Source organism: Lagopus leucura, unplaced genomic scaffold (assembly GCF_019238085.1).
Source record: "Lagopus leucura isolate 7727_CA_CO unplaced genomic scaffold, USGS_WTPT01 Super-Scaffold_100028, whole genome shotgun sequence".
Taxonomy (NCBI): domain Eukaryota; kingdom Metazoa; phylum Chordata; class Aves; order Galliformes; family Phasianidae; genus Lagopus; species Lagopus leucura.
The window spans coordinates 7,497,976-7,568,474 of NW_024962279.1; the positions used below are offsets into that span (position 1 = coordinate 7,497,976).

The window sequence follows — 70,499 nt, forward strand, 5'->3', positions numbered from 1 at the left end:
AATATAAATCAGGTTGTGACTAAGAAATAATTTTCTTCTGAAGTGACATTTGTCAACTAAATGAATAAGTACTTTGACATTTGTAGAAAATGAAGCCGAAGCAGCTATATGCTACTGCTTAACGTTATTTTTCCTTTATATAAAGAGAATCACAACTTGAGCATAAAAATTGCTCTCATTAGGCAGAGAATGTCAGGTCTCATTGCTAAATTTACTGTAGCAACTCAGCATGAAAACAAGTATTGCCCTTTTGGCTTTCAGCACTTCAGCATCTTCTGTTAAAGTGCCCATTCAACATCTATGAAAACATGAGTATTATGTCACTGCTCAGGCCAACAAAGGGGTGCTTTGTCTGAGTCACTGCTCAATGCTGAATTCCTTCTAGTACCAACACAGTCACTGAGACACAGGGCCAGCCTTGGAACCAGCCCAAACAGCCTCACCACGAGTGGTAACTCAGCAGCCTGTTTGGGTCAGGGCACATCTGTGCAGCTGACAGGGAAGCAACTGGAGCAGCTTCAGTCCTGCAGGGCAGGCTGCCCAAGCCTGGGGCAGGCAGGGCCACGTGCTCATGGAAGCACCCAGTGCCCAGCAGCCCTGCTCCAGGTGAGCAGGAGAGGCATCAGCACCAAAGGGCAACTTGCTTACAGCATTCTAAAACATCTTGGACTAGCAATTATAAACATTGCCATTTAACAAGTACACTGCCACTAAAAACTCACATCTGTACAGGTACTAATAGAGCATCACAAGCCATTGCATCCCCTGAAGCACAAGCAGCACGAACTCTGGGCTTCTGAACACACAGCATGCAGCACAGACACATCCAAGGGTCCCTGGAACAGAAACAAAGCCCCAGCTACCGGGGAGGCAGTAATGCAGAAGAGCCACAGAGCAGAGCCAAGAGCAGCCCCAGCAGCACTGCTCACACTGCAGAGCCCACGGCCAAGGCAGGCAGTGCCCCAGCGGGGATGCAGGGTCTGACTGGGACAACTCCCAGAGCCCCGGGTAGGGGAGAGCAAAAGCTTAGGCAGGTTTAAAACCAGTGAAGAACAGATAACAGACAACAACATTATGCACCAAGAGACAGACTGATAGAAAGAAGGCATGCTTGATCACTAAGTATTCCAGAACAACATTAAAGGAAACATTGAATTCCTCATGTAACTGCACAAATTTCATTTCTGGAGGACAAAGTGAAATGACTCTTCAACACCATCTACAAAATCTCCAATGTTTGCCTAAATGTTTAAACAACTTAGGAGCTCACACACAAACTAATGCCCATTTAGAGATAAAAAAAAAAAATCAAAGCAATCTATTTTTCCAGATGCTCTACTGGATTGCTCAAGCTGCAGTGGGCACACGTACAAGAAACCACAATAAAAAAGACAAAATGTTCATGCAATACAGCATGAACATGCAAAACAGCCATTAATATTGTTCTTCCAAAGAAAAATGGCTTACTAAATAGCCAGAAAGGACATCTGACGTGCATCTCTCCCTGTTTTCAAGAAATATGGCCATACATAAAACTGATAGGATTACTTGCTAAATCTAATAAGTTTCTTTTTCTTTGATGGTTGTTTGCTCCTTAATGTGCATTAAATATGTAATAAAAATATAATGAAACACATACATTTATTCTATGTGGCAGCTACTGCATATTCCATAAAAAAGTAATCTTATGCTCCTAATTTTACAGTGTTTCTTAAACCTACTTCTCCTGATTCTCTGTATGCACAGAGTTTCTGCAAAGGAATTTAATACTTCACATAACGCTTTGCTTCACCCACACTGATGCCAAACTTTCCCCTCGCAGTCATTGTCTCTTCTCTAAGCCTAGAAGAGGAAAAGTAAATGGATTTAAGGTTTTCAGTGAGTTTCATTAAAATTGAAGTCCAAATATATACATTGTTTTTTCACGATCGCTGTAGGACAATTGTGGGATTTTCCTGTGCAGACATTTGTCTTCCATAGCATTTTAATATCCTGAGAACCCTGAGCTGAGCTTAACTCATTGTCACCATCAGTGCATCTGTTTTGCATTAAGGAAATGCAAATTTGAGCAGAGATGAACTTAAAGACCACTTTTCCAAAGCCATTTGTCAGGAGAAGCAACAGCAAATACAGCTTTTGACAGGAGACTCTGTGCAATTCTTGAGGAAAAGCCACTCCACAAAAACCTCTGGGGACGGTTTTCCTCATTTCTTCTTGCAGCTGAGTTTACCCCAGAAATCATGCTGTAGTCAAGTCAAACTCCCCACAGTTTTACAAATGATCTTACATTACATGAATGTTTATTTTCCATGCCTCTCCAATTCATTTAAATGCCAGACAATCTTGATGAATCATGAAGGATTCTGTAAGCAATTCAAGCAGGATCCCACAAGCAGGGCTGCCTCCTGCCTCTGGAAGAAAGCCCACCCCTCCCATGCATCCCTTTGGGGCTGGCAGGTCCTGATCCCAGGCCAGGACAGCAAGTTCCCAACCACAGGCTCACAGTATTTAGTAATGCTGCAGAGGTAGAACTAAGCATGCTTTGAGATAAGAACCCAGTGATAGAACATTTCTCAGACATCCCTTCCCAGCGATACCAGCCAAACTGCAACTCAGCAGCAGGATCAAGCCCTGGCAGACTTCAGTGATGGCCATTTGGTGTCAAGGAAGTACTTGTGCAGGAGGTGGAATAGGAAAGTCTCCAAAACAACAGAAGATCCAGTGTGAAAAGCAACTGAACACATGCAGCCTGTCACCAGGAGCTGCTCGAGGCCAGAGCTGGGAACAGCAGTGTTTTCTGTGTTAGAGGTGTGAACAGCCTTAATGTGCCAGTGCAACCTTCAGATAAGGGTTGGTTTAAACATCTGTAGGTTAATCCTTTCAGATTCCTCAGATGTGTACCTGGGAGAGGAGTTAATAAGGAGGGAGAAACAGCACAAAACACCCTTTGGAACTGCAAAGAGCACGTGCAGAACAAGCAAGTGCACTCAGGTTGGGATTCATGTTTCTCACTAAAGCTGCCCACTTTCAGGGCTGCTGGACTAAATTTGCCCTTGATCCAATCGGAGTGCCAGCAAGCACTAACAGGGCCAGCAGGTGTTCCTGAAGCTGTGCTGTGCCTCCTCCCCAAAGCTCTGCACAGCACCTCACCTGTTCAGCTGCAGTTCACAAGCCCATCAGTTACAGCTGTGCTGTTCTACCACTGGAGCTGTATACAGTACACTTCAACCATATTAAAGCCCATTATATTCTCTGTTGCCATAAAAATGCCACTTTGCAATACACTAAGGCTGGGTGCTTTACTATTTACAGCAGATGGTGAAACTAAATATGCTTTAAAATGGTTTAAATTGGAAAAAAAAAATCTTCCCTGGCCACCACACCATTCATTTTCTCAGGTTAGGGTGCAGCCAAGCAGCAGCAATGAAATGCCACGTCTGCTGAGAGGCACAAGCTTTCCTTGAAGGGCTGCCCATTGCTCCACAAAACCCAACCCCCTTAGATGTCAAGGATGCATTTACACTAGTTTAAGCGTTAATTACGTGGAATGGCTGTGTTTTTTCTCATTTCAAGAGCAGGAGCCAAGCCTCTGGCTCAGATGGGTGCTTGGGTCCAGATTCAGCAGCCTACTGACACACCTGTAGCAGTTACAGGGTAAATCTCACTGCACTGCCTCTGCCATGCACTTTTCCTTCCATCTTTACCCTTAAAAATGAAATGAAAAAGCCATTTGCTCATCTGAGCAATATTGACACACCGCATTTGCTCAGACAACAAGGATCAATAGCTTACAAAACCCAAGAGATCTGCCAGGACATGGAAAAATATAATAAAGATCAAGGTAACAGCAGGTTTTAATTATGTGTGAGGAGAAAGTATGTTCTGTAAGGTCTTTGCAATTTGAGACTATAATCAAAATGTCATCAGTCTGCTTCTTGTGTTTTCAATCTCTTAGGAAAATGACTAAAACTGGTATAACATTTTCAGATTAATTTTGATGCTTCTATCAGAAAGCCTGACATTTGGCTAATGTCAGACATCACCTACATTGTCATTTGATTCCTTTCTTCCCCCTTGGGTGTCACTTCACTAATGACCTAGATGTGATAATGAAATGCAACTAACAGATTAGGGACAAAACTTGGAAAACAAAGCAGTACAGGCTATGACAACACACCACTGATCAAGATGCTGAGAACTGCAGGATGTGTAATACCAAGAAGCAAGTGAAAATACTCTCTTCATTTGTTCATTTGGGTGATACCAGCCTGCTTCATGGCTTACCACCTGTGATGTACCACTGCTCTTCAGTCACAGCACGAGTCAGAACACTCCCGATACCCTTTGCTTTTCTCTGTAAATTCAAGCTTACAGATTTTCAGCTTGTTCCTTCAGCTCAGCTCACTGCTGCAATCCCTTCTCCCTATCCTCAGCCACACTGCTACACATCTTTCCCTGCAGCCCATATCCAAGACTTGCTACCATTCCTCCAGACAAGCTGCTGCTAACAGTGCCTTGACTACTAACTCTGAGGACTGCTCTGCTATCCCAAGCACCCCTAATTTCAAGTGCAGCCCAAATAAACCTCAGAGGAAACCCAGTAGTTAACCACAGCAGAAGAAAGGAGGCATACAGTTTAGGTGGAAATTATGAGACACCCGGATTGTTTTGGCTTTTGTTGATATTATTACTCTGCATGATGAAGGGGTTTGAAAAAGGTGTGCCCAAAGGATGAAATGCACAGCTTTAAAAACAATGTCTGCCAGGGGTAGGGACTTTGAACAGGTGGTTGACCAAACATTGCCCATGAAGTCTCTGAAATGCAGCCTTAATTGAGCACACATTTCTTAGGCCAAGCCTTCCAGAGGGTGGTAGGGTTTGATTCTGTCTTTGGTACTGGATAACAAGAACTCACTTCTAACTTGTTCTTAAAATCCTAAATTGGGCTGATAAGACTTGAAGTGCACGTACTGCTATTACCAGAAGTCAGAACCTGTGGTGCACAACTCTAAGATGCAGTGAATGACATCACTGCATTCCCCATGTTGCCATCGATGTGCAGAGCTCACATCCAGCCCTGTCACTTACACCAAGACAGAAACTACAGCTGAAATAATCTTCATGAAGCCACACTCCGAACCTCTGGAACCAACTCAAAAATTGAAGTGTTACAGCATTCTATTATTGCAACAGCTGCTACTGAGATAATTGCAAAATGGAGAAGTGACTTATCTTCTTGCAGATGGGGCTCCCATTTCTCTGCATCTTAGATAATAAACACTGACTGAAGAAAGCATGTCAGAATATGCAAGACCAAACACAGCATGGAGAGACAAACCAGGCTTTGCCACCCCTTATTAATTACCTGCCCTTGAAGACTATATTCTGCTTTTAATTCAGGCCTCCTATACAAGGTGTACATTTTAAAGGATAGAGAACTACAGCAACTAAAAGCTGTTAAAGCACAGTGCATGCATCACTCTTACCACATCACAACTTCCCTAGCGAGGAAAAAAGGAAAAGCTTTTCACAGAGCACACCAGAAATACTTGAACAAATTACTGAAGGCAGAGAGCTGTGGAAGTACCAGGAGACATCACTCACCAACCTCTGTAAAATACACCTTTACTAATGAACTATATCAACTGAACCAGGTTTTTGGGGGGAGATTGACTTGCCTCATACAAGTATAAGTCAGTAATGTAAATGTGGCAAGGAAAGCAGCCACCACACCAAGCAGCAGGCTTTAAAGCAAACAGGGCAGCAAAACAAGCCTCATGATTCCCCAACCCAACTTTCAGCATACTGCTCCAGGATTCTTTCTGCCCCATTAGAGTCCATCAGGCAGTTCCACATGCAAGAGGAGCAGGAATGAACACCAGGACACAGGATTCTATCAGCATTACAGCTGCAGATACAGCTGCCTTGAACCCAAGACAAGGAGCAATCACAGTCTGGTAACAAAAAAGGAATCACTTACCACTTTCAGAAGACCAGGGCTCACTGACCACTCCAAGAGGGGTGACTTCTAAGCAGAGAACCTTCCCCTGCCGTGGCCAGCCCTTAAATGGGGTTAAGGGTGGGGGGAGCCAGGGCCCATCAGTTCCAATCACACACTGAACTGCCTGCACCTGTGCTCACAGGGCTGGCTGTGCCCCATCACCAGGTGCTCAATCACTGTTCAGGCTGCAACCTGATGGTTCATGTACAAATAGTGTTGCTGAACACTGCAGCTCGGATAAAGAGCATGTTTGCTAGAATTGCTGTGCTTCCATGCCACCTTCTAAGCTGGATAGCACAGCCCTGCAGGCAGGGCTCACCCAGGCTGTGGCCCTGCAGAACCTGGGCTGCAGGAGGCTTGCAGAAATGGGCACACCATGAGGCTGTGCTGCCCACAGCGACACCCAAACACCTCCCTGCTGCTTTGGAATGGAGCAAGAACCCGCATGGCTGACCCATGCAGGCACCCTCACCTGCTGGGTGCTCACAGCGTGCCTGGGGGGCGGGAGGGAATTGTAACTGTTCAGCTGTGAGTGATGTGTGAGCACCTGTCAGAGGGGCAGGCAGGATCAGGGCAAGGCACGAAATTAATTTATTTTCCAGCGTGTGGCATTGCCTGGGCTGCGGTCAGTTTGTCAGGGTTGCAGACGTCTGGAAGTGCATCACTTAAAATAGCAGGTATAAAATCCTGCCTCGACACGGGGCTGGACGTTGAAGAAAGCAGTTTAGACAGGCATAGGCATCTGGAATGTGTTTAACTTTCAGGGAAATGACCCCTTCCATGACAGGTGTGCTCTGTTCCATAATGCAGTATCTCGCATTTGAGCTGTTTTCCTAAGACACAGCTAGCTTTTCTCTTTATTAAATATAGAACGAGACCTCATACTGTTACACAATCTCCTTTTACCTTCAAAGACTTCATAAAAGTACTTTTGATTCTTTAGAAACACAAGGCACTGGCAGTCAAAACAAAAAGCCCTCTGTTTCACAGGGCTGCCTGGCACACCTGAGGCTGTCAGCAGAGCAGCGCTGTGCTGTTCTGAGCCGTCTCAGATGAGCAGCATCTGGCCAGCTGGGGTCAGCACGGCTCAGCCAGCTCGTTGAAGTCAGTGCTGTGAGCCCAACACTGAAAAGAACACGAAATGAGCCACTGCTGTTGTAAATGTAAATGCTTTTAAAAATGATGCTGCAAGAAATCTGATGTGCTAATGAATAATGCTTAATCTCTCTGCTCCTGCTCTGCAAAGAGTAATTTGAAGCTAAACTATCCAAGAATGCAGTTAGTAAGCAGGTTTCTATGTTTTAATCTTCTAATGTGCCAGCAGTCATGGCATGACAGCTCTTTCTCACTGTGTCAGCCATAGCAATTTATGACTGCGTGGGAACTTGAGGCCATTTTAGATCATCAGTCCTTTGCAGGTGCTTGCTTCAGCTGAAGGTCTGTGCCTCACACACTACCGATGCAAGTGGAAATATCAAAGCAGCATTGTTGTAATCTGGCAAGTCAGAAATAAAATCTCCAATGTGCTGTAGCCAGTGCTCCCCTACGATTCGTCATCATGGAGGCTCATTAAGCCTAATGTAAACACAGATCATCATATATATGTATATGGCAGCTTTAACACTAAACCTCAAAAAAGTTAAACTCTAGTGTGCAAATGAGCAGTTGTGCTGATGTAAGTTACCTCCAACGTGAGATAAGCCTGGCTAGGGATCTAACTCTGAGCAAGCTGGTATGTTCATGGTACTGAATTTGGAAGGATCTGTGGGTGTATGAAAATAATGTCTACAAGTCTGTGCGCCCTTTAGTCTCAGCACATGCTGCAGATACCGACTGCCCCAGGTTTTCCTTTAGCTGTGTATCCACGTTACATTTCAGGCATGTATTTTTGAATGTTAATGAACTGAAAGGGAGTGAATGGATGTAGCAAACCTAGAGAGACTCGTCAGAGTGTTTCAGGATGTAAGCCTGGGTTTTCTACAGGCGGAAGATAGAGAATGGGGAATTCAGAGTTCAAACACCGCCTCTTAAAAGACAACATTCCTTTCATATTCCCTACAGGGCTCACTCATAGCATGCTTTGTGCTAATTAAAATAAAATACAGGGACTTTATTTTTGCTAAATACAAAGTCTGACTCTTTCAATAATCAGGTTTCATTCTTAGTATGTAAGCAAAGGAGAGAAGTGTCTCCAAAATATGTTGGTCAGAGGGGAGTCAGAGAAGGAGAAAAATGTTAAAAAGAAGAAACGGAAAGATTTTAAGTAGTCCATTGAATGACAAGTGCCCAGGCATCTTTCAGATACAAACAGGAATGCCAGGCAAGCAGCTCTGGGTTGAAAATAATACAGAGATGTGTAATTTCTGCTGTCATTGGGCACCTGTATGGCACAAAAACCTGCAGAAGGACAGCCATGGCAATAGGCGTGAGAAGAGCAACAAGAGAGAAAGCAGTGCTTCTCAGCCCTGAATGACTCACTGGGGGTTCAACAGAATATCTTCAAGATTTCTTCTGTTTCCTACTGGATGTGCTGCTGTGTGATGCATTTGGTGTATGTGGAATGCTAGCCAAGCTGCAGCGCATCTTGAGCTCAGCATGGTGCTCATCATCAGCCTAAGAAAACCAAAGTGGTTCCATAATTTAGGAACTCTTCCAGATCCTGGGTCTTCCTGTATGGGAACCTCTGATTGATCACCTGAGGCAAGCACTGAGCCAGCCAGAGGAGCACAGGCGAAGGCAATGCAGCTGTGCTGCAGGAAGGGGGAGCCTGGCTGCACCCCTCCTAGACCTATTGAAGAGCTGGCTGCCAGTGGGGAAGGATCTCTGCTGGAGTTTTGTGAGTGAGCCCAGGATAGGGGTAAGCTTTCTATCCATTCTCTTTTTGTTATCGTTATCTGCTTTGCCAAACTCTCTTGTTTATCTTGTAATTATAACATCTTAATATTCATTGATTATATACTTCCTTTCTTCTTCTGTGAAACCAGAAGGTGCGCTGAGAAATCTGAAGACTAGGAAAGCTTAGTTTGTAGGAAAGTCACAGAAGTATTTGTAGAAGAGTAGAAAGGTCATGCTCCTTGAGGAAGGAGCATTCACTCCTTGCTTTGTGCGCAGTATAATCCTTGGAAGCAGCGTTGTCAGTGTGGCTCAGGTCTTACCCAGAGGAGCTGCTCTCGTGCTGCAGTGTCTTCTAGGGGCTCCTCCAACACCACATGGTCGCTGTTTTGCATAGGCTGCCTTGGAGAAGATGACTGATAACGCTCTGTGAGTATCGATGTGGATCAGGCTGAAAGCAATGACCTGCAGGTGAAGTGTTATGTGTTTTATCACCGGCTGACTCGCAAGGAAAAATGTGTTATGGAGAAAGAATATTACTGTTACTGGTCCAATGTTTATGTCAAATGCCTCTCAGCCTCGCTTTGGAAAAGAATGGATGATTATTGCGAGCCATACAATTGCAGAGCAAATAAATAAATAAATCCCAAGTTGTCTGCAGCCAATAAAGTAATTTCATCGTGTTTTACAGCCCGATAACACTGAAGCTGTCAGAACACGCTGCCAACGCGCTCTATTTGTGCTGAGGAACTGCCCGGCTGCAAGGCTCCCCAGTTGTTGACGTAGCAGATCTGCATGCAAAAAGCCTGCTTTCATCAGCACCTGATTCTGCTCCCACACACTGCCTGCCTCCCCTTTAGCAAGCACTGAACTGAATGCGCTGCTTCCTTCTCATCTGGTTCTAAACTACAAAGAGCAGAAATGAGGGATGACATAGCTGGATCATTTATTAAGATGATTAAAATTAATCTAATAATTAAGTTGTTTTGTTTATTTTTCATACTCAGGCCTCCCTCAGAAAAGCACACCATATGCACCATCAAGAGGAGAACGTTCCTGTTGCCCTCCAAACGTGCAGCCTGCCAATTATGAGAATTAGGATGCCCTTCATAGAAGGGTTTTCCAGATGGTTGTGATGAAGTATGAGAGGTATTGATTCGTGTCTTTGCAGTGTGAAAATGAAACGAATAAACCATTGTCACTGAGAGCTCCAGCCCATGCAGGCATTCCATAAAGTGTCACAAGTAATGCTGAACAGGACAAATGTCAGGAGATCTTGGATATGATGGTTCACTGCTCCCAGTAGGTAATGATGTGAAGTGTATTGAGAATAGGTGGTTTGTTTAGATGTATGGGCTTTTCTTCTAGAGGAATGAGGGTTTGTATTCTAGGACTTACTAATTTTTATTTTAGTTTTTAGTTTTTAGTTTTCTATCATTCAAACCACTGGAAAAAAAAAAGATTTCCAATTTCTGTGTATAAATTTGAAACACTGTCATTAGGGCAATTCACAGTGATAGATGTTCATAAAGTAGTGTAGCCACTAATGCAGATTCAGAAAGCAGATGTGTTGGGAGTTTTTCCCAGGAGAGAATTCTGTGCGTCAGGGTGCATGGAGAGAGAACCAGAGCTGTTCTCTCTGGATTCATTTTGATGTGCAGTTATGGAACATGTAATAGCACCCTTGGTATCTGACAGGGTCTGGTGGTTGGCATTACAGGCAGCATTCCGGATTGTATCATCTTTTGGACAAAATTCCAGATCAGCTGTCTTAACAAGAAGGCAGGTTTTTCATCAGTTTCAGATAAGCTCGAAAGTCACTTGGTGCCTAATGAATTGTGACATCTTCTGTTGGTTTGGTTCTTGCAGTCGTGTGGAAAATATCTATGAAAGGCATTGGCCATTAATAAAACAGAAAACGACACAAGCAGCACAGACAGCGTTGTCTGATGATTCATTGCGCTGGGAATCGGGACATGCAGGCTCCGTGACTGCAGATAATAGAGGCAGTGCCAAGGGAAGTCGCATGCTTTTTCAGGTGCAGTCACAGCACTTGCAGCACAGCACAGCTCAGGGCTGCCAGAGCAGAGTCCTGCGGGTTGCAGTGATCCAGCACTGCTGAACTACAAATGGCACAGGACAGTAGCAAAGGTTACCCCGTGTTAAGCGTCCCTCTCTGGTTAACAACACATCTTCTATCAAACGGCTCTTTTTCACAGTTAAAACCAGTAAAATAACGTAAAGATTTTTTTGCTGGACACAGAAAAATGCCCACTGGACAAAGGAAGCAGTTATCATCTTCACCTGTCAGAAGAAGGAAAATTCCTTCCATGAAATCAACAGGCTAGCAATGGTAACATTACAAGCAGAGCAGCCCCGATTCCTGGCCATCAGCCACGTGCTCTCTCCAGCAGGATGCCCTGCAGGATCGCCTCCGCGATGACAACAGAGTGATTTTCTTTGTTTTGCTTTAAAAGGACCTCAGATCCTTAGATTTTTTAAAATTAAATTTACAATTCAGTGTTATCATTGAAGTAAACAGGAAAGCCCATGGGAAAGGGATTATGGCCTCATGCTGTTGCGTGAAAGCCCCATGCAGGATGCATAAGGGCCGCGCTCTGCTCCGCGCTCTGCCAGATTCCTTTCTCCAGAAGCAGCTCTCAGACTTTTCCCCTGGACATCCACGTACTTCAGGTCACAGCCTCTTCTTATAACATCCTCAACAGAAAAAAGTAAGTTGTTCAAGAGGGGGGGTTATATAACTGATTATCTATAATTAAACTGAGCTATGACACCAATAATCGCACCGCATGAAACAAGAACTCAAGCTAAACTTGGCAAGAAAAGCATGGTGGAATCCAGAGCTGTCTGCGTCTCTGGTTCAAGTGTGGCTCTATCAGAAACAGCCAACGGCTATTTTTGTCTCTGGTGTACATGATGGCTCCTCAATAAGCACTTGGTCCAAATCTCACTGAGGTCAGTAAGAGCCTTTCCATTTTCTTCATGTGTCTTTGAATGTAACTGCTGGTACATGGGTTTGGTGCAGCTAGCTGTATCCCATAGCAGTTATCTTTCCTTCTGACAGTTTTAGCAGGAAGGTTACAAAGGCCCCTCTCCTCTACAGAATTACTTGCACAGTCGCAGCTCATCAGTCAGTGGATGGTATAACTTCACATGGGGACCATTTTTATGCCGATCTCTTGAAGAAAAGCTTCCAGCTATGCACAGCCTCCAAACAAAGCTACAGCCCATTGCTGCATTCACCAAGCACTATCCAGTATTTTGAGTTCTGCATTTTGCACGGTTGGAGTCTAAGCAGATGGGTGCTTAATAATGAAGGAAACACGTTCATACGTGGCTGTGCGTATCTGGACTGAGCTGCTCTTCCTCACGCTGTCAGTCAGGATGTTCCAGCAGCAGTGAGTGGAAGGATGCAGGATCAGTGCAAATTCTAGCCCTCCTCAGCAGCACCACCTGCTTCTAGATGAAAGCACTGGATAAGCGACATTTCGTCTGGATGACAGAATAAACCTGACTTATCTCCAGATCCAAACTTCAAAGAGTCAAGTTGCTAAAATCCTCCCCCAGCGCTGAGAGCTGTGGCAACTAATTGCTTCCATTTCAGAAGCATTTCCATCTTCTGGCACCGCACACAGCCACAGAAAATTGCTGCTCGCCCAGCTGCAAACAGCTGAGAGGCAGACAGCACCTCGGGGATGGAAAGCTGGAAAGCAAAGTACAGATCTGTGTCACTGACATCTTGACTCATGAAAATCCACACTGATGACAATCCAGATCTCCTGGTAACATCACAAAGTCCAAACAAAGAGAAGTTCCACATAAAGGGTGCACCTGAGGCACGCAAAAGGTGGATGCAAGCCTGAGTCCAGCAAGCAGGACCACATTTGGAAAAGGGCAGTAACCACTGTGCCACACAACCTCAGCAACCCAAGAGGGTTTGTGATCCATGATCCACTACATTTAAAGTAGAAAAATAGATAAAGTAAAAGTGAGTTCAAATTGCATTTGAATTCAAACACCCAACAGCTGCTGACTTTCAATGGGCTTTATGGACTGCTGCCTTCAGACTCCTTTGAAATCCCTATCAGTAACTGTCCCCCACAGATGTGCCCAGATACGAGCATCTTGCTTACCAGGGTGTCTTTAAATGGGATCTGTTCAGCTCTGTGCAGCTGTCCACAGGCAAAAAAGTTCAGAACACAAGTATGCAACTTCAGAGATGTCTTATCTGAAGCAGTATAATGCTCTCACATGGATGTTTTCTTCAAATATTTCCTGGTGTTTCTATGCTATTCCCCATGGATAGACCAGCACAGGGCATGGCGTGCTTATTTTAAGGTGTTGTTCATATAAGGCTTATAGGGATGTGACAAGTGTAAGATTAAATAAGATGGCAAAACCAATCACGTTTCATGCCTCTCTGTCCTTTGCATCTGAAAGCACATAGAACCATAGAATGAGAGAATCACAAGGTTGGAAACGACCACAGCTAATGGTTTTCATCTAACAGGACCCATAGGAAGCAGTTCTCTAGTCCTGCACTGTCAGCTCTACAAGGAAAGCACTGGAGCCCGTCCCACCTCTGCAGGCTCCTTCCAGCAGCAAAGATTTCCAGCACTCATTGTAGTGAAGGATATACAAATGTTTTCTAATGCATAAATGACAGCTTCAAGGAGAAATGTGGCTCCCAACGAAATCATCAGAGAATTGAGTTCTGCCATTCACTGCAGCGACACCAGGGTTTCTTCCATGCTGTCAGCATCTCTAGGTATATTTCTGTATATTATTGCTGACAAAAGTTTCTCTAGTGACCCCTGATCTCTGTGTGAAAGCTTTCTGGTTGGTTTTCCTTCAATACACTTTTCACCTAAACCTGGAAATGTGTTTGACAGAAATCCTCAGGAGGACATTTTAAGCCATTTGAAGATACTGGGGCTCATTCATTTCTTCCCACAAATATCACACTGAGATTTTCTCCACCCATGAGCACCACAGAAATTCATATGGAATTAAAGTCAGCATCTGATACAAGGCATTGTTTTTTGAAAGAAAGTGTTGTATGAGCTTCATATAGAATTAGAAGAAATGGAAGTACAATTTCTTGATAGTCATTATTAGCTAAAGTTTGCAGCATAACGAAGGGAGTTTGATCGTTTGTGTGCTGGGAATACAACACATCCCAGGAACTGGAAGGAGTTGTTATTTTGCAGTGCTCCTCCCTCTGTCTTAACCTGCATGCCTGGTGCCAGAGTGGTTGTGAAACAAAAGCAGAAATATCTCCCTCGAGAGTCACCTGGCAGAACCCCCTGAAGCAGAATGAGGCATCTCATCACTGACAACACAAGGCAAAGAATATGCTGCTCTCCAAATCAGTGCTGTGCGGAGATTCATGATCTGCAAGATGTAAAAGGACACGAGGAAGATGACTTCTCTATTGCCTTAAGGTCTTTGATATGCAATTGAATCAGCGCTTGCCCTCAGCAAATTCTGTAAATGGCTCTTAGCATTTTAAGAGGAGGGTAGCAAAGGAAATTGTCCAGAAAAGCAAAATTCATTCAGTTCACTGTCTGTAGGGATATAGCATCCCCGCCGGATGCTAACAGCAATCTCAAATATTCTAGGGTAGGATACAGATGGTTCCATTGACAGTCATTCACTGTCTACCCCAGTGATTGCCTTGTCCATGTGCATGACTGCAGGCAGCTTGGGAAGGCAGAAGCAGCCCCACTCATTCCTCTGGGCCCGTTTCCAGTTAAAGCAGTGCAGTTCACGGGGCTCAAACACTGCAGCTCACAGCAGTGGGCTGTGCAGAAAGCACCGAGGGATCTGGGGCGCACTTTCACTTCTGTGAATTACAAGGAACAAAAGTAGATTTAAACGAGCACTTTACAACTCCAACAAAGCTTGCCAGCTTATTCTTCTGTTTGTTATCTTCATCTTCTGCCACTTCTGAATGCAGAGTTCATTTCCTATCCTGCTCTTCACAATCAAGTTTCCTTTCTTCCCATTTCTTCCTAGGCGACTCTTTCCCTTGCTCTCCATCCTCCCCTATACACAGTGACAGCACAAATAGGGAAATTTTCCTCCAAGGCTTCAGATCTCTGTCTCTGACACAACTGTCTGCTTCTGCCTTTGCAGCATCCGAAAAATCGGCGGCACCTTTTGATTCTAAGGCAAGTAGGAAGGCTTACCTGGCAGCTGCTGAGAACTTTCCTACGTGTTTTAAATAAAGCAAATGAGCTTTGAACGCCTTGTAGTGACAAGGAGAGAGGTGGTATTGCTGTGCCTGCCTGAGTTCAGTGCGAGTGCCAAGGGTGCAGATCCACACTTGTTTGCCAGAGGAGGAAGTGCTGGAAGCAGAGCCATCGCTGCCAGCCTCACACCACTGCACTGCACGGCTCAGCCACGGCAGGAGCAGCATCAGGACCTCTACCCACCCACCTTCCTGCTGACAAATGCCTTGTGTCTCAGGAGATGGCACAGACATGAGGAACAGAGCCTTCATCAGCAGGACTCCAGGCAGCGTAAAACGTCCTTTTGTGCACACATTAACTCCCACAGATTGGTCTTTACTGGTAGCCTCTGGTTGCTTCGGGACTGAAGAATTCTGGGGTTTGAGTTCATTAACCTAATAATAGGTTGGAGTGCCTCAAATCATTTCATGCTTATGCAGTGAACAGACAGTTCTGGGGGGGCTGTTTCCTCTTGTCACAGTCAGAGAGCTGTAGCCACTCCTAAGGTCACCACATACACTCAGGGTTTTGTTGCTCAGGCCTTTGTTGGAGTTATCTGGAATCTCCAGATGCTCCCAGTGCCCTGAGACACTGAGGGCATCTGGAAATTGGCACCTCCAAGCAGGTCACACGTCACCTCGAAATCCCTGCCACGTTCACTGCGTGTGCCCATCAGCTGCCTGTGCAGGGCATGTGCAATTAACACTTGGTCTCTGGGAGGTGCTGTACAAAACTATTGTAATTCATTTCCTTTCTTTTCAGGGACCAAATGAAAACAAAGGGCTTAACTCAACTCTGGAAGGCAAAGCAGTCCATTGACTTTAGGGGGAAGCAGAGTTGAAATTAAAATGGGATTTTTAAACTGGTGTGGACCAGATGTTTTGTATGATGGCTACAATAGCTTCTGCAGGCTGTTATCTGCAAACTCCTGGGGGATCTTGTGCAAGGAGAGATACTACATAAACACTGATATTAATTATCCTGCTATTGTGAAGGCAAATTGGTGTCAATTTCAGATGGCTCACGTTAGCATTATGGCTTTTTAAATATGATTTACAATAAAAATAAGTGGTTTTGCTTTCATTCCTGAGAAACACAGAACAGTCTACCACAAAGGGAACTTGCCTGACTGGGAACGAAGCGTTGGTCCGAGGAAACAAAGCAGCTTGGCTGAGCTGAGCCTCACACATTGGCCCTTCCCTGAGGACCGTGAAGGCTCCACCTGCACAGAATCGCTTGTGATGCTGTGAGTTTCTAACCGTGGTGTCACAGCTTTTTGTCGAGTAATAAGGCTTTATTCCTAAGTACTTCAGTAGCACTGGAGGCTTCTTCATTAGTTCTAGCTCTTCAGATGTATCGTTACAGCCATATCCGTTAGCTCTAAATGAACTTTTCACAGCCGTAGTAACAGCCAGATCCTCTGAAATGCCATTCATTATAGACTCGTTCCATTGGAGATCAATACTCTTGCCATAAATGCCACCTACCTTCCCAGCTCTACAGATCCCTGAGTGCTCGGCATTTATTCCTCGCGCAGGGCCGTGGCGGATGGCCGCACGCCTTCCTTGCGGCAGCGCTTTACCGCAGTGCCACCTGGTGGGGCCCGGAGCGGAGCTCCTTCCTCGGCCGGGCGTCGGCAGCGCTGGGGACAGAGCCGTCAGCCCGAAGGGAGGCTCCGTGCCATTTCCACTGTCCCTTCACATTTGCATTGTGGAGCGGTGTTGAAAAGCAGCGTCAGGCACTTTCAGACAAAGCTAAACCAGAAGCATCCTCGTGCTCCAACTGCTGCTGTGCTGGCCTGCAGAGCACCCAGAGCCCCGTGCGTGCAGGCAAAGAGCGTGGAGCATCCTCAGCACCGACTGCTTCAGCCCACAGCTGCACCCCCACTGCTCCCTTCGTTAGCAGAATTAGTAGCAGAAATAATCTAGTTAACATTCCTTCGTTTTTCCTTCCGAACTCCAGAATTGCACCACGATGAGCCAACAGCACTGTTTGTCCTCAGAAATCACAGAAGGTATCCACTACATCTCTATTCACAACGCAGCAGTGCCCACTGCTGACATTTTCTAAGCTGTACTTTCAAGGGGAAAAGCCCGTACATCCTTCCCACCTCACTCAACTGTATTGTCCTTCTCATCTTGGCTCTGAAAAGTCATCCATTAAAGGGATGCACTTTTGTGCAGTACTGAGTCTCCACAACTACAGCAAAGTCAGTTCGTAGTGCCACTTCTCCCAGTGACTGTGTTCCTTTCTGTAATCCTGCTCGGTTTCTGAGAATGAAAGCAGCCCGGTGTTGAGGATGTTGTCCCAGAGCTGCCCTGGGAGATCGCAGTCCTCTCACAGAAAGGGAGAAGCCAAGTTCATACATTAAACTGAAACGCCTTCTTGATTTTGTGGGTTAGAGCGATTTCTGTCTCAGTGGAACTCAGACTTATCAGAAAATGCATCTGAGCGTTCTAGAATTTCCTCAGCCATACAAAATGAAGGGGAAGACTTGAATGTGAATTCAGAAACCCAGCTGCATCTATATTCAAGTGGTTCAGCGGGAGCCACTCTCACGTACCCATCTCGGAGCTGCCCACAAAGGCAATACTGCAGCACGAAGATCTGCAGGCATCCTGAGCAGTGCTGGCACAACTGCTTGAACTTCCCTGCCGCCTCATTCTCCAGTGCCATTACTTTTTGTTGTAAGCAGAGAAACCAGGATCAGCTGCCTTGGTACCCAGGGCGATGTTAACACTTGTGGTTGGAGTAGCAAAGTCATGCTGGACTTAAACAGCTGCCACCTAACAAATGCCATCTCACTTGAACACTCATCAGAACGTGGCTAAGCTGTCTCAGAGGTCGTTAAAGAAACATTAAATGGAATTTGGCTTGGGCAGACCCACAGCTTTCAGTGCAGCAATAAAAATATTTGTTCTGGTGCAATTTAGTTAAAAGCTAAATGTTCTTGTTTTCCAAATACTTGTGAAGTGTAAAAGAAGATACATAATAACTCTAAAGGAAAACAACTGAATTGTAACAGCACTGACTTTTCTTGCAGGATCACCTGTCCTATTTCCACCAGGCGCTCAGGGCTAAGGAGGAGGGTTGTGTTCAGAGCAGCCCCACTAATAGGTGGGGTATCTCACCCTTCAGGCCATCTATCAGCCTCTAATTGTTGAAGACTAATGAGGGAGTTTACATACAGACTGGCTTATGCTCAGTTCTGAGAGTTTTCCTATTGACATGAAAGGAAGGTCAAGCTCCAGCTGTCTGCTGCAGGGTTTGCTCCATGAAACACCTGTGTTTGATCATTGCTGGATAAAGAATAAAGAATTAATTTAGAGAATGCCTAAGAGAGGGCACTGAAGCGGGAGCAAGAATTAGGAACCTATACAGTCTGTCCTTCAGCTACACGTTGTTTTGATTTTTCAAGCAGCAAAAACAAATAAATGCAAAATATAACACGATACATTAATGTCCTGCCTGTAAGGGATTGCAGTCTAATTAAGAAAGCAGCAGTGAGTAAAAGCTGCATAGCCAGGCCAAGCTGGAATGCCAGGAATTGAGCTGATTTCCTACCAGCAGCAGAGCAGGACTGCAGGTCCTCTGCTGGGGGATCTGCACAGCAAAGCACTGCAGCGCTCTGCTGCTGCCCGGCCCCACTTCTGAGATCACGACTGATTTTAAAAAGGGAGAAGTGTGAAGAAAGGAAGGTGGGAACTCACTGAACTGGGAGCTCACCTCAGAGCAGCCCTGGAGGAGACAGCTTTGCGCAGCACTGCCAGCAGCGGGACAAGGCCCAGCAGCAGCCAGCAGCTCAGATCGATGCTCACCCATCCTTCTTCCTTCTGGAGCACAGAAGTGGCGCCTGGCTGGGCGCAGTGCAGCATTGCAGAAGGGCTTCTGTAGAGATGAGAGGCCCTTCCCAGTGAGTCCTGCTGTTGATTCCTGTGCCCTGACTTCTTCCTGCACAGCCCCAGGCTTCTAGTGCCACTGTGATAGATGTCTGCTTTACATCCAGCCTCTACTCTCAGCTGGGGACACCCTCTGCTGGCCTTTGGTCACAGTGGGATATGGGATAAGCAGCTGAAATAATCCAGTGTCCCAGACCTCGTTGTACAGAAATGAGAAGAAAACAAGTAATCAGTCCTGTGTACAAGGGCCCAGGGCTGAATATTTCTCTGCTGGAAGAGAGATGTTACCTGACAGCAGTGTGCATATTATGGCTGCCCTGAACAGCCCTGTCATACCAGAGATCAACCTGAAACTTTTTCTGGTCCCTCGTTAAGGAGAGGACAATCTGGAAACATTTTCTCTCCTGCATTTAATAGGGCAGTATACAACTCTTTGCATCAGTTAGGTGTAAAACTCTGCTCCCTGCCCTTGGGGGCTAGCTGGCATTCTTCAGAGCGAAATGTACCTTTCCTCAGAGCTTATGTGTTGTCTCCATCCATTAAAATCACACACACTGCAGCATTCAAATGGATCGCCTGTAAGCAGGATGCTGTTGCCTATCAGCTGAGATTGGAGGGGATAGCACCTAACCAGCACAGTTATATGGTTCTTTCCTTAGCCATCCAGCAATGGAACACAGACACCACATACAGGAGAGCTCTGGAATGGATGTGCTTTCACTATGACAGCTGGATTCCCCAAATTTAGGCCTGGCTACTGCATGTAAGAGCAGGTGTAGGAACAGAGCACAGGGCAGGCAGCATTCAGCCCTGCAGGAGCCGGATCTGCTCTCCCTGTTCACACCCTTAATGAGTGTCACATTAGCCAGAACCTACTCATGTAGAAAGATGTCTCTTGTCAAGAGTTAATTATTAATAGATAAATTCAACAGAGAATTTTAATAAGAGATAAGATTAACCCAATTCAGGTATTCCAAACGTAGATATCATCTCTACATTAATCTGCCTGACTCTTTAAGCGTTTCTTTCATGTCTATTGGTATATATCTGAATACTCTATCGCAGAACTGATGCTGCATTCTTCCTCCTATTATCCGGGCATTAACTTTTTTAGACAATCTTGGCTTTGGGGGACACAAATGCTTTGCTATATCAATGCTGTTCAAATTGTAAGCTTCTCTGAGGGACAGGAAAAGAGCAAGTTGGAGGGTGGGATCCACATGCCTGGTAAGAAAGGGACTCAATGCATAACTAACACTGCAGGCCCAGGGAATGAAATCAGACCCCCAGGAAGGCAAGCAGGGCGCACCAGGACTGGGGCTTCATTTCAGTGACCATTGGCCACTTCTCAATGGGCAAAATCACATTTCAAGGATTCACAACCAAATTTTACTAACATAAGTAAAATCAAGGGTGTGAACAACCATCTAATCAGTTTGCAGTGGAAAGCAAAAGAAGCAAGACATTCTAGAATGGCTGATGCCATTTTGGTTTTAGAGGTGGCATAAAAGTCTAAATGAAACACATTTGCTTTTCAAAGAAATATTGAAAAGTTTCCAGTAAGAGTTCCTTGCTTCTCCTTTCCTTCATTCCTCCCTCCCTTCTCCTTCCTGTAAACGTTTCAAGCTCTGATTTTGATCAGCATCTAGGAAAATACTTGTAAAGCCCATCTAATATTTACAGATGGTTAGTGGCAGGAATAGTAACTTCCTCCTGCATTTCGCAGTGGGTGTCTCACGCTTCATATTTCCCTAAGCCTGTCACCATGTGTGACATCACTCTGGGAAGCCAAAATAAAAATGAATCACTTGTGAAGCTCCCCCATCTCCTCTCTGTCAGCTTTTCCAAATCGCATCAGAGGGGGCTGATAAAGAAGCAGGTTTCCCTCAGGAAGAGCAGATCAGGCACACTGTGTGCCTGCAGGGAGCTCTGCTGCACTCCCTGCAATGCCTGGGGCTGTGCGTGGTCAGTGCTGCGCCCAGCTGGATCACCACTATGGGAACGTTTCTCCTCTCTTCTGTTTTTAAGGGGCAGAGATTGTTCTCTGAGGAGTGAAAAAGAAACATGTAAAGAATCACCCAGTCTCTCCTACAGGATGTTTTTTCATTACTATCTAAGGCGAGGTCTCTGCATTAAGTTGTCATATACTCAGATTTTCCATCTTCTGAGCCAAAATCTGAGCCAAACCTTTCAGTTCTTTCTCAATCAAAATTCCAATTGATCTGTCCTTACTTATTTTAACTAAGTACAATCAGATTACAGCCAGGTTAAAACACGAGTAAAAGCTCTTTGGAGGATGGGCTGCTGTGTGAAATGCCACTGTCAGGTTTTTCTGAAGAAACATCCCTGCTGTGCAGGCAGACCTGGTTCTGCTTTTGGAACATCACTGGCATGAATCGACAAAGGCTGCATTTCCCTGGGGACCCACTGCCCACACCAGGGAGTTCAGCTGCTGCCCAGGTGCAGGGCTGGCACTGCAGGCTGGGAGGAGCCTTGGTGGTGTTCTCACTTTCTCTGTATTCTTTCTTCTAAAAATTGGGGCAATACAAGCTCACACAGCTCTCCTCCAGAAAACACAATCTGTTTTGACACCTATGGCATGATGGGGTGGTACAATGACCTCCAGCAAGCCTTTCCCTTGCCAGAGATCTGTCAGTTCTTTGCCAATCTGTGATTATTCTTACAAAGTTCATTGCAATGTGCACACTTAAAGATCTGCAATGCAATCCCACGAGCAGAACCCAGCAGTGCATCCCCAGGCTGCAGTGCCCCACCATCTGTGGGCCTGGTGCTTCCCCCTGTTTTGTGCGACTCAAATCAAAAGTGCAGAAGGAGCAGCCCTGGCATGAATGTTAATCACCAGCGTTCCATCCTCAGAAACGTGCTGCAAATCCCCTTGAGCCTCAGCTCTCTCACAGCATGAGGGCGGATTAGGGACAGACTCACTTTGTTTTTACTGGAGCAAAGTTCCCGCTGGCTGCTGGCGGCCGAGGAATCGAACACCACTTCAACATCTGCAGCCTCCGTCAGGGACAAACCTGGGATGTCACAGCACCAAATCACACTGAGCCCCGTGTTCCTGCTGGCTGCAGAGGCTGCACTTCTCACTGCAGCAGGGCTCAGGAACTGCAGCTCTGGCACCAGCATGGCAAGCTGTGCCCCATCAGCTTCTGCACGATGGGAGAATTATTGCTACAGGAAAAGAGCCAAGGACACAGTGCTGTTTTGGCACCCTCCTGCTGGGTGGCTCTGGGAGAGGTGTGAATGCAACCAGGAACCCCTGGCTCCTCAGAGCTGGGACACTGGATCAGGTCTTGATGAGACCTTTGCCTTGCGTCTCCAGGGGGCTCTTTGCCATAGGAGGTGGTGCTGTGGGCCATGTGTTATAAGCAAGGCCTTTATACTCAGGCAGACACATTGGTGAGAGAAATTTGACAGAAGTAACCCCAGGTTTGCTGCTGGCGTCCCTACGGAGCAGCAAACTCTTCTGCTGTCCATGGAGTCACAAAAAAAATGTTACTGTCCAATATCTGTGTTCATAACCAAGGGATTATTGATTCTAATTTCAAACTTAAATCAAGAAAGAAGGTTCAATAGAGAAGTAGTGTCGTTCATTACCTCACAATTCATTAAATACAGAGGAGTCCACATCTCTGGCAGAATGGCTTTAAAAATCAATATAGGAATATTTTACGAGAAACTACAGATAAAAATTAGAGGCATTTAAAAATGAGTCTGCCCAGAGTGAGTGTGATATTGGGAAAACCAAGGAAGGGAAAAGCACTCACCACATACACTTGGGAACAGTTTGTCAAACAGGAAACTCTGCAGACTCCTCAGGAATTACTGATGACAGAACTTTACAGCACATCATGGAGCAAGGTAAGAAAGCATGAAATGAAGCAGTACTCCAGAAGCCATGAAAGTTGTGCAAAACCATGGGTGCAAAACCAGAGGGAAGCCAGGTGCCCCCTGGCAGCTACAGGGGCACAGATAACTCCCAGTCACCACCTGTGCCTCCATTGTGGTGCTGGGAGGTGAGACAGGAGCAAGAAGAAAGATCCAGACCCAGCTGGCATCTTCCACAGCCTGCACGCATCCCTTGTATCCAGAGAAGAAAGGAATCAGGATTTATTTTCCTCTTAATAAAGCAGGTTTATAGGCAACCTTCCCTCTGCGTTACACCACTGAAATGAAACCAATGACAGACAAAAGACTACGCGAGGAGAACCAAAGCGTTGCAATCTTGAGCTCTTCATTGTGATCCAACTAAGTGTGACTTCTTTGCCATTAAAAAGGAGGAATTATATATAACACCAGTTAAGCAAAGACTAGAAAAATTGCAGGTACAGGACTGGGGTGTGCTGGGATGGTGCTCCTGGGCAGGGCAGAACAGCCAGGCCCTCAGCCCCACAGCTCCCCACACCTCCTGCCTGAAGCAGCTCCCCGCAATGCCTGCTGATGCCACCTCTGTCCACTCAGAGGTATTTTATACCAACTCCTCATGAATATTTAGCAGTTCACCAGGACATTCCTGTAAATCAATTTTAAACAGGTGGGGAACATTTTCTTAAAGCCAATTTTGAGTTTGCAAATGCTGGAAGCCTCATTAGAAGAATTACAAGTAATACGCCATTAACGTGTCCAACAAAAAGAAATTAATTCTGAAGATGAACTACAAATGAACTTCAGATCAAGAATTGTCTGTGGAAATCACATTGTGATGAAGAGAATAGTGAATACTGGCAACTCAGGACAAGAAAATGAGGCAGAATGAGCGAGTAAATTACTTCTGCATGTGCTGTGGCTGGGCCGAGCCTGCCACTGGGACGTGTGCTATTACTGTAGAAATAAACTTTTTTGTCTTCACGCCCTGACCCAGCATTTCAGTGATGATTAGTCTATTTTTCAAGACTGTAAGAAAAGGACAGGATAGATGAGAATAAAGAAGAAGCATCAGGCTAAAACCAGCTCCCAGAAATGGAGATCATGGAGAGCACAGCTCCAGCAGTGTGCTCTCCACAGCCTGAGATGCTCCTCACTCAGCTGTGCTGGGACAGCCCCTGCCCTTCCATCCTGCCCCCAGGCTCCCATGCCCTGTGGCTGGTGCCCATGCTTTGCTCCCGGACCTCAGAAGATTGAGCATCATTATCTTCACTGCTGTGCTGTGAGAGGGAAGGACTTTCTCACCTGAATGATTAAAACAAAAGCAAGGCACGTGCATTGCTCCATCGGGAATGCAGCAGCACGAGCACAGCATCCAAGCACCGCTTGGCACCGTCAGGCAGTGGCAGAGCACAGCCTGCTCAGCAGGACTCACTGGTGCCCTCCTGCTGTCTTTCAATGACAAAATGACCGTCTGGGCCAAAAAGGACCTGCTGGACCAAAGCAGGAGCTTTAATGAAGCAGGGTGGCCGTGGCTGCCCCGCTCCGGGCACACATCAGCTCCAGCTGCCCACATCCTCACTCACGCCTTCCCCTGCATTGCTCGCGTGTCTCCCTAGATGGCGAATGTTACCTTGCTTAACGAAGTCACTCCTCAACATTTTCACATTCAGGCGTGCACTTCTTGACTCTAATTTACACTCAACATTGGTACGTGAGCATTACTCTAATTCCTGTTATCACTAGTGTTACAGTTGGAATGATCAGCGCAGTGCAAAGGCAATACAGAGTGAAATGACCAAAAGGAAAAGAATGCTCACCTGTCTCAAAGATCTCAGCTCGTGGGGAAAAGCTCCACAAGGGATGAATCTGCAAAACCAGAGACCTTTCCCAACTGCCAGTCAGCCCTTAAATGAGGTCTAGGAGAGGTGCAGCCAGGTTCCACCCCTTCTGATCACACCGCTGCATTGCCTTCACCTGTGCTCCCAGGCCTGACCCGGTCCTTTCCCAGATGCTCAGGCCGTGGGTCAGGCCGTGACTCAACAGTTCCCATATAGCAGAGCTCAGAGAAAGCCTGTGCTTCTGAAATGCTGAAACAGACCTCACTAATGGCTCTTAGACGCGTGACCGCATCACTCATGGCATTATCACGGTTTAACAAGCTGCAGAAATAATTGGTTATTAGTCAACAAAGAAATCCAAAATGATCAAGGATGCATTTCTCAAACTTCCCAATTGGAAAAGAAATAAAATCACTGCTCATCTTTTCCTGATTTTCAAAATATAAACCAAGACTCGTAGATGCAGAGATTTCAAGCCAACCTTTGTTCACTTCTGAACGTTTCAGGTTGCTCTGACCACAGTCTGTGCTTTGCTTTCTTTGAGGGATCCAGGCGCAATCTGGGCCTAGCAGCTGTTCTCCCTTCAGCCCAGAAAACACCTGAAAAATAACCACAGCCTTCAGATTTTGGACTGTTTTCATATTTCTCATCTGAGTTGACTTAGGACTTACACTACAAAACCATTGCACAGATTATGTTTGGGGCTTCAGTGACCTCCTGATGTGATGCTAAGGGCCGCCAAAGGGACAGCAGCTGACTGCAGGCAGTGGATGTGGCTCTGTTGGCCAGGGAGAGCCCACGGGCCCCTCCTGCAAACAGCCAGCATCTCTGCTTGTCTGGGCTTTGAAGTAGAACAGGTAGGTGAAACCTTGACAAAAACAGGAGCCAATCCGGAGACAAGAGTCCCTTTACATGCACTTGTGCAGAGACCCTTCAGAGAGGAGCACTGACACAATGCAGACCTCTGCTTAGGCTGCTAATGGTGCATATTTACCAACACAGAGAGTGGGACTCCTCTGTATCCCAGGAGACCACGGAGTGATCCCTGCACCCACAGGACAGAGATGTGCAGGTAATGCAGCGCCCACGACAGAACCACCCTGTGAGTCTTCAAACCCTCCATGGAAGGCGCCTTCCTTTCCTTACCAACTGATTTTCTCACTCTGGGTCAGGATGTTTAAATCCGATGCAAAGCCGCACACAATCAGTCCAATGAAATCCACGGGGCATTTTGAAATCCTCAGATAACAGGCAGTGTATAAATGCAATACATTACATTTCCAAGAGGAGTTGGGCAAGATAAAAAAGCTCCACTCCCCCATTTGCATTTTAGGCAAATTGGAAGGATCTGGGACCGAAGTACATTCTAGAATACGTTCAGATGTAGATATTCAGCTTTAATTACTTGGGACAGAGCTGCACCCTGTGCCCAACAGCATGGGCGAAGGCTCTTCTGACTTTGTGGCCTCTGCTTCACAAACCCATTTATGATTTAGGTAATGAGGTAATGTGTGTATGCGTACCCACGTATACGAAGGGTTTTATGCCTAGTTTGATTTTAGAAATAGAGTTTCCAATGCTGCAAACACTTCTACATTCACTTAAACGTATGTAATTAATGCCACAGGGATCACCAAAGGAAAACAAAGTGCTTTCCCAAAGAAGATGGGGACCATCCTCCATTACAAGCCAAGATTTGGTAGAGATATTTCTCACATGAGCGCTCAGTTGAGAAATTACCAAGTAAGTAAACCCAGAGTAAGAACTGCTGGTTTTCTTCAGTGCCCATTTTGCTTTCAGCACAGCCTTGTTTATGGGATTTGTTGGAGTCCCTCTGGAGTCAGCAGTCGAGTGTAAATTAAATGGGGTGACATAGCACGGGTCCCTTCAGTTCTTGTGTCAAAAACCCCTTTGTGTGTATCTGGGTGGATCTGGAGGCCAGGCAGACCTGCAGCACAGCACTGAGGATGGGCGCGTTGCTGCTGCAGTGATTTATCTCCTGGAGCAGCCAGGTTCTCACCGGGCTGCAGAATGCATCTGGACCGGCCTAATGAGCACATTCCTCACCATCAGAGGCTGCGGAGGGCTTGCGAATATTTCAGACGTGATTCACACAGCCGAAAGGCCTTGTTTACTGATCTGCTATTTATACCTAGCTCAATTAAAGCTCTTTGGAAAAAAAATAAAATCAAAGATTCCAACACTGGCAGCGCTGATGGAAGTGAGTCTCACCTCATTAAAAAGGTTAGGAAAACAACATTAATAATTTTGATCGTTACTTTTGGGCATATTTATGTCCCAGTCTGTGCCCAGCCCCATCAAGGCCCCATGCAGAGCGATGCTGACAGCAGTGAGGTGGATGCCAGGCCAAGCAGCCACCAGCCCTGCTCCTGTGGGGCAAACTGAGGGGACCTCAGCAGCAGTGAGGGGGCCCAGCACTGTGAGCAGGGCTGTGCTGAGCCCAGCTCAGCTCCTGCAGCTCCGGAGCAGAAATCTGGCCAGGTACTGGCATGTTCCATCCTGGGGCAGAGAGGTGCAAAGCGCAGTTCCCTGGAGCCTTCATGGTAGAATTAAATACCAAACTTTGGATGCCCCATGAATGTTTGCACTCCTTGAGGTCCATGAAGCAGCTAGGACTTGTTAAGGTTCAAAGAGCACAGCCCTGCTGCCCATCAGAGAGGAGGAAGCCGGTAGATGAGTGTGAACATTCACGTGGCAGTGAGCACTGACATCAATATTCAGACATTAATTAGTGGTGGAAAGAAGGCACAGCGGTCCTTATGTAGCATCTTAAAATTATGGACCCATTAAATAATAAAGGTTTTGTTCCTTTATTACACCATTAATAAATTTTAAACCACCGTATCTATAAAAAAATACAGTTCAGTCGGGTGGAAAGCAGACTAATGCAGGTTTAGAAAGAGTGCAACAAATTACAAATGCTTCCTACTTTATCAGCATTACGGAATACTATTAATTTTAAAAATAGCTTTTAAAAACATACGTGGCATGCCATCATGGAGATGGCTGCGTTTCAATACATCATCCCGACAACTCCTTCCACAGCAGTGAGTTACGCAGGCTCCCAAGCTCTGTTTTGCAAATGTGCTCCGTCCCACACTGCAGCTAAAACTTAAAGGAAGCAGTTTTGGCAGCTGATTCAGGGCTGTGCTCCGCTGGGACCTCAGAGCAGGGCTGCATATAGGCACACCAAGGGGCAGATGGGCCATTCCCTGCTGCTGTGCCTCCCAGGGCAGCAGATAGCCCAGCACACCCAGCCCAGCTGCAGACTGACCGTTAGTGCTCATTTGGGATGGTTAAAAATAAAGAGGTTAATGGAAAACCCTAATGTAACAGAGTTGCTGCTTTAAAATACTTTGTGTGTACACGTTTTCAGTGCTAATTGGCATGGGTGTCCATAGAATGGTGCATTATGCCTGCCTAAATGATGGAGGAGGCAGTTGCCATAGCAAGGAGTGCTTTTATTGACTGCTTAAAGGAAAGAGACACATAAAACCAGAGGTAAGGCCAGAAAATAAATTAGAAAAACCCCTGGGTAGCTCCAGCTTACACTTGAGCTTTCTTTCATTCTTCCTGTGTTATTATTATTCAGCTGCATGGTTCTGTACCACGCACAGAGCAGCAGCTGCAGCCCAGGCAGAGCTTTGCATCCTGGGGGCAGGGGGACAGGAGCACAGGAGCACAGGAGCTTCTCCTTCATGCACTGAGCTGCAGCTCCTGCTCACACTTCTGCAGCTGCACCACTCCTAGCTTTCCATCCCGATATTTCAGTGCAGCACAGGCTGCACTCAGTGTACTTGCAGAGCAGGATGGTACAGAGCACGTACCGACGCACTCGTGTTCCCTAGTCACATTTTCTTTTGTTTAATAACATAAGAATATCCCTAAATTTAATCACAGCCTACTGGGTGCTAATTCAACCAAAAAGGCCAGAATTTGCTAGAAAGCAGATTGTTTTCTCTATAAGCATCAGAAAGCAGATGTTTTCGCTGTGAGCACTAGAATGATGATCAAATTCTAGATAAAGCCATAATGATAACGTTAGCAAAATCGGCTGTGTCGTTGCTTTGTCTCTTACAGAAAGCAGAATTGTCCACCTGGAAATGAGCATCTCCATTCCCCATGCCAGGGTCCATCCAGTGTCCCTCTGCTCATGCCCTCTTGCAGCACTCTCAGCAGTTTAACAGTGCATTCATCCTTGCTCTGCCCAAGCCATGAGCAGGGTCCTCTGACAGGACACATAGCTCATATGATGGCCATCAGCTGCTGCTGGACACATTCAGTCTGTTTGCACAGTACCCGGCGTGCTCCAAGCTGTGACACCCATCTCTCATTTTTCCTATTCTATTATGATCAACTCCTATTATTCAAGAGTATTTCAGCTCCATTCATGATGATACACAGACAAATTCTGCACTCTGCACAGCCATTCTGAGAGTAAGCTATCTAGCTTAAATACAAGATCATTTCTGCTCTGAGCAAATGAGAAGAGACTTTCTGTTTTACACATCACTGAGCAATACGTTTTGGCATTGTTTATTTTACCGAGCCTACTTGAGAGAATTAAAATATTAATACACTGGTGCCATTTAGGTAGTAACCAGAGTATGTCTCTCATTTATAATAATTTCCCAGGAGGGAGATATTTTGAAGACCAATCAGAGAACAAAGGTAACTTCGACTTTTAGCAGGATGAAACGTCCCCCTTCCCCCCTCCCAGGCTGAGGCACGGTTGCAGACTTCGGTGCTACGTTCCCCAGCGATCACCAGCACCGGCAGCATCGCCCCGTCCTGTGGCAGCTCTCCCGCTCCTGCGCCGCTTCCCATCTTCTCCTCTGTGCTCAGGGCGTAAATGCGGCAGGGGCAGAGCGCAGCTTTTCTCACGCCAGAGGAAATCCTGCTGGGGGAGCCGCAGGGCGGTCAGAGCACGGAGCTTTCAGGAAGGAGTTCGCTTTCAGCGGGGCGTGCGGCGCTGCGCTGTGTGCCAGTCACCGCAGGAAACGAGCGTAGCAGCCTGCGGGGCCCCGCTCCGGGATGGGGCACCGCATGGGCTCAGGTGGGCTCAGTGCCCACCGCCTGCTGCGTCTTTGTGACCTCTGCTGTGGGGCAGCGAAAGGAAACGTGCCCCTGCTGCCGACGCCCCACGGCAGAGGTCAGCCGTGATGAAAACACAAGGGCTCTGTCATTCAGACGTGCTGATCTCCACACGGCCTCTCTGCGGACAGAGATGTGTCTCGGTACCCCATCCATCTCAGCCCTGACTCCAACCTCGAGCTCCCCGAAGCAGCGCCGAGCCCGGAGGAGGCATCTTTCCTGGTGACGGGTCTGAGGACTTACAGCACCTTAAATCAAATTAGCAGACAGCATCTGAGTGGGAGCCGCTCCGAGATGAATGAGCTGGCATTTTTTAAAGAGTAACAACGAGGTAATAAACAAGATTAACGCAGAACCAATGGATGAATGGAGACAAATAGGCGGAACGTCCATGTCGTGTCACGGGGGTTGCGTGCCAGACTTCTGGCAAAGCGTCTGAGACAGGAGTGGGTGATTCGCACCTCCTAAATCACCGGCATAAATCCTACCCTGCATTAGTGGAACGTGAATGGTCTGCTCCGAAAAAGGGCAAAAGGAAGGGAGTTCAGCAGGAGAGGGACGAAGGGCTGCTCACCTCAGCTGCTCCTTGCCTATGAGCCAGGCTCCGAGCAGCAGGGCGTGCGTTTCCCAGCACACGAGCTGCCGATGTCCCCACATCCATCTGCGGACCTCTGACAGACGCAGACGTGAGCTGAAACCTCCCTTTCCCCGTAGCATCCCTCGGTGGACACTGCTGTGCCTCTGCATCCCAACTCAGCTCTAACAGGAAGTTCTGTTCCCTCCCAGCCCCTTTGCTGGGCACAACACAGAGCAGCCCCAACTCAGAGCAGTGGAACAACTCCTACAAACCCACGGTGTGGGCAGCAAAAAAGTCTTTGATCACTCAAAACAAAAAGGCAAAAAAGATGATTCACTCATCGATGCTATTTGTCACTTCTGTACTGGTAGTGCTACTGAGACTGATACACGATTTGAAGAGCTTTACTCACTACAAATAATCCTTTGATGATGAAACCAACTGCGTAAATCTTTGGAAGGAAAACCTTGCATGAATATGGCCAAATTAGGAAAGCCATATCACAACAGCTGCGTTCGTAACCACACGCATTGCTGTTGTGTTTTTTAATCTGCATTACTGGATCTATTTCTGACTACAAACTAGATGACTCACTTGATCACTACCAGTGAAAAAACCCAGGATGTCGACACAAAATACTTCTTGGAGCTCAAAATGCAGGTTTTTGTTGTTGGTTTCGTGGTTTTGGGGTTTTTGTTTTTTGTTTTTTGTTTTTTTTCTCTCTCTCTGTTGCAACCATACATCTCTACAGATAACCACAGGCAAAACCAATACATGCAGGGATTCAGCTTGTTGCATTTGACAGTCAACAAAGAGGAGCTGCCAGGCTTTCACTGCCACCCATCTGCCTTTCTGATCAGTTTCTTCCAGCTATTTTTCTGTCTTTCTCCTCCAATCAAGTTGTTCTTATTGAGGATCCAGGAAATGAAAATTTCTTAAACAGTATTTCAACAAAGTCTGCGTTTTCACTCCTATGCTCACAGAAGAGGAGCAAAACCAAAGCCAGCCACAGAGCAGCATTTTCTACTTCATTTACCCCTTCATATTTGTACAAAAGAGAAAAACTTAAAAATAGCCAGGGCTGTAATACCACAAATGCTCTCACAAGAGAACATATCACACTTTGGAGTGATCCCTTACAAGCAGAGCACTGCCCCCAGTTTGCAGCACACAGGCAGTGCTCTGCAGGCAGGAGCCCACAGCAGCACCCAGCTCGGTGCTCCCAGTGCTCCCAGGGCCACCAGACACTGCCTGCAAGCACAGCATCGCCAGCTCTTCTGGTCATTCCTCATCACTGTCGTCTCTGGGCCAGACTTTCACTTGTCTCAGCCACAGAGCAACCGAGAAGCAATTTTATATTAGCAGCATCAGTGGGGACCTGTGCTGCTCTGGGAGCATCTGTGAGGCTCGTGCCAGCCTGGCAGCACCACCTGCTGTGTGCCATGGGAGGACTCACACAGAAGCTGCCAAACTTTGCTGCTCTTTCTGCAGTGACACTTCTCATTGCTTCACCACAAAACAGGTCAGCATAAATTCCAGGCAGGAATTTGGCTCTTTTCTCCTTGCGGGACTCTTGAAGAAATCAAGTAATCCTGGAGAAAGACCTTCCCACCCTGCACAGCCGCCCTCCTGCAGGAGACCTGGCCAAATCCATCTGAGAACACAGACTGCGACCTGAGCAATGTGTGCTGTGCTGCTTGAGACACATCAATCACAGGGAGGGGTGTGCTGGAAAGGACAGCCCTGCACAGACCCTGTCCTCAGCCATTCCACCCCGCAGACAGGTGGCTGCAGGCATGGAAGAGACAGCAAGTCTGCCTCCATCGTCAGCATCTTGTCAGGAGGGGAGAGGAGCTCTGCTAGGTTAAGGAGTGGTAACTAACGGGTGTTGCTGCCACTGCATCCAGCAGCCCTGCCTGTCGCAGCCCCCGAGCCACGCTGAGCTCAGAGCACCCCTGGGTGACCCAGCAGGGCTCTGCCGCACGCTGCTGTGAGTCAGCAGGAAGCTGAGATCCCCACCATCACTCCCCCTCGTCCATTTGTCCTCACTTTCTGGTACATGACTACTGCAGAGATTTAGCAGCCTTTAGTCATGGGCTGATTTTGTCTTTTCCTAGCACTGAGCTAAGTATAGCACAGCCATTATTCAGAGGCCGTCGGTGATAATGGCTCTGGCGGCTGTCCTGCGGCCGCTTGGAGCACTCAGCTGCTCCGTGGGCTGACTGCCGCCCCCAAGGCTGTGCTGGGCCGGCTGTGTCCTGCAGGCAGCACTGTGCCCCGTGCCCCACTGTGCCCGGCCATCCCCCAGCTGAGAGGCTGAGATGCCCGGGCCCAGCTGGACAAAACTTCCCTCTGCCAGCAGCCATCAGGTGTCCTTAAACATCAGAATAATCGGCCCTTGAAACTGCACCCCCTATCTATGATCAGCTGCAGTTCACTGCGTGGGTTGATTTTTTTCTGTTATCATCAATTACAATAATCCCAGATGTGTTTTGTTATAGATGAAAGCATCTAGGATGCCTCTGAGACTTCCTCCAAGGTTGGTTTGATTGTCTTCTAACAGTATGCCTGATTACACCAGGTATGAACTCAGTTCTGCACCTTTTCTATACCTACAGACCAAGGTTTCCCACTGACCAGCTGCCAGCGCCCACTGCATGCTGCTGTGACGCTTTGCAGCCGTTTCCAAGAGCTACAAACACAACTCGGGGTTCTCCATGGGGCGCATCCCTGCCCCAGCAGAGCCCCCTCCCTCCCTGATGCACATCACTGCTGGGGGTGGCAGCAGTGCAGGTGGCAGCGTCCCCCCGCTGTGCCCCACGGGGCTGAGGAATCTTTGTGAATTCTTTCCTACTGCCCAGGTCACCACGTGCCTGTGTGCGCTGGGAAAGTGAGATCATGTCATCCCGTTGCCATGTCAAGTGCTCTCGGTGGCTGCCAAGCTCTCTGCGACGTGGGGCTGACAAACCATGCCCGCTCCACATGTCTGTGTAAGGCCAGGGACCGCACCGCTCCACAGCCTCTTTTCTGGTGGGATTCTGGTGGCTCGGGGTGGTTCTTCTCGGGCTTCTGGACAGCAGGGGTGGCGGTGAGTCCCTCCATCACCGGGACAGGGGGAATATGTGCTGGGCACCGCAATGTCTGCGAGAAACCGTGCAGAAGACCCAGCCCTCCCACGTCCCAGCACGCAGAGGCACGTTTGGTCGCTCGGAACGCGTTGCAATGCCAAGAGAGCCGTGCCTTCAGACGCCGTTTTCTACTAAAAATACCCCGCATCCGCCTGCCGGACGCCGCGCCCGCCGCTGACCTGAGGCGCCCCTTCGCCGCGCTCCGCGGACCCGAGGCAGCGCGGACCCCGCGCAACCCGGCGCTCCCCGCCAGGCCCCGCCCCCTCCCACGCCATTGGACGGAAAAGTTTCTTGCCGGCGGCGGATTGGCCGAGGGCCGTTCGGGGCCGCGGGGGCCGCCAATGAAAGGCGGCGGGCGGTGCGGTGCGGGACCGGCGGGCTGCGGGCGGTGCGCGGGATGGAGCTGAGTCCCGGCGTGCAGAAGGTGCGTGCGGGGCGCGGGGATGGGCGCCTTTCCTGCACCGCGTCCCGTTCCGGCCGCGCTCGGGCTGTGCTCGCGGTGCCGTGCGGGTGCCCGCCGCGCCGGCGGATAGCTGCGGGCAGGGGCTGCAGCAGCGTTCTGAATGCCGGCGGGGTTCCGCCGAGGACGGGACTCGGCGCTCGGGTGCCTGCGCTCCTCACCGGGAGCGTTCCCTGCGGCCGGTCGGTGGACTCGCTCCCCTTTGTTTCTAAGTTCCGTGGAAGGGCGGTTCGTGCCCTTCGGTCCGAGAGCGCTCCGGGGCGGCTCTACCGGAGCGGCGGCTGCTCGTGGTGCGCGGCTGAGCGCCTTCCCGACGTCGGAGACCGCGACCCCCGGGCGCTGCCGGCTGCCCTCGCTCGGGCCGTCGGGGCTGACGGCCACCTGAAAACTCCCGCACCTCTGCCGCGGTGCTGTGGGATGAGCAGATGAACCCGAGTGTCCGCCCTCCGTTGGCGTGGTGTGAAACTGCGCGGAAGGGACTTTAACGGCGAGGAGCGCTGCGGGAAATGGGCTGCCCGGGAGCCGCGGCTCCTGCGAGCTCGAGGGGCGCGGTGCCTTTTTGTGGCCGCACCGCCGGGAGGTGAGCGGAACCCCGAGCGCTGCTGGATCGCCGTGTCCGGCTGTGCGGGGCGGCGCGGGGCTGCCGAGGGAGCCTCTCCTAACCTGAGAGGAGGGGTCCGTCTGCAGCTCCTGCTGCCCGCCGGTGCGGTGATCCTGCCCTGCGGGCACGGGGAGCGCTTGGTGAGGGCCTTCTCTGGTGCCATCCCACGTCCTGCAGCGCAATACCTGTCAGCGTGGCAGCGCGGTTTGCTGCAGCCTTGTACATGGGGCACTGTAGGAGGCAGGCTCTTACCAGGTGCTGAGCGAGACAGCTCTCAACAGTGGGAAATGCCTCTTTGTCAGTCCCAGCTGCAACTGTGGGCTGCAGTGCTGTGTCCGGGGCTGCGTGTTGGTTGGCATCAAGCACCAGCTCTGCCCCTGCCCTGCTCGGGGCTCAGCCTTGGGCTGGGGAGAGGGTGAGAGCAGCAAGCGAGATGCTGTGCCATGCAGCAGCAACGCTGTGGGACAGAGCTGTCTGTGCTGGGCATGTCGGCCGGGAGCTTTGAGTACGATCCCTGAGGGGCCGGAACCATGTGGCTGTGCAGTGGTAGCTCAGAGGGCTTGAAATACCCAATGAAAGGCTTCTGCGTGCCAGTCCTTCCAGAACACATGGCTTGGCGTTAGCTCCCCTCAGATGAAGGACAAGGGGGCACTTTCAGCTGTCACTTCACCTGAATCTGGACAGGGAGTGATGGTGTGTGCAGGCTGTGCCTGCTCAGGACATGGCAGCACAGAGCTGCATGTCCCTGTGTCTGTCTGCACGGTGCTGCCTGCCCCTGCTCACCTGGGCTGCAGGCACGGCGGGGGAACCATCCCCAGTGCTATGCGCTTCGAACGGGAAATGGAATGGCACAGCGAAAACAAGAGAAAACACTGAGCCAGGATCCGTCTGAATAATACGCCCAAAGACAAATGGGTGTCTTCGTGGCAGACGGCTGTTTAATTTCCTGAATCACGAGAAGGGCAATTTTTCTGGGCACAGGGTGCAATACTGTCAGATTTTAATTTGGCTTGGCAGCACCGTGCAGCCGGTCTGAGCAGGCCGGGAAGGCAGGTCTGGAACTCATTAGGGCTTGTTGCAGGGCCCTGAAAATTTGATTTTCAATCACTGTTGGGTTTAATTATCGTTGATGTCTTGCCTAGCGCATTATGGGATTCTTTCTGAGGAAATTAAAACAGCATGAGCAGGACTGCATTCTGCTTGGCACAGGGGTTGTTTAGATTGAATTCTAAATGGAGAGTTAAAACTTGAAACAAAGATAAAGTGTGATGGCTGGCACCTTGTGCCGTCCTGGAGCCGGCTCAGCTGGAGTGCGGCCGCAGAAGGCACCGGGATTTGTGTACTGTTCTCACTGCGTTCAGTCGGGCTTTTTCAGGAGAAGAAAATAACCCTCTAAGCTAAAAGCACTGTTCAAAGCCAAAGTAAAGTTTACTCAGTTAATATAACTCTTGGTTCTTTAGCATTTTACTTCTTCAGTTCTTTAGCACGGACTTCTGCAAGCACCCAAAGCAGAGGAATGGCAGAAGGGAGGCCCTGCTGTGCTGTGGGACTGTCCACGGGTGGGTGGTGCAGCACTGGGGCGTGTGAATCCTGCATGTATCTGCAGAGGTGTGTGAGAATGCTGGTAGGGTTTAGAAATCAGCCCTTTAAGCCCCAAATGTGGGGCTTTTTAACAACTGGAGGCTATTGCAGACTCAGATTCCTTCATTATTGCCTCATAAGCTGTATCCCGTGATGAAGGTGGACACATTTAGGCTTCACCCACAGCTGTGTTCCCCACTGTACAGTTCATGCCCTGCAGTGCCGTGGTCAGGACTGCTATCGGACAGTGAGCTCTCCTAGCAGAAGCTGTGTCTGGAAGGAGCCTTCTGCAGTGCACATCTGTGAAATCTGTTCTATCCAAAGCCACTTGCAAGTAATTGGGGCGTGCAGTGACAGTGGTAGTAAACACTGCAGCCACTGTGTGTGCAATGCAGTCACATTAGTCATCTACATGTGCACGTGCTCTCTTGTGCAAGTACTGTCAGCAACTGAGCAAGTAGTTCAGCCTTGCTGCTGGACCTTGCAACTCTTAACAATTGGGCTGCAAAGCTATTTATGCGTGCGAGACTCTGTCTTGCTTCATGGTGCTGCTCTCCGTTATCAGGAATTCAGGGCTTTGTTATGAGAAGCAGCACCTTCTGTGTCAGGCTGCCCTTGGCCGAGGAGCTGCTGGGCTCTGTGTGGGCACAGCAGTTACAGGTGGTGCAGGGTGATGGATGGTGATGGCCTGCCCCCCATGCCCTCTGTAAGGCTGTGTGTGCTGAGATCCCCACTCCAGGTAGCCAACGCAGTAGTGCTGGAACCAGAGGAAATGCAGCTGTCTTGGAGGAGCAGATGTTGATCTTAATGCAGAAACCTGCTTAGCTCTGAGCAAGTATTTATAGATATGAAATCATAAAGCAGGACATGGGTTAAAGAGCTTATTTTGGGACTTGGACTCAGGGCTAAATCTAAACCCATAAAGTACAATTTACAAGTTACTAAATCCTTCTCATCCTGCAGGGAGGGAGAGTCTGGAGCATTTGTTCAGGCTGAGATTTTTGTTTTTTAAAATGTGAAAGAAATATTGTATTTCAGCCATTCAGGAGAAGTTTCCAGAATGAGCTGAAAGATCTCAAGGAAGTGATTTCCAGGCTTTGGAAAAGGAGAGCTGCTTCCTGCTGGTTCCAGCCTGCCTTCCATGCATGCACCACCTCACCACAGCTCTGCAGTCCCCCACGGCTCGGCAGACCTGCCCTGTGCCGCTGGCCATGCAACTGAGATCAGTGGAAGCTTTGAGTTGAGGCATCATAAATTGTTAAGGCCTGGCTTGCTGGGCGCAGCATCACAAACCTGCTCAGCAATAACTATTCAGAACCAGTCAGGAGCAAGGAACAGGAAAGGCCCTTCCTTTTTCCTGAGGAAGTGGGTGATCCCCGTGGGATGGAAATGAGCACTGATGAACAGCAGAAGTGTGTGTGCTGGAGGGTGTATGTGTAAGTCAGGGCTGTGCAAGTCAAAGCGCTGGGGAAGTGCGTGGGGATGTGTGCAGGGCATGGGGATGTGTGCACTGCATCACAGCCCTGGGTAAGAGAAGCTCCAGCACTAGGATGGCTGGCTGGTACCAGTACACAGCGTGCTCACCTAGTGCTGTTGTACACATCTGTTGGCAGCCTCAATGCTGGGGTTCTGCAGGCCTCCCCTTCCAAGAAAGGGGCTCTGCTCCCTTGGGATCAGCTTTTGTGCAGCTTTTGGCAAATTATTCCTGGTAGCACATAATTGGGAAATAACCTGTCCTAGGAAAGCAGCCGGTCATCTGCAGGACTACAGGGCAGAGGGCTGAGCTGAATGAAGCACAGCGGCTGTGTGCTCCTGCAACCTGGCATCCCAGCTGGGTTCCTCCCATTCCGCACACCTACTTGCAGCTCTTGGTTTTCCAGTTTAGTCCAAAAGTCTGAAGCGCTGTCTTGGTTGTGGAAAAATCTATTCAACTTATTTTCTTTAAGCCCTCCCTTCTCTTATCATTAGTTCGCACACTGTTGGTGTGGAGAGGAATGCTGCCAACTATTTGCTCTTGGACGAGCAGGATGTCTGCGGAGGCTCTGCTTGGTTATCTCTGACACGCTGCAGGCTGAGCAGCTCCATGGAAATAGTCTCCTCAGATACCGGTGCCTTTCCCCAGTCTCTGTGCTGCTGAAATAACAGGCAACAGGCTTCTTACTCTGCAAAGTGTAACATCAGTTAATGCCTCCAGTATTCTAGATGATCCCAACTCATCCTCAAACCCTCTGGAGAGAATTTGAGGCAAAAGAGAATCTGTGTGTGAGCAATTTGTTTTCTTATGAGCATGGTAATTCAGATAACTGTGCTCAATCTGGAAGGGAAACAAATTGCTTTTAGATCATGACTATAATAAATATTTGTCATCTGTGAAAATGAGAAAATGAAACTATCCTATGCTGTTCTGATTCTTCTAAGTCAAAGTTATTATAGCAGTGTGTGTGTATTAATGCACTTGTAAGGGCAGTTGCTTCTGCTTGCACAAGTTAATTCCATCTGCACAGGTGTACACACTCTCCAGCTGCTGGACTTCCTTTAAGGAAGCCTGACTTGCTTCCCTATTACGCAAGCTTAGTTCTACAGTCAAATACTGACAATAAATTAATTGTTATCCATCCCCATCCCAGAAATGAATCAGTTCTGCCAAGTGAACCACTCCCACCCATTGTGAATATGGTACCCGTTTCCCTTGATGGAGAACCTTTCTCACAGTTGCACTTCTCAATCCCCAAACATGGTTGCAGTGGAGGAGCTCACCCAGAGGGCTCTGCTGGGCTGGGGGCTGTAGTGTTGGGGCAAGCTGGGGAGCCCGCATCACCTCTGTGGTGTTGGAGGTGCTCTGCCCACATCCCTCAGTGCCACATCTCCATGTTCCTGGAACACCCCTGGGCAGCCCATGCCAGCGCCTGGCCACTCTTTGGAGTAGAAATTATTTCTAATGCACCGTGTGCCCCCCCGGTGCTATTTGAAGCCATCACTTCTCCTTCTATTGCTGTTACCTGGCAGCAGAGACCCACTGACTGCAGGCTGGTTTTGTGATTAGACCAAAGTTCTGGTGGACATGTTGAGGGAAGGCTTCCAAGGGAGTGTGGTCAAACTATCCCTGCTCAGATAAGGATCTCCTTATTGTGTTCTTGTTACAGTGACTGATTTTGCAGCTGGAGCTGGCTCAGCTTTCCTGTTTTCACCTTTCTTGGGAGACACTCAGCCCAGTCCCACAACATGTGGTGCACTTTTGCTAGGTGTCAAGAGGAATTTATCAGCTCTCTTGACCCTGTGCCTTACCTAAGCATAGCCAAAGAGATAGTGTACAGAGCAGCCTAGTCTGATAGCAAAATAAAAGCAGGAAAGCTGAGCCAGTGCCAGGGTCACAATTGCATTACTTTTACATGCTCTCAGTAAGAAATCCTTCACCATGTGAAGGTGGATGCCCCTGCCTGGGAGGGGAGCAGGCTGTGAGCAGTGCAGAGCCTGGTCAGCATCCCCTCAGCTCATGCTGTGATGGGTTGGATACCGGTCTGCTGATCCTGCTCTGTTCCCTCTTATCTCAGTCTCAAAGTCCTTAAAGGAAAGCACTTGGTTAATCTGTGTTACAGATGTTAAGAGCTTCCTGATCCTGTAGTGACATGAGATAAATCACCTCTGTGCAAAAACAGCTATAGGGTGTTAGCTTTCCCATGCTGCCCTTCTTGTAAGCTCTGTTCAAGTCGGTATTAATATTAAATTTCTCCTACCATTCCCATAAAGCAGTTGCATCTCATGGAATGAGCGTCCTGGGAGCTAGAGCTGCCCCGTCTTTCTGTGTTATGTCCCAAGATGTTTTTCCATGCCATGAAGTCCTGTCAGTCTGTTCATCACTGGCTGCAGGAGCCCTCATCCCAACTGCTGATGTGATGCGTTTGCTGGTAAGCTGTTCATCGCTGCAGCTTTAGGCTGGATATGTGTGCAGGGTTCTGCGTCCATATTGAGCCAACCCCACAGAGCAGTGGGAAGATTTGTGCACTGGAGGCACAGCTGTGGAAGGGAGGGGGCATTTCTGAAGGTCTCTGCCTGTGGCAGCTGCTGTGTGCACCCTGCCCTGGGCGCTCCATGTTGGCCTCCCAGCGATCCAGAAGCTTGGTGTGATTCCCTGCAGCTCTGGCCTGGGGATGGCATGGTTTCTACGAGAGGAACGCTGCCTGGGAGATGCTTACCAAGCTTAGTCTGGAGTCTCCTCTTCTCAGATGTACAAAATGTTTGGCACTTAGAATCACTGTTGTGAAAAGAGTAGAAAGAAGCTTATTTAAAAGGGTTCTCAAGTCATCCGGATGTGAAAACAGCTCTTCCTCTGTGTGCCATTGAGTATGGCCCCTTGCAACAAACTCCAATTAACTTCAGTAGACCCAAGGGAACGATAGCCAAGGTGTGCTGGAGCGCTCAGAGGGTGGTGAAACACCAGGAAAGGTCTTCAGAAATCTCAGCTGAGCTGAAAGCTGAGCAGGGCTGGCGGAATCTTGGCAGCTCATGGCTTCTAACCAGGGTCTGTCTGGCCATCCTGGAAGCCCACTGTTCCTTTCCAAAATAGTCAAGTCTAAACCAAAAAGAATGATTTTTTTTTTCCCACATTGACATTTGTCACTGTGGGTTCTCTATTTTTCCAAAAATTGAGCAAACTAACTAGTGTCTAGAATGGACTTCTCTTTAGCCACTGTAATGAGCCACAGTATTGCACTGACCAAGAGGCTGGCGTATTCCTGAAATTGTTCAGAGATGTTTTTGTGGGTAGAATGGCCTCAATTTCCTATCATTTCACCGCCTAAGAATTTCCTCTGCCCTGACTTGCTTTTCCTTAGTAGCAAGAATGCTATAAGACACAAAAAGCCAAAATAGAAGTCTTAAAATGCATGGTATATCTGGTCACGGGGAGCAGAATTTGCATTTCTTCCAAGCAGTTTGTTGACACAGACATTTTCTAAAGGCATTACAAAAGCCTTCAAACTCTTCATATCTTAAACTCATGCATCTTTTTTAACACTGCTGTTCCCAAATGGGTTTGGACACTGGCACAGTCTAAGACAGTCGTCTTATTTCACATTCTTACTGGGTTTGGTGGGGTTTCCATCCCTTTTTTTTTTTTTTTTTCTTCCCTCTTCTGTTTTAAAGAAGAAATCTCCTTTTATGCATATTTGAGGAGCTAGAGCTGAGCTGTGAGATGAAGCTCCATATCTGGGCAGGAAGTGCTGCTGACCAGGCAGCCAGCAAAGCAGACACGGGCTCCTGTTATCACTGCACAAAGATGGAAACTCCTCTCACTGCTAAGGGAGAAAGAGCCACGCAGTCCTTCAGATGGAGATGTTCCTGTGCCTTGAGATCCCACAAGGGGAGGTGCTGCCAGGGCAGCTCCTGGGAGCTGCTGAGTTTTCATAGCATTTATCCCATGCACTTTCCTATGGCCGTTGTACAACTAACAAACATAGAGTTCTAAGAGTGGTGCGGCTAGGATGGTTTTTACAGGTTTATAGTTAGAGAGGTCGTTGTGGTGAAAAAAGACGATCAAAAATGAAATGCTCACCTGTGTTCCAGGCTTGTAGTAGAAAACTCCAAAAGAAGGGATCTCCAGAATGAGATTCTCCCCCAGTGGCAGTCAGCCCTTAAATGGGGTCTAGGAGAGGTGCAGCCAGGCTCCAGCCCTTCTGGTCACACCGCTGCATTGCCTGCACCTGTGCTCCCAGGGCTGTCAGTCCTTCCTCAGGTGCTCAGTCAGCGGGTCAGGCCGTGACTCAACAGTTCCCATACAGCTGTACACTGGTGGCTTGCACACACACTGAAGGGCTGTGCTCTGTGGAGTCCTGCTATGGACACCTGCAAGCAGAGGTTTCCAAAGAGATGTGGAGATCCTGGTGGGAAAGGTGTGTGATCAGGTCTTGGTGAGGGTATTGTATCAATGGAAGCGATGCGAAGCCTTGGGCTGTCCCCCTGGGTGCTCCACAGCTCCTGCTGCTGACAAAGCTGCTGTGCTTCTCCATGTGGGCTATCTAATGAGACTTTTCCAGAGGAGTTTATTTAATCCAGATGTTTGCATTTTGAATAAACAAACAGTCACGGTCCCTTGTCTGTACTCAGCTTCTGTGTGACTCATTAAGATAAGGGATTATTTAAATTAAAAAAAAAAAAAGGAAAGAAAAGAAATGAGTTGGTTCATATCTAGCACCGTTCCAGAACTGACAAGATGTTACGTGGTCTGTGCCGGAACCATAATGCCAGTTCTTGGGAGCTGGCTCTGAACTGACCATCCAAAAGCATTTTGTTTTCTGGATGTCGGAGGCAGGGGGATGCGTGTGCATACACCCAAGTGCACGTTAGAACATTTAGAAATGTGTTTTTGTGGATTGCCATAATGTCAGCAAGGCAGTGTCCTGCAGTTTCTAGAACCGTCTGCTCTTAAACCTTTCATCCTGATTAGCACTACTGGGCTTCTCAAGTGTTGGAAGAAACCTGTCAGGATGGGGAGCACCCAGCAGAGTGCCAGTGCTGCTGCCTGGGGCAGAGGGATGTGGTGGGCATTGAGGGAGGAGCTGGGCTGGGGGGACACAGCGGGTGCTGGGTGGTGAAACAGAGGGGAGTCACAACATGGGCTGAATTAAGGTCTGCCAGGCAGGCACTGCCCTTCTTAAGCCTTGGAAAGCTCTGCAACCTCAGCTGTGTGTTGAGGGACTCCACATGTGTACACAAACATATGCGCCTAGCACACGCCAGCACTTCTGGAATAAAGACTGTATAGAAACTTGGTGTGTAGGAGCAGGCACCAACAAGGGCAGGGTAGCACTGAGCCAGCCTTAAAGGAATCTGGCATTTGACAGTGCCCCCGAGCAGTGGGGTACCAGAGTGTGCTGCTGAGGACAAGCACCCTGTGGCTTGTTCTCTGCTATGAGGTGCTGTGTAAGATACAAGGGGCAGAGGGAGTTCCTTGGTGCAGCTTGCTCAGCCCCGCTGGTTTCTCAGCACCATGCATCTCAGCGCTGCTCCCTCGTGCTGCAACAGGTGCTGCCCTTCCATCAGTTTAAGGAAAAACACTTTATCCCTGAGAATGCCAAGGATCAAGAAGCAAACCTTTCCCCATGGATGTCCTGCTCTGTTCCAGATGTCCGTGAGCCAGCCGCAGTCAGGACGAGGGGTGCCGTGTTTGCGCTGCAGAGGGACCTGCATGGGCTTTGAGCCACATTCCTGGAGGTAATGTCTGCTGCGGTGGGCCCTGTCCCTGAGTGCGTCCCTTCATGTCCTGCCATGTCACTGGCCTTCAGTGCACAGAAAGCACGGAGCTCTGAGTGCTGCCAGAGGGTGAGGGAGGGCCACAGTGCCTTGCCTGGGTGAGCACTGAGCGGGGACCACCTCCCATCCCCCTTCCTTCACTGCTCCTACTCTTAAAAGTTTACCTTTAGTTTTATTTTTATGGATGCAATTAGCTGCTGTTATGAATCAACCCTGCTTGTTCCAGGACCCTGCTGGAATACTGGAATACAAGACCCTGGGCTTACATCAGAGTCAGTCTTTTCAAAACTTGATAGAAATGCTGGCCAGCAGAGAATGCTCCTACAGGCTTCTCTTTGGTTTATAGCCATTGCAACTAGCTCAATGCCAGGTCCTGTCAATTCTGCCAGGAAGGCCTTTTGGCTGATGTCACACCCCAGCGTGCCTTTAAACCTTCCTACGTGCCGGGAGCTCCGTGGCTGAGCCTTCAGCCTCCATGCTCGTATTAAAAGCATGATGTCCCTTGTCGCCCATAGGAAAATATGCAAGTCGTGCAAATGCAGCCAGGAGGACCACTGCCTGAGCTCGGATGTGGAGGACGACAGGAAAATCGGCCGCCTGCTGTCAGACTCCAAGTATGCCACACTCACTGCTCGCGTGAAAGGAGGGGACGGCGTTCGCATCTACAAGAGGAACCGCATGATCATCACCAACCCCATCGTGTCGAGGAAAGACCCCACCTTCGACACCATCACATACGAGTGGGCTCCACCGGGGCTCACCCAGAAGCTGGTAAGGGAACAGCAGCTGGTTCCAGCAGGGCACAGCTCGGCCCTGCAGCACAGTTGCCAGGAAGAACAGCAAAGCTTGGCAAACATGCTCGTAATGCTTAGTGTTGTGGAAAACTGCGTAAATATCCAAAGTAGGTAGAAAAGAGGAACGTATTGCCTTTGGGTTTTTATAGGCTAGCTTACATTTCTAGTAGAGGTCGTTACATGTTTTACAACAAGAACACTTGCTCCTTTGGTAACGTCCATGTCCTATAAAACTATTGCTGAGGAGAGATTCCATCTGCCAGCCACGAAGAATCACAGAATCATTAAGGTCAGAGAAGGCATCTAAAGCCCCCAGCCCACCCCCACCATGCCCGCTGGCTGCATCCCTCTGTGTCATATCCCCACAGCTCTGGAACACCCCCAGGACAGTGACACCACCCCTCCCTGGGCAGCCTGTACCAGTGCCTCTGTCAGTGCCTGACTGCTCTTGGGAGAAGAAATCGCTCCTAATATCCAGCCTGAAGGTTGGGTGGTACAGAGAATGCAGGAGAGGGCTTTTAAGGGGAAAGCATTTGATGTCTGATTGTTGTGGTACTGGAAATATTACACATTATGCTCATTAGTGGACAGCTCTTCAAATTACGCAAATAGTTTAAAGCTACTTACAATTGCAACCAGATTTTTTTTTTTTAGAAGACAAATTGGGAAACAAATGTGAAATTGCAACTGCAGACCCAAGTGACAGGCTGGTGATTTATTCCTAAGCCCAGCAGCCTTCACCCTGCTGCGAGGGCCCTGCTGGGCGCACAGCTGGAGGGCTGCTCTGGGGCTGCCAGGAGCAGAGCCCTGGCGTTAGTGCAGGGCCAGGGCTGCTGCTCATTTCACTGTCTGGCTGTTCAGTCGCAGTGCTACCGCCTGGAGTTCCCTCTTGCTTTTTTGTTGGTTGGAGTTAGCACAGCAGGAATGTTTGTTTAACCAAAGTTTGCCTTCCATAGGTCCCGGGGGGAATTAGGGAACTTGTTGAGGGATGGGGAGAACAATGATGGCACTTCTCCAGCCTAGCATGTGATTTATTAATCGTTCTGCCCAGCCCTGCATTTATCAGGAATTGAATTTTCACTGCTGAAAGCTGGCTGCAGGGCAGTGCTGCAGCACCTGGCACCCCAGGCAGGGCTGCTCTGTTCCCAAGCCCCGCTGCCGTTGCACTGTTTCCACTTTTGTGACACTGAGCACAGATGTTCCCTCTTGCAGATGTGTGTTTGCATTGCAGTGCACAGCTCCAAGCAGCAGGATGCAACGCTGAGCCAGCAACAGAGAAGGCTCAAAGTGAAGGTGCTTCATGGTGCCCTGGCACTTCTTGTCTCTCAAGGCTGAAGTTGTGCCTAAACAGATTGGGAAGAGTTTTAGTTCATATAAACAGTGCTCAGGAACTTTGAAGACAATCTTGATAAATTTTGGTTTAATGATCAACTTGACAGACTTGGGAAAATTACTGGACGTCAGCAATTCTTGTGATAGTTCTAAAGAGACATTGGCCAAAAAGCTTTTAGTGTGTAACTGACTCACTCCAGTGATTTCCTTCTGATGGCAAAGTGGAAACTTGAGTGTTTTTTTCTATAACGCTGTCTTGAAGTGGATGGCCCAGTAACAGGGGAAGCTTGGGCACGTTTTCATCAAGCTGTGCCTGGGTAAGTTAGGAGGTAGATATTTGGGGTCCTTGGGGAAAGTGGATAAAGCACTTCCTAAAATATCTCCAAAATGCAGGAGTTTGTGGTGAAAAGCTAAAATGGCCTTTCTCAAAATGTACCTGGGCACCATAAAATAGCATTTAACAGCAGTAAAATGTTACAAAACAAAACAAAACAAACAAACAAAAACAACACAATAGTAGCAAAAGAAGCAGCTTTTTATTGCCCTTCAGTTTTCGGTGTTATTTTCCTAGTCTATTCTCTGGACACATTTTAAGACGTGCAGTTATACCTGTAGGCATCCCCTTGACCAGAAGGTCATTCGCAATGAATGTGTGCACAGAGACGGGGAGCTGCTGCCCAGTGCACAGACCCTTTTAGGAGCAGTGTGAGATGTTGCTCAGAGCCTGGCACTGGGGCGCAGTGAGGTGCTTCAGATGCACTTCTGGCACTTTCTGCTCTCACAGATCTGCTGTGAGGGTGCAGTAGCCTTGGCCCATTTGTGTGGATTGGTCTCGTTCCACTAGGCTTACACCACACCACTGCTCTCTGCTGGTGCTCTTGCTGCAGCTGAGCCGTGCCAGCAGCTGCACTGTGGGCTCTGTCTCAAAGTTCATCATACAGCAGATAATTGTTTTGGTTGTGTTTCTTTCCAACTGTCGGGTGTCAATGGCTGTATCTTTATTCTGTGAGGCACTCTGTGTGAGGCCTGGCATGAGCTTTAAGTGAATTTTTGTCCTTTGCTTCTGTAGTTCCTGTTAGGTCTTCTGACTTCTGTGAAAGCCATCTTGGTAGCAGATCACTTTCACAGCATCCTCCAGCTTTGTACCCAGTTCCTCCCTGCAGCACCATTTCCCACAAGGCTGTGACTTTGCCCCAGCAGGCTTCTAGGTATCCATCCTGTCACTGCATGGAATCACAGCAGACTGAGTTTTGATGTCTAATGTAGCGTGCAGAAAGGTTAACATATGCTCCAAGACATGGGGAAGAAGATGTGATTTCATTAAATCATTTATTTGGTGCTGTCATAGAGCTGCAAGCGAAAATATTGCCCTGAAATATTGCTGTTTGGCTGAAGGCAGACAAAGTGGAAGCTGACTTTGAAGTTTACACAGTGTGATGAGCTGCTCAGAGTTGTGTTTCTGTATTTAAAAGGCCATATTGAGCTGGACTGTGTACAGTGAATAGTTAATCACTTCTCCATTCCTTTAAAGTTCAGTTTTCAAATGCTGACCAAGTAAGAAACAAATCTAATGCAGCTGGATGCTGGTCGTTAAAACCCGGTGGCAGAGAGCCAACTGGCTGCCCATTTGCTCTTCACACTACAATAGGAAAAATGCCTTTCCCTAGGAAACTCCCTTCCCTTCAAGCACGGGGCCAGCAAGAAGTAAATGGCAGAGCCCCTTCCTGCAGATGTGGGTGAGCCTCTCCAAGGATGAGCCTCTCCAAGATCCGCTCACACTGCTATTATGGGAGTGGCAAATGGCCAGCTGGGTAGGAAATGGAACATTGGGGATGGCTTCTTGGCATTCATGTGCTGCATGGCAGGGCATCCGTGGCAAAACACCTTCCCCTTATTGCACAATCAGTCTGGTAGTGCTGGCCTCGGAGATTCAGGCTCAACAGCCATCTGGCTGCTCTTTCCTGTTTAGGACTTTATGGGAGTTGTAGAGGGATTTCTTCCCGTAAATCTCCCTGTGTGCATGCCAGGGGGGTTGGGGTGCCCTCCTGAGTTCCCCTCCATGGGTGACGTGTCCCTCAGCCCTGGTCCCTGCGGCAGTCGCTCAAGTGACTGCTTGCACCAAACGCACTTGGTTTCTCCTTGCCCACGTGCCCGTCAGAAGCTAAAGGGGTGGCAGGGTGAGGGTCCGTGCTGACTGTCACCTCTCACCCTCGCAGGCCATGCAGTACATGGAGCTGATCCCCAAGGAGATGCAGCCGGTGGCAGGCACTGACGGTGCCCATTACCGCCGGCGGCAGCTGGTGCGGCAGCTCCCGGTGCACGACCACGACCCGTCCCAGTGCCGCGGGCTGGCCGAGGGTGAGGCGAAGCTGATGGAAGACTTTGTGAAGAAGTACAAGGCGGAGGCGCTGGGCGTTGGGGAGGTGGCCCTGCCGGGCCAGGCTGGCAATGCCAAGGAGGAGGGCAAGGCAAAGGATGCGGGCCCGGCGGCCGAAAAGCCCCCCGAGACCAGCAACGGGGCCCTGGAGAGCATGCCCACTGCCGGGCTCTATGTAAGTCCTGCCTGGAGGGATGGGGGCTGCTGGGGGGACAGCTGGGAAATGGGTGCCAGAGAGGTGCTTGTGGGAGCTGCCTGTGCCTCATTTGCTTCTCTGCTCCCGCTCGTGGTGATGGAAGAAGGTGATGCTCGTTGGCATCTCCAGGTCTGTGGTGTGGCACTGAGAGGCTCCAGGGTGCCACTGTACCCATCCAGGCAGCAGGGAAGGGCTGTCTGTCCTCCTTGGCAGCTCATACCTGGTGAGCCAGCGAGGTGGGCAAAGGCCTCTTCTCCCCTTTGCTGTGAGAACAAGTGAGTTCCACTTGGGATTCTTGGCAGCTCTGAAAGATTGAACATGATCTGTTCCCAGGTAAATAAGATCAGAAGCTGTGTGTTACAGCATGTGAGCACGTTTTTTTGGCTCTGCCTCTGCAGCAGTGCAAGTGAAGGAATGCAAGCAAGAGGAGGCAGTGTCTCAGCCTCATGAACACTGCTGTGAACATGGAGGTGGTACCATGGAGGCTGCAATTGCCCGGAGGACTTGGTGCAGAGCACACATGTCTCTGGCCTTAGAAACACGTTTCCACAAGGAAACAACTGAGATTCCCTAATGCCCTTCTAGATTTATATTCTCCAAGCGCAGTTGAGTGGCCATGGTGACTGCTGAACACGTGCTTATCATAACATGTGTTCACTCAAAATACTTTGTGCTGGCCCTTGAGGGTAACTTGTAGCAGAGGACGTAGAGCTGGAGAAATGGTATCTGAATGTTTTTAAGGCAAGATTTTTCTAGCAACCACTAAACTGAGATTGTAACATGTTAAGAGCAGTTTTCATTTTCATTCCATATTGGGTAATGTCTCTCCTCTGCTATGTCCTTTCCTATTAACACATATCTGACTTTCAGAGTCCGGTGATGCAGTAAAAGTTTTTCAGTATTGCAATAAAGCATTGATTTGGACAAAGAATTTCAAGTTTTAAAAAAAAACAAAAAAACAAGGAAGGTTTCCATTACACTCATTAATAAAAGTCATCATAGCAATTAGGGTTTATTTAGACTACAAGCCTGTCCTTCTAAAAAAATACATAACTGGATGTTATTCTCCTTAGAGAATAAAGCATTATTTTTCTTGAGGCACTGGCTGGAAAATGGAATTGCAGTAAAATCACAGAAGCCACTCTTTGACCAATGTGTTGTGCAGCTCAGCTTGCCGCAAGCTCCAGAGTGCTGCGGTTTCTTTCTGTACCAAAGGCAGACCTGCTATTTCCCATTCTAGAAAAACACTCGTCATTTTTAATGTGATCTGCAGTGCAGGAATTAATGCAGCTGAAGGAAAGGGAATGGACTGTGTCCCACAGTAAGGAATTCCAGAAGGCCTGCTGGATTTTACAGAACTGCATGGGGATAAAAGTTCTGCCATAGAAAAATAACAGACAGTGAAGCTTTCTGTAGTAACTTAGATCTGTGTTGAATATCACAAGGTTGGAGGAGGAGGAGGAGGAGGGTACCTGCCCCATAGAGCAAGGAGGCAGCCCGCCATGGCCTGGCTTGAGGTGGATGCTCTGCTCCTCTGTGTATCCCAGACTCGCAGACATGCTTCTGCAGAGCAGCGAGGAAGGCTTTTTGGGAAGAGCTGAGTGCCTTTGGGTTAGGGGTGGGCCTGAGGGCAATGGGGTGCTGAACTGCATATGCTGGAGATCCTGATTCTGGAGCAGCTTGCCATGTTTCTTCTGTGAGTCCATTAAAAGTAGGACGCAGACTCTCACCTATTTAATACCAAAGCTTTCGGTCAGCTCCAGCAGCTTGATTTCACCTGTTTCAAATCAAGGTGTCTGCCTGAGCCATGGATTTATGAAGGCTGGGTGTAAAACACCCTGGCTTTAGAAGAGAATGACCCGAGAAGGCACTGAGCTCTGCACCAAGAAATAAACGGAGAGTTTCCTCAGGTGTCTGTGTGGTCCCTGAGTTAGGGCAGTTAAACCTCCTGTTGCACGTTCAGGCCAGCTGTGTTGAAATGGTGTGTAAAGGAAAGCAAACAGGGCCAACGTAAATCACTGAGGGCAAGGTATCTGAGCTCACATGGCTTCTTGAACTTTTCTGGGCTGCAGAGAGGGGCCCCACAGCAATATGGCTGTCCTATTAGCTGAATGCTTTCCACCAAGCACAAAATATCTTTAACCCTCCCAGAACTGCAAAGTCCTCTGGTGTTGTAAGCCACCGTGTTGGAAACAAACGCATCAGATCCTTAAGCTATTGGCCCAAGTTAGCCGTTGTTCCAGCAGATCTGAGGCCAGCAAAACTGAGCAGGAACTCGTTTTGTGGGAGCTGCAGCCAGGGGGGAGAGCAGGGCTGAAAAACAGAGGGGGGCAGGGATGCGTTCTTGGACAGCACCTCTGGCAGCAGCACTAATAAAGTCTTCAGTCCTCTCCTACATGATGGAGGTGTAAAGTGAGTGCTTAAATGTAATCCCATCATAAATTTGAAGAGGCACTTTTTCTTTAGAGTGGTAGAGGAATACAAGTTATGTGATGCTTAAGAAAAGCATGGTGAAAATTTGCAATAGAAAGAAGGGGGGGTTTTTTTTTTTTTTTTTTTTTTTTTTTTTTTTTTTCTTTTAGTAGTTCTTTTTGGCAAGAAATTTGAGCTGACTTGGAAAGCTGCTTGTGTTTATTCTGCCTGCTAGATCCTGCAAGATAAGCGGGTCTGGGCTGGGTGAGCCTGGAGGCTGCTGGAAGGCAGCAGTGAGGCTGGGTGCCCTGAGCAGTGAGCTGCTGCTTGGGGCTGGTGTCTGGGAAGGTGTTGGGATGTGGGGACATATCTGTGCTCAGCACAGAGTGCTTCCCTCATGGTCTGCCCGTGCCGAGGTACAGCACATCACACTTGGCCAGCCCACTTTTGCACTGTGGGCTGTCACTTCCTGTAGTGGGATTGTTTTTGTTTTGTAGAGGAACAGAGAGAGCATGGCTTCTGCAGCACACTGGAAGCTTATCTGCTCCCTTGCATAGTTCTTGCGAGTGCTTAGAAGGGCTGATGGAGCACTAGAAGCAGGCATATCCCCTTCCAGGCTTGGGTACGTGTCCTCTTGTTCTGCCTTTTCCACGGCTCCAGTTTTGCTGCTAAAGCAGGACATGCCTGTCACCCTGTGGAACTGATCATGGGGCTGCGTGGGGCAGTTCACAAAAGTCCAGACTGAGCAGAGGAGGTGGCAGTAGCAAGATGTGTGGCATGCTAGGAATACTTGCCCTGCAAAGCAGCAGGGTGGGCGTAGGTAGAGCAGAGCCACAGCCTGCTGCTGGGAAGGGAAATGCAAGCTGGAGAAAACTCCCTAGATATAAAGAATGATCTTTTTAGCATTCATAGTAGAAACTAGCAAAAAGGGGCTAGATACAGTGGGTAAAATTCTCTGCAGATAGGCACAAAGTTCATAAAGAAACCACCCCAGAAAGGCTGCACCAGCATCAGCTTTATGGGACTTTCAGCCCATACTTGGCGGTGTGACAGGCAAGCTGCTTAACCCTGCACCTTTTATTTATGAAAGCGATGCTGATGCTTGATGGAGAAGGCCTGACCTTGCCATCAGGGCTGTGCTGGATGAAGCCCCAGTGCTGTTTAGGAGCATGAGCTGGATTACCTAGACTTGAATGGGAGCTGAAGTGACTGCCCGCCAGCCTGGCTTGGATGTGGTTGCCAGAGCAGAGCTTCAGAGCTTGTTAGCCACCCATAGGGTCACCCTGCAGGCACAGACGGTCACCACAGTCCACCTCCTTGGACTGCTGTAAATTGAGAGCACTGCTGAAATCTGCAGAGTGACATCTGCCTTATGTAGAGACATACTTGTTAAGAGGTAATTAGAAAAGACCAAAGCTCCTTCTTTCTGTGCATAGTGTCTGCCTTTGACACGACACATTTTTAGGCACTGTGGTATGACTTAACTTTCTCTCAGATAACATTTGGATTTTAGCACAGGTTGGCGGTTCTGGGGGATTTCCCCTGAGGCCATGCATTTATGGAGCTGGCAGTGGGCAGTGCCAGGCTCACTTGCCCAAGGACTTGGCTGGAAGGCCATGAGCACTGCTCCAGATGAGGGCTGGCAGATGCACATTTATAATGACTTTTAATTAAGATTTGGTGCTCAATCCATGCTTAATACTGTCCAAATGTTTACAGAGGACAATGCAGTTGGAGATGTTGCTCCTGTTGGCCATGAGTGCGCTGTGATTCTGTCAGTGTCACTGAGCCCCACCACAGGATTGAGACATTCTTTCCAGTCCTTTCCTTGAGCTGCACGCATCTCTTTCTCTTCAGTGTTTTCTTGCTCTTTCACCTCACTGCACTGTTTCTATAGCATCACTGCAGACTGCTTTCTGCTTGCTGTGCTTTTCAAGCTGAAATTTGGCTTTGGCATTCTTAAATTTATCTTCACAGAGCAAAAGCTAGGACAAAAGCAGCCTGGGCAGTGCAGGTTTACATGCTTTGTTTCCCCTGTCCTTTGCAATACGGAATGTCTAGCAGAGCACGGCGGTCCCTTCAGACCATTTCACAGTGCAAAGCATTTGCCATTGCACGCAGTTTTGTTTTGCCAAGCTTACCAAATGGGTGGATAGGAACGACGCATCAAAAAGATGCCATGAACAGTAGTGTCTAAAGAGCCAGGCAGCACAGGCAGCAGTGCCACTGCCGCAGTTTTTGCAGCAGAAGCAGCAGCAGAAGCACCAGCGTTACGCTCTCTGTTGCAGCGCTGCGAGACCTGCAAGCAGGCGGTGCCGGAGGACTGCCCGGTGGTGTACGCAGAGCGCGCCGGCTACGCACGGCTGTGGCACCCGGCCTGCTTCGTCTGCTGCCGCTGCGCCGAGCCCCTCGTCGACCTCATCTACTTCTGGAAGAGCGGGGCCGCCTGGTGCGGGCGTCACTACTGCGAGAGCCTGCGGCCGCGCTGCGCCGGCTGCGACGAGGTATGGGCCGGGCAGGCGGGCTGCGCTGCGCTGCCTGTGAGCAGCTGGGCCGGGGCGCTCTGGGTGCCGTGCTGTGTCGGCAGCCTGGCCCTGCTCCTCCTCCAGCCCGCTGTGTCTCCGTCCCGCTGCCGGGGCCGCCCGCCCCGGTGGGATGGTGGAAATGAGCGGCGCTGTGTTTGTCCCGTAGATCATCTTCTCGGAGGAGTTCCAGCGGGCAGAGGGGATGGCCTGGCACAAGAAGCATTTCGCCTGCCTGGAGTGCGAGACGCTGCTGAGCGGCAAAGCCTTCAGCCTGGACAAGGGCAGCCTGCGGTGCGCGACCTGCAGCCGGAGCAAGCGCCTCTGAGCCGTGCGGCTGCTGCAAGTGCTTGAGGCCGAGCTGGAGATGGGGTAATCTGACAAGAAAAGTGGACAGCTAAAAAAAAAATGTAGAGTCTGGTTATTCGCTTGCAAGCAACCAAGTACCCCTTTGCATCCAACAGAGATTGAAGAAAGAAGTTCACTAGGGGAGGAAACAGGAGAAATGTGTGTGCGTGCGGTGTGACGTACCCACATATCTTGTTAGGAGGGCACTGAGATCTGTGTTGTTTTACAAAGTCTCTCAAAGCTTCTCATGACTAACATCTTGCAGTGTTCTTTCAGAAATAACACATCTCAAACATATTTTTTGGCACACTAAACCTATGGTCATGGTCAGAAACAGGGGTTGCTTTTGCCTTCTGAAATCCATACTGGAAGTCTCGCACTAACAGAATGATGACAACTGTACTAAATCAATGGTTTTGAGCAATTTGATTAACCCGAGTGATTACTTTCTGAAAGCACACAATATACAATTGCAGTAACATGTAGCTGTAGCTTTCTCCAACGTGTACAATAAAGTAAAGGCAAGGAACAAGATGGCAACAGAGCGATTGGTTGAACCTTAGTGAGACGGAGCCATGCAGATCTCCCCAAGGGCAGGCGAGTGCTGGGCAGCCAACTAATTCCGCCAGTCTGGGTTTTAGCCATGGAGCTGGAATGCAAACACTTCTGGCAGTTCTCACCCAAGCCCTGTTCCCAGTTTTATCTTGCTTGCCTCCTACCGTCTGTTATTTCAAGGGAGTGTTTGCACAGAGAGGCATTGTGCTCCTGCCGTACACTGGAGGTAGTTAAGCATTTAAAGTATGGAACTTTTTCAGCTGTTTTTTGAGCACGAGTTTTACAGAAAACAGCTTTCCAGCCTAATCTGTCCTGTTGGCTTTTCGGTGCCTGAAATGCTGCAACACCAGTTTTTTCCCCCCTAGTATGTCAGTGACTCCATCCAGCAGGGATGAACACACTGAGCGAGGTCAGCCCTGTGCTCCAGGTCTTGTTGGGGTGACATCGTTCCAGGATCTGCACTGAATCTCTGCTGCTGATGGTCATTTCCTGAGTCATGCAACGCTTATTAGTCACAGAAAATGCCAGTGAGGCCAGGCTGGCCAACGTTGGTGTGCTCAGTCTTTTTTCTTATACTAAATGTCTACATTCTTTGCCAGAGACAACTGGAATATTTTTTCGCAGATGTGTGTAAGGAGCTCACAATTGCTAAGCTTTCCTTCTACTGTGGAAACTGCTGGTCTCTCTCTTTAAAGTCCATTCCATGCTCTCCATGGATCTTCTTACTTATGAGTGAGTAACTTGCCAATGGGTGTTGGTAGAAGCCGTGCCTGCCACTGCGTGCAAGCCACAGGGGTGCTGTGCCCCACCATGGGAGGAGCAGAGTTGGTCACTGTTTTAGGGCAGTTGAGACAGATGTGATGGAAGGCACCTCCGCATGCTTGCAGCCACCAGAGGATGCCTTTGTGTTTGAAGTTGTGCTAGGAGGAATAATAAAGCTTCCTTGGATCAGCCTTACATACAGGCACTTCAGTTATAAGCAAAGTGGAACTGAAAAATAAAATCCAGTGCTTAGCTTTATTGCCTCTTCTTTGTTTTGTTACATGGAAATGGCCAATCTTTGTAAATTATTTTTAAAGATACGGCATAGTTCTAAACCCTACAGTGTTAAGGCGGCCAAAAATGCATACACTCAGTGTAAGCAGTGAGAGAAATAGCATGAATCACTTAGGAAAGAAACATTTCAGCAAAGACATTAACATCTAAACAGCATTCCTTGATGGGAAGTCATTGTCCATGTACATGTGCAGCCTGTTACCTCTTTGAGTGATTTCCCTGTGAGATAGGTGCACAGCCATTACACACACCTTCAGAACAGCAACAAATCAAGTGCAAGAAAAATCAATAAAACATCCAGTTATTAAAGGTGAAAGAAAATTAACTGAATAACAACTGCCAACAGGCTGCTATGGCCTCTCACTGGGTGTGTTTTGCCCTGCTTTGTTTTGGCTGCGTTGTCCTTGCCGTGGGGTTGTGTTGCAATGAACAGAGAAGGGGGGTGAGCCCATCCTCAGCCCAGCTGGGGTGTTTCTTCAGCAGCAGGGTGTGCTCAGGGATCCTCAAAGTGCTTCTCCAGAGCTGCTCCTCATCCCCATGTGCTGGGCAGAGGGGGCTGTCCGTCCACCCCTCCACAGTTAGAAGAACTGTAGAGGCATAGGTGGAGGTTCTGAGGGGTAAATGTCAGTGCAGAGGAATATGGGGAGGCCAGGCTTTCCCTGGATGGATTATCCCCAGATGGATGCCAAGTGGGCATCTGTCTTCTCACAGCAGTTTGGGCAAATGAAGCTGCTGTCTTACTGCTGCATCTGGTCTTGCTTGTCCTGTAATGGGATCAAAGGCTCCGCTCTTTGCATTGTCCTGGCTTCACATCCATCCTGCACACAAAGGCTGTCCTCGACACAAGTGCCCTAGTCATGAGTTTATCTTGCTGGGTTCTGATCGTAGTCCATACCTGGTAGTGTCAACTTCATCTGCATTCTGCATTAATGCAATCCTCCATTGCTAACAGCTTTATTTCATTACTTGGAAAAAAAGACACCACAGCAGCATGTGCTGGTTTGGACCTTGATTTCATGATTTATAACTCGTAATTCAATGTAGTCCCACTTTCAGCATATACATGCTTGCTTCAGGCTTTTGGGACTGCTGGCGTCCACTCGAGCCTTTTTAGGCATTTCTATAGCTTGTAAAATACTGCCTGCTGAAAAATGTGTTACAGTTAAACAGCTTAGCAAAATCCTGTGCCTCTCAAGTGTCAGGAGCAGAAGCGTGAAATTAATGCATCTAGCAGCTCCAGCCATATGTGAGTCTTTAGTTTCGATAGTAAAATTGAAATTCGGTGTAGGCATGAGAAGGTGTTCACCTGGGTGAGGATGCTGCCTTGTCTCTGGGTTTATCAGCTGGAACGAAAGAGGCTGCTGCACACCTCCTGCATGCCATGAGCTCCAGTTATTAAGAAAGCCAAATCTGTGCAGATTTGCTGGCCTGTCTGGCCAAAAGTCATCGGCAGGCAGCACACAGAGCATCCTGCCAGAAAACTGATAGAAACAGAGGTGTCTCACAAGGTTACAGTGGATGGCAGGAATTGCCCTCAGGCAGGCGGTGTTGTGTGACAACTGAAAGCACCTTGTGCCACAGCTGTTTCCAGTCCATTGTTTCAAATAAAAGCTCTTCTGTCGAGAATGCTGTATTATGTTGGCTTTGTGTATGACATTTAGTAGGTACAGAATGCCTTGAGACGCCAGCTGAGAACAGCCCTGCATGGCACAGCACCCAGCAGCAGGCAGCTCACACTGCTCAACTGAACGTGCTGCAGGAGGAAGGCTGGGCTGCTGGTCAGCAGCAGCTGTGAGCTGCACTTTTTCAAAGTTTAACAGATCTGAATCTCCAAATACCTGCAATGCTGTCTTGTTTGTGGTCCTTTTTTTTCCTTCCAGAACTATTTTACTCAGGAGGGTTTTCCCAGCAGCAAGGCACAGGCTGTTGGGAGATGCTGCCTGGCTGTCCTGCAGCGTCTGCAAGGCCAGCAGGGGTGCAGCAGGAGGATGGCGCTGCCCTGCACCAAGCACTGCTGTGCCAGCCTGGGTGTCCATATGCTCTGGGCATTTAACCCCTGCTGTGCCCACATCAGCCAAAAGTGTGGGTTTCTGGGCAGTGTGAGTGAGGCATTGCCTTCTTATTTCTCCTTTATGCTTTGAGTTGGACACTGCATGCCACCTCCAGCAAGGACAGAGCAGCTGAGCTAAGGATGGGCTTTTCCATTCTAGTTGCAAATGTGAATTTCAGATTCTATAATTGAAATCACTCAAAATTCAGTGGCTTCAGGTGAGAAAAATGTAAACTACAGGCAGGCTGAGGCGGCTGTATAAACACCACGATACAACTTTCTTTAAAGCTCCAGAGGGGAAAAATGCAGAGGGGCAGGATCAGATATGAAGTGCTCTGTGTTTCAGTGGAAGCACCTCCCAGAGCCCTGCAGCAGCTGCTGCTGTTGTCAAGCTAAATAAACTTCATATGGGTACGTGTTATTCTATAAATGTGAGGTTAATTATGTCTATATAAATCTAATTTGAGCTTTATTTACTTTTTAACTCCATTTCTTCAGCCAAATCAGCAGGGAAGTAAATCTCTGGGCAGTCAGGTGCTGTGCTGCTCCCTTACTGGGGGGCTGCTGCCCACTTCCATCTCCAGCTGCCATCACCCCGTGCCCACCTTGCTGCTCCTCCACCCCCCACGCTGCGTTCACAGCTTTAGGTATCCCTGCACTGCACTCCTGAGAAACAGAGCAAAACTGTAGGGAAGCAGCTTCTGTCTGCGAGGGAAACAAAGCGAGCTCTGAGCAAATCGTGGTGTTGGGCACCCAGGTAACCCTCTGTGCCCCACAGCTGGAGCTGGGAGGTCAGAGATGGGCATCTTCTGACTGTGAATGAAAAAGCCAAACAAGGCTTAGGCCAACAGGCAGAGCAGCGAATAAAGATCTCCTTTGTAGCTGAAGCCTGTTAGTGCTTCGCCAGGACCTTCCCTTGAGGCCACCTAAGTAAACAGATTGGCGGGGCTGGAAAAGCAGCCCTTGTAGAGAGCCAGGATGGGGCAGCGGGGAGAGCAGGGGATGGGGATGGGGGCAGGGGGCTGAAGGCGCTGCCCTGAACCATGCGCAGCTGCTCCCTGTGCAGAGCTGTGCTGTTGGAGTCCCCTCATATTTGAGCTGATCCGCAACCAATTGGTCAGTTTGTGCACAGGTCGTGTAAGGTGTCTGCATGGCCTTACATGGTCCTTATCCTTTGGGAATGGAGAGGGAGGAAAGCAAAACAAAGCCCTGAGCACACTTCCTTCTGGCCTTGCACATACACACACCACAGACCAGAATCAGATGTTTTGTTCCTCAGCCTTTAATTTGCCACCACTCCCCAAGCGCAGCACAGAGCATGTCTGTGCCGGACAGAGCTGTGCTGTTCCCCCAGGCTCTTTCCATGGGTGTTTCCAGGCTCTGTGCTGCCAAACCACACTGCCTGGCAAGCACCAGGAGTGGAACCTGGGCAGGGTGTGGGGAGAGCACAGCCCTGGGCAGGGTGTGGGGAGCACGGTGTGCCCAGCTGGGGGCTGCCCAGGGAGCACGCATGCCAACAGAACAAGGGAGAATGCCTTAAGCTAAAAGAGGGGTGATTTAGTTCGGATGCCAGAAGGAATTCATCACTCACAGGATGGTGAGGCCCCAGCAGTGCTGCCCAGAGCTGTGGGTGCCCCATCCCTGAGGTGCCTGAGGCTGTGGATGGGCCCTGGGCAGCCTGAGCTTGCGGGCAGCTGGAACACAGCACGGTGGGGCTGGGAGAGGGGTCCCATCTAACCCAACCATGCTGTGATGTCACCGTGCAGTTGCTGGCACCAATGCTCTGTGGCTGTCAGTTGGTTTTTGTATGGATGCAGGAAACGAGGCACCGAGCTGCAAAGCAAAGGTTACAGCATGTGGCCTTCCTCATCCCCACAGCAAACAGGCTGGAATCACCCCATGAATATTCAGAGCACAGCTCCAAGCAACCTCAGAAACAGTCTTTGTTTCTTGAGAGAGGAAAAAGGATATTTGCAGAGCTGCCCTCTGAATATTGCGGCTGATCAGCTTAATTGTTTTCCTTTGCAGCCCATAATGGTGTCGTGTTCCTGCAGTCATTACTCAGGCATGACTTCTGCAGATATTAATGGGTATTTTGTTTAAATCCCGAGTTCCAGTGTTGGGCCCCGTGCCACGTGGGGAGCAGAGCACACAGGTTGGCAGGGAGAAGCACAGCAGCAATGTAAACCCAGAAGCGCTATTATGCATTAACACTGTCCAAATATGAACCCTCCCCGAAGGATGCAGAGGTGGTACCCTGACACATCCACACTGGGAATGTCCTCCTCTGCGCCCAGCTGTATGACTCCAAAGCACCTCTGTAAGTGTGGGATGGGCTGCGAGCTGAATGCCAGGACTGGAACAGCAGTCAACAGTCCTTGTGCTGGCGGAAGTCACAAACCTGCATGTTGGGCTAAGATCTCCCTCGTGAGCTCCTCTGAAAGCACTGCAAATTTTAGCTCAGGCTCTGGGGGCAGCTGTACAAAGAAGTAACACTGAGGTATGTGCATCCTGCTCAGTGCTCTGCCTGCTGCATGGTTCTGAGCTACAGTGCCCTGGAGTGCTGTCAGGAGTGCTGAGAGCTGCCCAGGGCAGGAAGCAGAGCAGTTTTGATCCTTTTTTTTAGGACAAACTTCTAAGTATCAACACCTCCTGCAAGATTCAATAACGAAGTTTCAACTGATTCCAATGAAGATGCCATGTTGGCAGAAACGTGCCCTTCCTGAGGCCCCTTATCCACCAACTGGTGCCTTAGGAAGGTGCTGTGGTGGTGAGCATTCCTCTGCTTATCCTCTCCCAGCAAGGCAGTGAGGGGAGAGTTCTGTGCAGTGTGAGGTCAGAGCAGGCACAGGGACGGGCCCTGCTGGCATCCCTGTATCCGTCTGTCTGGCACCTCGTCCCCGGGTCCACATCCATCACAGGGTTGGGGTGATCCAAGGATAGAAGCAGGCCCCCACAGTGCTCCAGCCAGCAGGTTGGTGGTCAGTCAGCGCTTTGCAGTGAATGCAATCGGATTTTCACCCCTTACCATCTGTTTTCAATGGGGAAACAATGGGCTGGCAAACAACAGCCCCTTATGGCCAGGATCAAGGGGATAAATCAGAAAACCCAAACCAGCTGCGTTTTGTTGTAGCAGAAGCAATTGCATTGCTTTGGGCCCCTGACAAAATCCATTTCCAAAGGGTCTGGGCAGCAAGGCCGTCTGTATTAAATCTGCTTCACACGGAGCCCACTCCCAGCCAGCAGGAAGCAGAAGGGGCTGCAGCTCAGCAGGAGCTCCAGCACAGCAGATGTGCAGTCGTGCCATCACTGGCTGCTGACAGCACTCTGGGCAGAGGTGAAAAGCCCTCACTGGGACGTGCAGCTCCCACCCGGAGGCAAAGGGCCACAGCAGTGCTTTGCAGTGCGCAGCCTCATCCCCTGGGAGGTGACACTGCCATCACAGCTCCGGTTCTGGGCAAACAAATGCCAAGCAGTGAAGATAAAACCACAGCTGAAGCACTGCAGTGAACTCCCACTATCGTGTTTCCTCAGACGTGCTCTGGAGCCTCCCTAGATTTTCCTCATTAATCCCCAAACAAAATCCAATTTGTTTTGTACGTTCCTGGTGCCTGTGCCAGCCAACGCATCCCTGGTTTCCACCCGCTCTGTGCAGCAGCACGCAGCTCCCATTGGGGCGCTGAGGCCCAGAGCTGTGCAGGGGGGGAAAGCTGGGCTGCAGGTCACCTTCCTTCACAGTGCCCGGAGATCGCAGTGCAGCTCTGCAGCAGAGGAGCTCCCCGTGCTCCACGCTCCGGGTCGATGCCTGCAGCAGCTGAGCCGCTCCGTCTCAAAAATAGATGCAGGAAGCCGAGGGAACTCCGGCCCCCCCTGAGGCTGCCAAAGGGATTACCGCGACTTTTTGCCGCTCCTTCGCGAATATTGCCTCCAATATGGATTCCGTGATGTTTTTCCACTCCCTGGTTTCTCACTATAAATAGAGCAGCGCGCACTGGAGAAGCGTGCTTCCCCCGGCCGGGCCCAGCCCCGGGTTCCTCCCCATCCCTTCCACCTGGGATGTGCTCCCAAGACCTCCAACCCCAGTGCAGAATGGGGCTGCGCACACGGTGACCGTGAGGCCCCTCTGGGCGATGGGCACCGGGTGCCACCGCCACCTGCAGGTGCCAGGGGATGTCCGCGTCCCCATCCCCAGCTGCCTGGCCACCAGACATCCCTGTGCACAGGCTGGCAAAGCCACTTCTCACAGCAAAATGAGTCAGATTCGTCCGTCAATGTTGAAAATAATTTGGTTTATCTCTTAGGAGTCATTAAAATGCGGGTTTTATTTTGTTTGGGTTGATGTAATCGGGAAATACCTCTAACCCAGAAATATCCCTCTTCATCTGATCTTTCAGAATCACCCTTTTTATTTCCAATTAACTCTTGGCATTGGACATTACACTGTGGGTTTGGGCCAAAAGCAGATTTGCAGAGCGTGGCTGTGGATGTCAGGCAGCGAAGGACACAGCAGGCAGGGAGCAGCCTGCCCCAGCTGCAGGGAGGGCGAGGGGCAGCACCGGGCACTGCAGAAAGAGCTGGGGCCTGTCTGCCAGGCGGGTGCTGCCAAGATGGGGAAATGGCAGCCTGAGGCTTTAGAGCAAAAGCTGCACAGCTGGCTGCTTGCTATTCCCAGGGCAGAAGAGGTCGGGCTGGACAGCACTTGAAGATGCTGCCATACCCCAGCAAGTCCAGCGGGAATGTTGCCACAGGAGAGCAGGGAGAGGGGTGACATCAGGGGACACCGCTGTCCCCACCCCCCCAGCACGGCTGTGCGTGGCCCTGAGCAGCCGGGGCAACACTTCTTGGAGCGGGCTGCCCGGCGGTGATGTAACGGAGCCGTCAGAAGGAAGAAGCCAAGTAAGGCAGCGTTTCAGAGAAAATATGTCCTAAAATGGGAGTTGAGCTGATGATTACCGAGAGCAAAACACGGATATGATATTACCATGCTGAGAACCTCAGGCTGCTGGAAAAAGCCTCCAGGATCCGGAAAGGCAAGAGAAAAAACAGGGCAGTTTTCTCCACAAAAGCGAGCTGTGTCAGGAGGTCAGAACGTGAAGAATTTCAGTGCTAAGAGAGATGGACAGATCAATGCACCGCAGATTATTTTTTCCTGGGAAAATATCAATATTTGAAGAGCACGCTTTTGGCTTTTCAGCTTAAAGAAGCCAACCTGCTCTAGCAGATGGAAGCACCAGGATTTTATTGCTGCTAGAAGCCAAGAACTCAGGAGCAGCGGAGCGGTGCTCAATGGGAGGGCAGCATGCAGCCCCCAGCCTGTTGGTCCCAGGGGGGGAGCAGAGCCCAGGGGGGGTGGGTGCACCGGTGGCCCCAGGGGGCCCGGCAGGCTCTGGGGGGCAGGAGATCCCCATCCCACTTCATGTTGCACTTCTGTGCTGCTCCACCACCAGGGTGTTTGAGCTCAAAGTGCCGCTGCTGCAGCCAGGCCAGTGTATTTGTTGGATGGAATTGCAGTTAGTTGGGATGATTTACTGGCTGCTTTGTCCAAAGGTTGAGATATCTATAAAACTTCAAAGATTCAGGCGTGGGGACAGCAGTGAGAAATCTCAGCCTCGCTGGGCAGAGTTTGTGCCTTCTGCCACACAGCCAGGTTACATACAAATGTGCTGTGTGAAATAATCATGCAATGGAAATGAAAGCATTTTAGTAAATCTGCTGTCCTGCCAATGCTACAGCCTGTGTGTACCACGGGAGGCCATGCAAGCAAGGGGGGGGTGCAGGGCAGGTGAGTCCACAGAGAAGTAATGGGGATGAAGAAGGACCAGGAACCCCTGTCACAGTGCTGGGAACAGCTTCAGAATAAGAGGCCTTTCCCTGGCCCTGTAAAACTGCCTTACACCTTTCAGCATGTCAGCACCAGAGAAGATATATTGTCTGTGCTGGAGGATGTGCCCATCTGTCACTGCAGAGATGTCCGTCTGTCCCCGTGCCTCCAGGAGTGCCTGGCAGTGTCCCCAGCTGCCCTCAGCCACCCCTACAGGCACAGACTGCTGCTGGCACCTGGCACAGCAGCACCTAGACACCCATCCTCTGTGCTCCTGCCAATGAAGAGCAACAGCAGACCGAAGCAGCAGGCCTGTGCCACACTGTGCCAGCACACAGCCCCCGAGCATCAAGCACTGCTTTCCAATGCCCTGAGAGTGAGCTGAACACAGCGCGCTGTGAGCGATGTGCTCCTTGCCCCCCATGAGGAGGCATTCCCTGCTCCACACATGGATGCTCGGTGTCATTTGCAGGCTCTGTTCCTCGTTCTCATGCAGCACCAACCACAAACACAGCACTGTGGCGATTAATAACAATCCCACCAGCACTTGCTGCAGGCAGAGCTGTTTGCCTTAGCTTGGGCAGAGGCAAGCGCTCACCCCAAGGAATTTTATAGTTTCCTGTGAAGGAAGTTCTGGTAATTCATCAGGCATTAAAAATTGTGCACCAGCCAAGAATGTATTTATTTTTGATCTAAATATAGCCAATGTGCTTCTACTGAAAATATGCCAGGAATGGCCAGGCCTATGTCACAGCACAGGGGAGGCTCACACAGTGCACTGCAGGACCGGGACAGGGGACCGCCAGCACTCCATATGTGCCTTGCTGGGGATGCTTCCTTCAGGTACACTCATACAGACCTGTTTCATACAGGGATCTCCCTCCAGGAACGCTCCTTGCAGGGCTGCTCCATACAGAGGTGCTCATACAGGGATGCTCCATACGGAGTTGCTCATACTAGGCTGCTCTTCACAGAGATGTTCCATATGGGGATGCTCCATCTGACATGCTCACATGGGAGCACTCTCAGAGCGCAGGAGAGGCTGACATCCTCTCTGGCTGCTTGTCACTGCCCAGTGCTGCTCTCAAACCCCCTCTCAAGCAGGTAAGCTGGGGATGGCCACAGCACCCCCGGGTATGGCAAAGCAGACAGAGCCAGCTCCGGCCTCAGGTGCCCTGTAGCATCGGGGTGTGGTGCCCTAAGAGGGCACTGTTTGTGCTCCCCACCCTGGCAGCAGCAGAGGATGCAGTTTATCTCATGCTTCAGAAATGACTCCATGAGGACGAAGTGGGTTTTGTATTTGTTTCTGAACAACCATTAGCAACTGCTCAGTCCCAAAAGAATCTGGCCCAATGATTATTTAGGCTATTTGGATTGCTTATCCAAACTGTCTGGTCCATCACCGTTTGTGAGTCAAAAGAAAAGCACCCATGTTTCATCCCCCTTTGCTGTAACGGTGCTGTGTGGTCTTCCACACCTCTGCACTCCCAGCCCACAGCTGCCTGGCACCTGAGGACATTGCCATCTATTGATGTGCTCTCTCTTGCTTTTCTTAACACCACACCTTCCAGGTGCACCAAGCAACGCCCATTGGTGTGCTGACATTGCAGCAGTTTGGGTCTCTCAATGGTTTTGTTGCCCAGCTGCAAGGTCTCACCAGGGTGCAGAGGCAGCCTGGCTCACTGCTCCCCCACATGCAGCCCTTCAAGCAAGGCAAGATGAGCCCTGCGTGCTGCTGTGGAGCAGCACCTGAGCCCTGTGGCCACCCCACGGCTGGAACTGGGGCACAGCACTCTACAGGGCAGCATGGCACCGTGGCTGAGCCTGGCTGCCCAGCACCATTGCGCCAGGCACATCATGGGTGAGTAGCCAGTACAGAACCAGGCATCCAAAATCCATTTCAAATGCATTGTGATACAAAGGACGTTGGTGCCTGCTCTTCCTTTTGCTGCAGAGCCCTCAGCAGCCCCCGCAGAGCGGAGCCAGCGGTGCAGAGCCCTGCAGGGAGCCACACAGACGTGCTGCATCTGCCACGCTTCCCTGCTGCCAGCTTGATGTGAGCAGGAGGGCCTATTTGCAGACAGCAGCAGGATACACAAAGCACTGTGTGCACACTGCTGGTGCACTCGAGCTCCCTTCCAAAATCAGCACACATGCAGCCTGGCAGCCCCTGCATCACACCACCACCGCAGGCACCTCCTGGAGCTGCTGCAAGGCCCTGCATGGGAGTGCAGCCCCCAGCTCTGCCCCTGCACCTCCCTGCACATATGGGTGCACTCATCCCCTTTGCACATTAAAAAAACTAATTTTTTCTTTTGGAAACAGCACTGGAAAACATTTCTGTCACAAAGTAATTTCCCACTCACTTACTCTGAATTGTCAGCCCCTGCTACACGCTTTTCCCCCCCATCTTTCACATGTTCCTCTCCTGCTTCACCATCCCATCTCAGCTGGCAGAACGGCTCTCTTTTACAAGATTTCCAGCCCCCGTTGTGCTTTCCCATGCCCGCCCAGCCACCATCTCAATGACAGACACCAGGAGCATGCAGTGCTCCCCAGCCACGCACTGACCTGCTCAGGCCTGCCAGCTCCCCCCTGCACAAATCCTTGGCCAGGCTCCACGCAGTGGAGATAGATGCGGAGTCACAGGGGAGGATAGGAGGGTGGTGCAGTTTCCTTTTAAAAAGGAGCGCCGGTGTCTTCCTGTTCCTCTGCACACTCTTGAATTTCTCAGGGTCTGTTTGCCTCATCTTCACCTGTGCTGTAAGCACAAGAGCTGCACTGAGCCCCGGGCCTGCAGCTCTCCCACAGCTTTGTAAGAGAGGTGCTGAAAAAAACAAAGAGGGGGGTGAGGATCCCAACCCCACAGCCACGCTGGCAGAAGTAGCCATCAAGGGGAGGAACCAGGTGCTTTAGAATGGAAACCTTCACAACTGGATTTGATAACTGGAGAGATTTTAAAATACATCGTTACAGCTTATGGAGGAACCCACAAAAACTGATAAATAAAGCAGGAGAAGAACGGCATCGGTTAGAAACTGCAGAGCTGGACTGAGAATGGCTCTGTCAATAGGCATCATTTAACGACAGAGCACAAGAAAGGAAAGCACCCAGTGCAGGAAATCTCTCCCCACAGCCCTGTGCTCAACCTGAAACTGTGAGGAAGATGCTGGCAGAAGGCAGCCTGGAGGTGCTGCATAGTGCCAGGGGTCTGGCACAGCAGGACATTCCCTGCACCTGCTTTCCTACGCAGTGAAAAGATGCTCAGGGTGGTGAGCAAGCTGCTTGTGGTGATGAGAAGTGGAAATTATGGGCTGGAATTGAGCTGGAAGACAGAAATCTGCTGAAGAGCCAGCTTTGACAGACCACATGGAAAATAAACTTAGAGGGAGACGGCTTAATTTTGGTCTTTCAATTTACTTTCATTCTTAATGGGAGATCTTGTCTTTCCTGTGGGCAAAAAGACAGTATGTTCTAGCTGAAATTCTGCTTCTGTGTTTGTAATAGGAGCAACAGAGATTGCCACATCCTAGCAGGAATCAGATGGAGTGGAATCGTGGTGTTTATTCAAAATCAGCTTCTAAGAGAGAAATCCTGATACGGGCTAATGTTTGTCAGTGCTCCAAAAGGAAAAAGGAGCGATGACAGCCACAGCTACCTGCAGCTTTCAGTACATCCCTGGGAAATCATTTCCCTGGTGTTTCATTCGGTAATTACAATTGCTTTGTCATTTGCTAAAGATCACCTCTAAATGAATGATGGAATTGGTTACAGTTCCCAGCTCCTCACCGTGCCTCCTGCCCAAAGCTCATTCATCAATCAGCCATAATTAACCAAATCCCTGCACTGTAGGGGTGGCTGTGGGCACTGTGCTGGCTCCTATGGCACCAGCACTGGTTCCACAGCCACCACTGGATGCCTGCTGTGCCAGGCACCCCACAGCTCAGGGCTCACCACCACCTTGTCCCAGCAGCACTGCTCAGACCGAGAGGTTTCTTGAAGCTTCTCTGCTCGCCCCACTGTGTGGACAACTTACAGAAGAAATCGACTTACTACTAAAAGCAGAACAAGCCAACAGTGCTGCTGCTCCTTGCACCGCCATGAGTGATGGCCATTTACGTGGGAGCCCCGCATTTCAGAGCCCAGAGGAGATGGGATCTGAAACACTGACCGAAAAGTGACTCAGATCCCGCAGGGACTCACAGTGACGATGCACAGCACCACCTCTGTGGCTTCAAACTTAACGGAGTCACTTCAGCGGAACAGAACAGCACCTTCTTTAATCACCACCCGAGGGTCATTTCCCAAGTCTCTCGCGTTCCCCATTTGGAACAACAAGGCCCGGCACTTCCCCCGCTCTAAAGCCCGGCCGCCCCGATCGCAGCCCGCAGCAGCAGCTCCCGGCCCGGCCCCGCACGGCGCTGCCGTGGAGCAACACTGACACCGTGTGCCGCTGCCGGGCTTCCCTGCAATGACCGCTCACAGCACGGCAGCTGACGACAGAAATCCCACCTGTGTGAGAGAGAAATGCGGGGGAAACAGTGAGCATCGCAACCTGCACCGCCGGCCGGGAGGCGCCGCCAGCCCCTCTCACCTCTCGGAGCCTCCTCCTTCCTCCCAGGAGCCCAAATTCACCTCCCGTGTTTCTTTCTATGAAAACCAGCAGCCACGTGCTGTGTTGGAAACGCCGCGCTGCTCCTGTCTTCAATCCAGCTGGGATGGAGTTGTTTTCCTCCAGTGCCCGCATGGCGCTGCGCGTTTAGGAGCAGTGGTGGTGACACAGCGATGGTCCCAGCTGCCGCTGAGCAGCGCTGCACGCAGCCAAGGACACTCGCTATTTCCCACTGCCCTACAATGGGGGCACAAGGGGCCGGGAGGGGATGCAATGAGGGCAGCTGACCCAGCCCAGCCAAAGGGACGTTTCCCATTTCACATCGTGGGGAGGGAGAGTTTAGAAAGGGGGGATTCTGCTCTCTTTCTCCTGCTGCTCGGGGGGAGGAGCAAGCTGGGCATCAGTCAGAGGTGGTGAGCAATTGTGTGCACCACTTGTTACATACATACATGTATTGTCATCACTGTTAAGCTTTTCTTTATCTTAATTAATAGTTTCATCCCAGCCCACAAGTTCTACTTGGCTTTTTCCCCCCAGTTCTCTACTGGGGAAGGGGAGGGGGGTCAGTGAACAGCTGAGTGGTGCTGAGCCACCCACCAGGTTAAACCACAACTGTTCTTACTGCAACTATTGCAGCAAATCCTTCATGTTAATTCCAAGCTGTACTGCACTTCTCCATGTGCTACAAAGGGAACCTGATCACTCACTTGCAATGCAGAAAGGATTAAAAAAAACATTCACAACAAAAGATGGAAATAAGAGCCTAAGTACCAAGTTCCAGTCCCATAGAAATGGCTTAAATGACTGGTTAAAAATACCCCAAATCTTGAGCAAATAAGTCAACAGCACACTTGTTGCTACAGTGGTGGTGCTGGAAATCACAATAGTGCATAAACACGAACACACAGCTCTGCTTTAAAGCAGCAGTAAGACTGGATGGGCTTTGACTAAAGCTGGGATGCTCAGCACTCAGACTGCTGCCCAGCAGCTCTTGCTGTGCAGTGGGGATGCACTGAAGCAGCCAGCAGACACACGCTGCACACAGCAGTTGCTCAGACCTGATAAACCAAAGGATTTAGGGTTGAACCTGCAGCCAAAGTTTGGGAAAGTTCCATCTTTGGTCACAGTCAGCTCCCTACAGCTGGCAATGGCAGCATGCAGTGTCCCCAGCACTGCACTGAATCATTCTTCTCCATCTTATTAAACAAACTTCCTGCAGCCTCGTTATTTCTTAAGCTAATCGAAGCTCTTTTCATTCATAAATTAAGGAACCTCAGAACTCAATTACTTTCCAGTAGCATCAGTGACAGCAATATTTCACAGGGCAGCACATCATTAGAGTTTCTTCAGGCACCATATTAGCACCTAATGAAGAATATACAGTCAAGGGCAGAAGCTCACAGCCCCCATCGTGAGAGGTATTTCAATTAAGCAGCGTTTTGTTAAATATGAGTCCCACCTTGGACTTTTCTTTGGACCTAAGTGCACAGCACCACCTTCATCTCAGTGACCAGATCTCTCCCCAGCACAGTACAGAGCAGTGGATGCCCACTCTTCTGTGGTACGAGCCCAAGGACACAAACACTTAGCTGGAACAAATGCAGGCTCTCCCTTGTCCCCCACACATTAAAACCCTTCATTTGCTCCAGCCCTGCTGCCTGCCAGCCAACCTGCAGCCACACCGCTGTGCCACCAGCAGCAGTTCCCTCACACCTCTTCTGCCCATGCAAAGTGCCAGAGCACCATGGGCTGCCTGAGCTCAGAGCAGAGGGATGCACTTCATCCCCCACGCTCGCCTCTGCCACCACCTGCAGACCCTGCACCCCTCCTGTGTGTCCCCACACTGCAGCAGGAGCAGCCCATAGGGATGGGACAGATGCATCCTATGGGCACTAGCAGGATGGCAGCAGCCTGGTGTGTGTCCCAGGGAGCTGCCTGGCCCTGACCCACAGGGGATGCGCTTTTCTGTCCTGTTTTATCCCCGTTGCTGGGCTTAGCTCTTTTGGTTGGGTTCCAATCATTCTTGCCCACCCAAAGTACACGCACACACCCCAAAGTACATCAAACAGTAAAGCAGGCCTTTGCCAAGCTGGAGTGCTAATCCTTTATCTGCAGCTGTTAATGGTATTTCAAGCAGAAAAACAATGCTTCCTGCCTGAACCACAGTTATCTTCTCCTGTCATTAAGTCACAAAGGGAAGAAGCAATAAATAAAACAGCACAGCACAGTTGTTCTAACCGGTAAAAATAACTGGCAGAACAGGAGCTCCCGGCAGAAGCCCAGGCAGAAGCAGGACGGAGCTCTGGCTGCTGCCCCTGCCCAGCAGCAGCACCCGGCTGACACCGCGGGGCCCATCGTAGAGCAACGCTCACCTCAGTGCTGCACACGTGCGCCAGATGGGTCTGCTGCACCGCCGGGCTCAGCGCTCGGACCTGCGGCGATCGGGCAGCTGGCTCTGTGCGCTGGCCGTGCCCTCGGGGCAATGGGGGGCAGCGGGAGGTGCGGGCACGCACAGCAGGTGCCACCTCCTGCGAGTTTTAAATCGCGTGAAAACGCCAATCGGGTTCATTAGCAACTGCCGTGCTTCGTTTAAGGTGCATGCAGGGAGGTTCTGGTGCGGCTGCCGAGGAGCCCAGCACAGGAAAATCACTTTGGGCTGCACAAAGAAGATGTAATACAGCTCATTATGTATGTAAGTAACAAAACTTGCACTGTTTTGTTTAAACAAACAAAAGAAAGAAAGAAAAAAGCAACACCAACAGCAGCGGGTTGGGCGCGCGTGGACACTGACCGCCCCGCACAGGGCCGTGCAGCAGAGGTCAGACCGAGCAGCGCGAGCAGCCGCGCGCCCAACGGCTGTGGCGCCAAACAAGGCCGCCAGGGGGCGCTGCGAGGCCGCCGTCTGCGCTGCGAGGGACCCGACCGCGGAACGCGGAGCCGTTCTGAAATGCCAGAACCACAATTTCAATTCCATCCAGGTGTGGATTTAGGGAAACCTCTCC

At 49.5% G+C, this 70,499-nt stretch overlaps 1 protein-coding gene and 1 long non-coding RNA gene across 2 annotated transcripts; one reads left to right on the forward strand and one right to left on the reverse strand.

Moving 5' to 3' along the window:
- Positions 1–20,886: 20,886 nt before the first annotated feature.
- LOC122185310 lies at positions 20,887–24,742 on the reverse strand. The gene is made up of 3 exons (XR_006180843.1): positions 24,692–24,742; positions 21,933–22,024; positions 20,887–21,030 (listed from the first exon to the last, which is right to left on the reverse strand). It is a non-coding gene; the product is annotated as an uncharacterized LOC122185310 (long non-coding RNA).
- A 9,156-nt stretch (positions 24,743–33,898) lies between these two features.
- On the forward strand, positions 33,899–56,640 carry LMCD1 (LIM and cysteine rich domains 1). Its single transcript, XM_042880825.1, has 6 exons — positions 33,899–33,956; positions 43,295–43,383; positions 43,938–44,193; positions 47,765–48,100; positions 52,822–53,037; positions 53,225–56,640. The coding sequence occupies exons 1-6, from the start codon at positions 33,930–33,932 to the stop codon at positions 53,381–53,383; spliced, it is 1,083 nt and encodes a 360-aa protein (XP_042736759.1). The 5' UTR covers positions 33,899–33,929; the 3' UTR covers positions 53,384–56,640.
- Positions 56,641–70,499: the final 13,859 nt, after the last annotated feature.

Excerpts from the sequence above, each read along its gene's own strand:
- LMCD1 (XM_042880825.1), top strand. The coding sequence starts at position 33,930 with ATGGAGCTGAGTCCCGGCGTGCAGAAG. Across the intron at positions 44,194-47,764 it reads CGGGGCTCACCCAGAAGCTG|GCCATGCAGTACATGGAGCT; the intron begins GTAAGGGAACAG and ends TCACCCTCGCAG. Across the intron at positions 48,101-52,821 it reads TGCCCACTGCCGGGCTCTAT|CGCTGCGAGACCTGCAAGCA; the intron begins GTAAGTCCTGCC and ends TCTCTGTTGCAG.